Source organism: Pongo pygmaeus, chromosome 23, assembly GCF_028885625.2.
Source record: "Pongo pygmaeus isolate AG05252 chromosome 23, NHGRI_mPonPyg2-v2.0_pri, whole genome shotgun sequence".
NCBI lineage: Eukaryota > Metazoa > Chordata > Mammalia > Primates > Hominidae > Pongo > Pongo pygmaeus.
This window is the reverse complement of record NC_085931.1, coordinates 52,991,889-53,053,120: the sequence shown is the minus strand read 5'-3', so window position 1 is coordinate 53,053,120 and position 61,232 is coordinate 52,991,889. Positions and strand designations below refer to the sequence as shown.

Here is a 61,232-nt window from a genome sequence, read left to right as displayed (position 1 = left end):
TCAATCTTTTGGCCAAAGTTTGGGTCAAACAAGGATGTGATGTGTCAACTTCTAATTCAATATGTAAATGATAAAAGTCCAGTTTCTCAAGAAGAACTGGCCTATGCTCTTTGTTGGAGGCAGGGACCTGTCCTCCTCTTTCCCTTAAAGACAACTAGGGAAAAACCCAATCTAGCACCTCAAAGTGAAGAGTCAGAAAAGCCAGTCCCCATGCCTAAAGACTCCAGCACATGGGATCCTCTAGACCATCTTCCCCCACACTCAGTGCCCCTAACCCTTCCCCTCAGGTAGCAGCTACTGTCCCCGTTCCTGCTCCAGATCCTTCTCCTGCTCATGTTATTCCTCCTCCTTACAATCCTGATTCTTGGGAATCACCATCCCATTAGCCTGTTCCTTCTCAGCCTAAATACCCCTCCCTAAAAGGACTCCAACGTAAGGTAGAACAACGTAAAAACAATATCCAAAATTTCCCATTTCCCTCCACATCTAAGGAGTCAGCCCCAACTTCCCCTTAAAAGAGGTACCACAAGGAGAGGGGGCTATTAGTTTTGTGAATGCTCCCTTAACCAGTTCAGAGGTCTGAAGTTTGAAGAAGGAACTTAAGCCATTATTGGACCTTATTGGGTGACAGATCAGGTTGATCAATTCTTGGGACCTCAATTATACACTTGGGTCAAATTAATGTCCATCCTAGGCATCCTCTTTTCAGGGGAGGAAAGAAGCATGATCTGTAGGGCTGCTATGGCAATTTGGGAACATGAACACTCTCCTGGTCAAAACATACTTACCACAGATCAAAAGTTTCCCACCCAAGACCCCCAGTGGGACAATATTAATGCAGCTCACTGGGAAAATATGCAAGACCTAAGGGAAATGATAATAAAGGGAATTAGGGAATCAGTACCCTGTACCCAAAACCTCTCTAAAGCATTTGATATGCAACAGGAAAAAGATGAGGGGCCTATGAAATTTCTAGACAAGAATAAAGGACCAAATGAGACAATATGCAGGCCTAAATTTGGAATATCCCCTTGGACAGGGAGTGTTAAAGCTCCATTTTGTCACTAAAAGTCGGCCAGATATTTCAAAAAAGTTACAAAAATTAGAAGATTGGGAAAACCGACCTCTAAGTGAACTTCTTGGAGAAGCTCAAAAAATGTACGTGAGGAGAGAAGCAAAAACAAAAGGCAAAACTCATGTTATCCACTTTCCATCAGGTGGCCCCAAACCCACATGCTTCTAAACAAAGCTTCCAGGGGGCCAGAAACTATAAAAGGTCCAGACCCTCGTTTAAAGGACCCAAGCCTCCTTCTAGAGGACGCAGGCCCTTGTCTACCAGACCCTCTAAAGAATTTGGGGGGGCAAAGTTGAAGAATCTCAGAACTGAGAGAGAAGAGGGACAGGATAGGTGCTATAAACGCAGAAGGGCAGGCCACTTCAAAAGAGAATGTCCCAAACTGGAAAAGGAGAAAGAAGCCCTTCAACTCATGACTTTTCAGGAAGAATAGGGAGGTCAGGGACTCTGTTTATCTCGAGTCCCACCAGGAACCCTTGATAAATTTAGAGGTGGGAACCAAACATGAGCTTATCACCTTTTAGTCAATTCAGGAGTGGCTCGCTCCTCCGTTTGCTTCCCCCCATCCAACACTGCCTGCTCTTCAGAAGAACTTTTAGTCTCTGGGGTAAAAGGAGGATTTAAAGCAAAAATCTTAGAAAGTACAGAAGTTAAATACCAAGATCGGTTGACTCATATCCAATTTTTGTTGATCCCTGAGGCAGAAACTAATCTATTAGGAAGAGACTTAATACTAGAATTAGGCACAGGCTTACAAGTTGGTCCTAAAGGATTCTTTACCTCATTAAACCTACTCACCACCACAGATGAAAAATACATTAATCCTAGTGTCTGGTCAAGGGAAGGAAACCAGGAGAAACTCTGAATCCTTCCAATCCACATCAAGTTAAGAACCCCCGGGGAAGTAGTAAGGAGGAAACAATACCCCAAACCCCTAGAGGGCAGGATAGGATTAAAGCCTATAATTGAAAGTCTTACTAAAGATGGGCTCCTTGAACCCTGTATGTCCCCGTATAACACTCCAATATTTCCAGTCAAGAAATTAGACGGATCATACCGACTTGGTACAAGATCTTAAAGCCATCAAATAGTCCAAACTAACCATCCTGTTGTCCCCAACCCATACACCATTCTCAGCAAAATTCCATATAACCATCAGTGGTTTACAGTAATAGATTTAAAAGATGCCTTCTGGGCATGCCCCTTGGCTAAAGACAGCCAAGACATATTTGCTTTTGAGTGGAAGGATCCCCATTCAGGGTGAAAACAACACTATTGATGGACAGTTTTACCTCAAGAGCTTACAGACTCTCCAAAGCTTTTTGGTCAAATTTTAGAACAAATGTTAGAAAAAGTTGTCATCCCAAAGCAAATATGCCTGCTCCAGTACATGGATGATATTCTCATATCTGTTGAAGATGTAGAGAAAGTAGCTGGCTTCTCTACACATATCCTTAACCATCTGGAGTTCAAGAGTTTATGGTTCTTAAAGGGAAAGCATCAGTATGTGGAGCCTGAAGTTAAATATTTAGGCCACTTAATAAGTGCAGGTAAGCAAAGGATAGGACCTGAACGAGTTGAAGGCATCGTGTCCTTACCCTTGCCTCAAACTAAGCAATAACTCAGAAAATTTCTAGGATTAGTTGGATATTGACACTTATGGATTGACTCATATGCCCTAAAAAGTAAACTTTTATATGAAAAGCTTACTCAGTGGAAACTGGACCGTCTCCTGTGGACTTCTGAGGAAGTCAATCAGGTTGAAGAGCTGAAATACAAACTCATAACTGCCCCTGTCTTAGCCTTCCCTTCCCTAGAAAAGCCATTTCATCTTTTTGTTAATGTAAATAATGGGGTAGCTTTAGGGGTGCTTACTCAAGAACATGGTGGTCGCTGGCAGCCCATAGCCTTCCTATCAAAAATTTTAGACCCAGTCACCTGTGGGTAGCCTCAGTGCATCCAATCCATTGCAGCTACAGCAGTATTAGTTGAAGAAAGTAGAAAATTAACCTTTGGGGGGAAATTGACTGTAAGCACACCCCATCAAGTTAGAGCTATTTTAAATAAAAAAGCAGGAAGGTGGCTCACTGACTCCAGAATCTTAAAATATGAGGCTATTTTACTAAAAAGATGATTTAACCTTGACTACTGATAATTCACTCAATCCGAGAGGTTTCTTAACAGAGGACCCAAATCTAAAAAGAGAACACCTATGTCTAGATCTAATTGACTACCAAACAAAGGTCAAGCCAGATCTAAGAGAGACCCCTTTCAAAATGGGGTGACACTTATTTATAGACGGTTGATCCCAAGCAATTAAAGGAGAAAAACACAATGGGTATTCAGTAATTGATGGAGAAACTCTTGAAGAATAGTCAGGTTGCCCAATAGTTGGTCTGCCAAAGCATGTGAACTATTTGCACTCAGCCAGGTTTTAAAACACTTACAGAGCAAGAAAGGAACTATTCATACTGATTCTAAGTATATTTTTGGAGTAGCTCATATATTTGGAAAAATTTGGGCTGAGCAAGGTCTTATTAATGCTAAAGGCCAGGCCAGGCGCGGTGGCTCATGCTTGTAATCCCAGCACTTTGGGAGGCTGAGGCGGGCGGATCACGAGATCAGGAGATCAAGACCATCCTGGCTAACATGGTGAAATCCCATCTCTACTAAAAACACAAAAAAATTAGCCGGGCGTGGTAGTGGGAGCCTATAGTCCCAGCTACTTGGGAGGCTGAGGCAGGAGAATGGCATGAACCCGGGACGTGGAACTTGCAGTGAGCCGAGATCGTGCCACTGTACTCTAGCCTGGGAGACAGAGCAAGTCTCAAAAAAATACCAAAAAACAAACAAACAAAAAACTAAAGGCCAAAATACCTTACCCACGAAGAGCTAATCGTCCATGTTTTAAACAATCTCCAGTTGCCAGAAGAAATAGCCATTGTACATGTCCCTGGACACCAAAACGACTTTTCCTTTACAAGTCAGGGAAATAACCTTGCAGATCAAGTGGCTAAACAGGCTGCCATTTCATCTGAAACACCTATCTTTCACTTAACCCCTTGTCTTCCTCCCCCTGCTGCAACCCCTACCTTGTCTGCTGCAGAAAATGAAAAATTAATAAAAATGGTGTGGGGAAAAGAAAGAGAGATCAGATTGTTACTGTGTCTGTGTAGAAAGAAGTAGACATAGAAGACTCCATTTTGTTCTGTACTAAGAAAAATTCTTCTACCTTGAGATGCTGTTAATCTATAACCTTACCCCCAACCCCGTGCTCTCTGAAACATGTGCTGTGTCAACTCAGGGTTAAATGGATTAAGGGCTGTGCAAGATGTGCTTTGTTAAACAGATGCTTGAAGGCAGCATGCTGGTTAAGAGTCATCACCACTCCCTAATCTCAAGTACCCAAGGACACAAACTGCAGAAGGCCGCAGGGACCTCTGCCTAGGAAAGCCAGGTATTGTCCAAGGTTTCTCCCCATGTGATAGTCTGAAATATGGCCTCGTGGGAAGGGAAAGACCTGACCGTCCCCCAGCCCAACACCCGTAAAGGGTCTGTGCTGAGGAGGATTAGTATAAGAGGAAGGCATGCCTCTTTGCAGTTGAGACAAGAGGAAGGCATCTGTCTCCTGCCCGTCCCTGGGCAATGGAATGTCTCAGTATAAAACCCAGTATATGTTCCATCTACTGAGATAAGGGAAAACCGCCTTAGGGCTGGAGGTGGGACATGCGGGCAACAATACTGCTCTGTAAAGCATTGAGATGTTTGTGTGTATGCATATCTAAAGCACAGCACTTAATTCTTTACCTTGTCTATGATGCAGAGACCTTTGTTCACGTGTTTATCTGCTGACCTTCTCTCCACTATTATCCTATGACCCTGCCACATCCCCCTCTCCGAGAGACACCCAAGAATGATCAATAAATACTAAGGGAACTCAGAGGCTGGCGGGATCCTCCATATGCTGAACGCTGGTCCCCTGGGTCCCCTTATTTCTTTCTCTATACTTTGTCTCTGTGTCTTTTTCTTTTCCAAGTCTCTCGTTTCACCTAACAAGAAACACCCACAGGTGTGGAGGGGCAACCCACCCCTTCAAAATGGAGCCAAAGAAAACTCAGAGGGAAAATAGGTGTTACCAGATCCAAGAGAAATGCTATTCAAACCCCTCATGAGAGAAATCCTACCCACTTGCATCAAGGGACCCACTGGGGACCCCAAACCATGTGTGACATAGTTCTCAGGGTTTATGGGTGTATACCCTAGCCAAACAGGTTACGGATAGTTGCTTAATATTTAAGAAAACCAACAAACAAGTTATAAATAAATCATCCCTGGGCGGGGAGGGATTCAGGGCTAAGACCATTCCAAAGTGTTCAAACTGACTACACTGAAATGCCCCCAATCGGTCGCCTAAAGTACTTAGTAATAGCAGATCACCTCACTCACTGGGTCGAAGCTATTCCCTTTTCAAATGCAATGGCCAATAATGTAGTTAAAGCATTAATCGAAAATATAGTGCCCAGGTTTGGGCTAATAGAAAATATTGACTCAGACAGTGAAACCTATTTCATAGTACATATCATTAAAAAGCTATTCTAAGTGCTAGACATTAGATGGAAATATCATACTCCTTGGCACTCACCTTCATCAGGGAGAGTAGAAAGGATGAATCAGACCTTAAAGAACCACTTAACCAAGTTAGTTCTATAGATTCGGTTGCCATGGACCAAATGTCTTCCTATTGCCTTGTTAAGAATCCAAACTGCGGTTCTGTCTTGTGCCGCTCGGCGGAGGGGCCAGGCCTGCGTTCTCTCCTCCTTCCTCCCCGCCTCTGGCTGCCGGCAGGACCTTTCTCTCGCTGCCGCTGGGACCCCATGTCACAGCCCAGGCCGAGCACGATACCCCCTAAAAAGGGAGGTGATGGAATTAAACCACCCCCAATTATTGGAAGATTTGGAAACTCACTGAAAATTGGTATTGTTGGATTGCCAAATGTTGGGAAATCTACTTTCTTCAATGTATTAACCAATAGTCAGACTTCAGCAGAAAACTTCCATTCTGCACTATTGATCCTAATGAGAGCAGAGTACCTGTGCCAGATGAAAGGTTTGACTTTCTTTGCCAATATCACAAACCAGCAAGCAAAATTCCTACCTTTCTAAATGTAGTGGATATTGCTGGCCTTGTGAAAGGAGCTCACAATGGGCAGGGCCTGGGGAATGCTTTTTTATCTCATTTTAGTGCTTGTGATGGCATCTTTCATCTAACACGTGCTTTTCAAGATGATGATATCATGCATGTTGAAGAAAGTGTAGATCCTGTTCGAGATATAGAAATAATACATGAAGAGCTTCAGCTTAAAGATGAGGAAATGATTAGGCCCATTATAGATAAACTAGAAAAGGTGGCTGTGAGAGGAGGAGATAAAAAACTAAAACCTAAATACGATATAATGTGCAAAGTAAAATCCTGGGTTATAGATCAAAAGAAACCTGTTCACTTCTATCATGATTGGAATGACAAAGAGATTGAAGTGTTGAATAAACACTTATTTTTGACTTCAAAACCAATGGTCTACTTGGTTAATCTTTCTGAAAAAGAAAGAAAAACAAATGGTTGATAAAAATTAAAGAGTGGGTGGACAAGTATGACCCAGGTGCCTTGGTCATTCCTTTTAGTGGGGCCTTGGAACTCAAGTTGCAAGAATTTAGTGCTGAGGAGAGACAGAAGTATCTGGAAGCGAACATGACACAAAGTGCTTTGCCAAAGATCATTAAGGCTGGGTTTGCAGCACTCCAACTAGAATACTTTTTCACTGCAGGCCCAGATGAAGTGCGTGCGTGGACCATCAGGAAAGGGACTAAGGCTCCTCAGGCTGCAGGAAAGATTCACACAGATTTTGAAAAGGGATTCATTATGGCTGAAGTAATGAAATACGAAGATCTTAAAGAGGAAGGTTCTGAAAATGCAGTCAAGGCTGCTGGAAAGTACAGACAACAAGGCAGAAATTATATTGTTGAAGATGGAGATATTATCTTCTTCAAATTTAACACACCTCAACAACCGAAGAAGAAATAAAATTTAGTTATTGCTCAGATAAACATACAACTTCCAAAAGGCATCTGATTTTTTTTAAATTAAAATTTCTGAAAACCAACGGGACAAATAAAGTTGGGGAGATGGGAATCTTTGACAAACAAATTATTTTTGTTTTAAAATTAAAATACTGTGTACCCTCCCCCCCCCCCCAATGAAATGCAAGTTCACTAAATGTGAATACCTTTGCTTTTCACAGGATTAAGATCCTACTCCAAATTGTAGAAGCTTTTCAGGAACCATATTACTCTCATGATACTTCATTAATCTCCATCATGTATGCCAAGCCTAACACATTTGACAGTGAGGACAATGTGGCTTGCTCCTTTTTGAATCTACAGATAATGCATGTTTTATAGTACTCCAGATGTCTACACTCAATAAAACATTTGACAAAACCAAAAAAAAAAAAAAAAAAAAAAAAGAATCCAAACTGCTCCTCAAAAAGATACTTGCCTTTCCCCTTATGAGATGCTCTATGGATTGCCTTATTTACACTCCACTGCTGATGTTCCAAAAAGACCAGTTCCTCAGGAATTACATTCTTGGTCTCTCCCCTACTTTCTCTTTTCTTAAAACCAAAGGTCTCCTAGCACAGGCTCTGCCTCTGGAGTTCCCAGTACATCAACATCAGCCTGGGGATCACGTCCTTATCAAGAGCTGAAAAGAGGAGAAACTTGAGCCAGCCAGGGAAGGACCTTACCTGGTGCTTCTAACCACTGAAACTGCAGTCCGGACAGCAGAAAAAGGATAGACCCATCACACCCGTCAAGAAAACACTGCCACCTCCAGAGTCATGGGCCATTATCCCAGGGGAAAACCCCCTCAAACTAAAGCTAAGACAAGTTTAACTCTCTTTCATCTATTCTATTACTCTTTCTTCTTTCCTCATTCTGTTGCTGACCACCTTGTTATCAATGTAACTAAATCAAACTCACCCCAAGTTATTATGTTTGATGCCTGTTTAGTCATACCCTGCAGAGATCTCCAAAGTCAAAGGCAACTCTCAGCCTCAGAAAAGTATCTCTGCCGCTTTAAAATAAGAGGCTCCCCCTACCAAGACTCTTGCTTCTCATCAAATACAGGGAAACAGGTCTGCCATAGCTGGAATGGTGTTCTGTGGACAACTGAGTATCAAGGCTGGACCTCATCAACATGTGGCTGTATATACTTAAAACCATACATTCACTTTACTAAAGGAAGCACCCCTCCCCTCGATTTTCAGTATAACCAATGTAATCCAGTGCAGATTTCTACTCTCACTCCGGCCTCTACCGACCCTCTAGACCTTTGAGTCGCTTCCATGGCATAGGGACCAACACGGCACAGACCTCATAGGGTCTTTTGAAATGCATTTTATTAATCCCTCATCCTCTTCACCCCCTTCCCTCTCTTCTCCTTCTAAGTCTTCTTCTAATCAGACTGCCATACCTTCTATACCCAATGATAAGACTAAAGTAGATATTGTAGAAGTAAATGATCTAAGGCAAACTTTAGCAATTGAAACAAAATATCAAGATGCAAATGCCTGGTTGGAATGGATCAAATATTCTGTCCACACATGAAACAAAAGCAATTGTTATGCTTGTGCTCACGGCCGGCCAGAGACCCAGACTGACCCCTTTCCACTCGGATGGTCCCCCAGTCAACCAGGTATGGGCAGCATGGTAGCTCTCTTCCAGGATTCTATAGCTTGGGGCAATCAATCATGCCAAGCTCTCTCTCTGCTCTATCCCAAAGTTCAACATCCTGCAGGTCAGCCCCAGAGGGCCATCCAGCTTCCGTCTCCCAACGTCAATTTCACCTCCTGTCTCTCATGACAAGGGGAAAACTTGGTGTTCCTTGGAAGCTTAACAGGATGCAGTGAGCTTAAGCCTTTCCAAGATCTTACCCATCAGTCTGCCCTTAGTCATCCTCAAGCAGATGTATGCTGGAATTGTGGCAGACCCTTACTGGACACTCTGCCAAGTAACTGGAGTGGTACTTGCACTCTTGTCCAGTTGGCTATCCCTTTCACCCTGGCATTTCATCAACCAGAAAAAGAAAAGCCACAACACCATAAAACAAGAGAAGCCCCTTATAGGTTTTTTGACTCTCAAGTTTATTTAGATGCAATTGGAGTCCCATGGGGAGTACCTGATAAATTAAAAGCCCGGGACCAAATAGTCTGCAGTATTTGAATCAATATTTCCATGGGTAACTATTAATAAAAATGTAGACTGTATAAATTACATCTATTATAACCAACAGCAGTTTATTAATTATACCAGGGATGCTGTCAAAGGAATAGCTGAGCAGTTAGGGCCGACCAGCCAGATGGCTTGGGAAAACAGAATGGCCCTAGGCATGATATTAGCTGAAAAAGGTAGAGTTTGTGTTATGATTAAAACTCAGTGTCATATCTTCATCCCGAACCATACTGCCCCAGATGGGAGCATAACAAAAGCCTTACAAGGACTTACCATTTTATCTAATGAATTAGCTAAAAATTCTGGAGTCAATAACCCTTCTTCAGGATGGCTAGACAGGTGGCTTGGTAAATGGAAAGGAATCATAGCCTCAATTTTTACTTCTCTTGCAGTCGTAATAGGTGTACTCATTCTTGTTGGGTGTTGTGTCATACCATGCATCCATGGGCTAGTACAAAGGCTTATAGAAACAGCACTTACTAAAACCTCCCTTAGCTCTCCTCCACCTTATTCAGATAAGCTTTTCCTTTCAGACGATCAAGTCAAACAGCAAAGCCAAGACATCTTAAAAAGGTTTGAAGAGGAAGAACTATAAAAATTAAAAGGGGGAAATTGTAGGATACAATAAAATTCTTCTTCAAAGGTTTAGCCTGTTAACTTCCTTGGTCTTTGTTCTCAAACTCAACTTTCTTGTTCTTTATGCCTCCTTGCCCCTAGTTACTGTAACTGTAAACAACTTTCCTGTCAGCCCTAATCAATAACTCACATCTGTTCCCTTGGTTACCCGCTCTTCACCCGTTCCTCCCTTTGAAACCGCACGTCCCACCACTGTAACTCACATTTCCCTTCCCTTCCTTATTTGGGAAAGGATTCACAAATAGCCAATTGGGTCAGTTTAGATTGTGTGGTCCAACCACAGCCCATGGAGGAATGACAAAGAGGCAGGGACTGCATTAGGAATAAAAACCCCTGCTTTCCTTTGTTCAGTGTGCTCTTGCAATCGTGACTGACACAAGCAGCACCCTTCTGCAAAAGTAAATTGCCTTGCTGAGAAAACTTTTGCCTGAGTGCTGGTTTCACTTTGTGGCACTGAGCATTTATCTCCAACAAGTAGAAGAAAGAACTTCAGAGCTTGAAGACAAAGCATTTGAAGTAACTCAACCAGACAAAGACAAATAAAAAAGAATTTTTTTTTTTTTGAGACAGTCTCGGTCTGCTGCCCAGGCTGGATGGAGTGCAGTGGCGTGATCTCGGCTCACTGCAAGCTCCGCCTCCTGGGTTCATACCATTCTCCTACCTCAGCCTCCCAAGTAGCTGGGACTACAGGCGCCCACCACCACACCTGGCTAATTTTTTGTATTTTTAGTAGAGATGGGGTTTCACCGTGTTAGCCAGGACGGTCTCAATCTCCTGACCTTGTGATCTGCCTGCCTCGGCCTCCCAAAGTGCTGGAATTACAGGTGTGAGCCACTGTGCCCAGCCAAAAAGAATTTTTAAAAATGAACAAAGCTTCCAAGAAATTTGGGATTATGTTAAACAGCCAGATCTAAGAATAATTGGTGTTCCTCAGGAAGAAGAGAAATCTAAACATTTAGAAAGCTTATTTGAGGGAATAATCAAGGAAAAGTTCCTTGCCCTCACCAGAGATCTAGACATCTAAATACAAGAAGCTCAAAGAACACCTGAAAAATTCATTACAAAAAGATAATTACCTAGGCACACAGTCATCAGCTTATCTAAAGTCAAGATGAAGGGACAGATCTTCAGAGCCATGAGGCAAAAGCATCAGGGAACCTACAATGGAAAACCTATCAGATTAACAGCAGATTTCTCAGCAGAAACCCCATAAGCCAGAAGGGATTGGGGTCCTATCTTTAGCCTCCTCAAACAAAATAATTGCCAGCCAAGAATTTTGTATCCGGCAAAACTATGCTTCACAAATGAGGAGAGATAAAGTCTTTTTCAGACAAATAAATGCTGAGAGAATTTGCCACTAGCAAGCCAGCACTACAAGAAATGTCAAAAGGAGTTCTAAATCTTGAAACAAAAATAGAACCTCCTTTAAGTATATGTTTTAAAAGGCTTATAAAACAATAACACAATTAAAAAAAAGCACCAACTATCACTATGAATAAAACACTGTCTCATAATTCAATACTAACATTGAATGTAAATGGCCTGAATGCTCCACTCAAAAGATACAGAATGGATAAAATTCACCAACCAACCATCTGCTGTCTTCAAGAGACTCATCTAATGCATAGGGACTCAGGTAAACTTAAGGTAAAGGGGTAGAAAAAGATACTGCATGCAAATGGAAACCAAAAGCAAGCCAAGAGTAGCTATTCTTTTTTTTTTTTTCTTTGAGATGGAGTCTCGCTCTGTTGCCCAGGCTGGAGTGCAGTGGCGCGATCTCAGCTCACTGCAACCTCTGCCTCCTGGGTTCAAACGATTCTCTTGCCTCAGCCTCCCAAGTAGCTGGGACTGCAGGCATGTGCCACCATGCCCAGCTAAATTTTTTGTATTTTTAGTAGAGACAGGGTTTCACCGTGTTAGCCAGGATGGTCTCGATCTCCTGACCTCATGATCTGCCTGCCTTGGCCTCCCAAAGTGCTAGGATTATAGACGTGAGCTGGCCAAGAGTAGCTATGGTTTTTGTTTTGTTTTCTTTTGTTTTATTTTTCTGAGACTGAGTCTTGCTCTGCTGCCAGGCTGGAATGCAGTGGCGCTATCTTGGCTCACTGCAACCTCTGCCTCCTGAGTTCAAGCGATTCTCCTGCCTCAGCCTCCCAAGTAGCTGGGACTACAGGCACATGCCACCACACCCAGCTAATTTTTGTATTTTTAGTAGAGATGGGGTTTCACAATGTTGGCAAGGATGGTCTCCATCTCCCAACCTCGTGATCTGCCTGCCTCAGCCTCCCAAAGTGCTGGGATTACAGGCGTGAGCCACCATGCCTTTCCGAGTAGCTATTCCCATATCACACAAACAGACTTTAAAGCAACAACAGTTAAAAAAAGACAAAAAGGGGCCAGGGGTGGTGGCTCACACCTGTAATCCCAGCACTCTGGGAGGCCAAGGCAGGCGGATCATGAGGTCAGGAGATCGAGACCATCCTGGCTAACATGGTGAAACCCCGTCTCTACTAAAAAATACAAAAAAAATTAGCTGGGCGTGATGGTGGGCGCCTGTAGCCCCAGCTACTCTGGAGGCTGAGGCAGGAGAATGGTGTGAACCCAGGAGGCGGAGCTTGCAGTGAACCGAGATTGCGCCACTGCACTCCAGCCTGGGCAACAGAGTGAGACTCTGTCTCAAAAAAAAAAAAAAAGACAAAAAGGGACATTACATAACGATAAAAGATCAGTCCACCTGGGTGCAGTGGCTCACACCTGTAATCCCAGCACTTTGGGAGGCCAAGATGGGCAGATCATGAGGTCAGGAGATCGAGACCATCCTGGCTAACACGTTGAAACCCTGTCTCTACTAAAAATACAAAAAAATTAGCTGGGTGTGGTAGTGGGCACCTGTAGTCCCAGCTACTCGGGAGGCTGAGGCAGGAAAATGGCGTCAACCCAGGAGGCGGAGCTTGCAGTGAGATGAGAGCTGAGATCACGCCACTGCACTCCAGCCTGGGCAGACAGTGCAAGACTCTGTCTCAAAAAAAAAAAAAAAAGATCAGTCCAACAGGAAAATATTGCAATCCTAAATACATATGCACCTTAATGGGCCAGGCACGGTGGCTCACACCTGTAATCCCAGCACTTTGGGAGGCTGAGGCAGGCAGATCACTTGAGGTCGGGAGTTCGAGTCCAGCCTGACCAACATGGTGAAACCCCATCTCTACTAAAAATACAAAACTTAGCTGGGCATAGTGGCAAGCACCTGTAATGCCAGCTACTCAGGAGGCTCAGGCAGGGAAATCACTTGAACCCAGGAGGCAGAGGTTGCAGTGAGCCAAGATCGTGCCACTGCACTCTAGCCTGGGCAACAGACCAAGACTCCATCTCAAAAACAAACAAACAAACAAAAAAGCAGGGAAAGATGATACAGATTAACACCCTCATAAACACAGATGCAAATATTAACAAAATCTTATCACATTGAAAATAATATGTAAATATATACAACATTATCTATAGCATTTACTCCCAGGAATGCAAGGTTGGTTCAACATTCAAAAATCAATAAATGAAATTAACCATATTAACAGACAGAAAAAGAAAAATTACATGATTATATCAATAGATGCATAAAATATATTTCACAAAATCAACATCTGATCCTCAAAGAAAAGAAAATTCCCAGCAAACGAGGAATTCATGGAAACATTTTCAATCCAATGAGGGGTATCTGCAAAAAACCTACAGCTAGCAACATATTCAATGGTAAAATACTAAATGCTTTGCTCCTAAGTTCAGAAATGTCTTAATTTATTTATTTATTTATTTTTATTTTATTTATTTATTTTTTTGAGACAGACTTTCACTCTTGTCACCCAGGCTATAGTGCAAGGGCACAATCTTGGCTCACTACAACCTCCACCTCCCAGGTTTAAGTGATTCTCCTACCTCAGCCTCCCAAATAGCTAGGATTACCGGCGCCCGCCACCACGCCCAGCTAATTTTTGTATTTCTAGTAGAGATGGGGTTTCACCATGTTGGCCAGGCTGGTCTCAAATTCCTGATCTCAGGTGATCCACCCACCTTGGCCTCCCAAAGTATTGGCATTACAGACATGAGCCACCACATCTGGCCAGGAATGTCTTAATTTAAGGCAAAAAAAAGTCTGCCCTCATTGCTTTCTTTTTTTTTTTTTTTGAGGCAGAGTCTCGTTCTGTCACCCAGGCTGGAGTGCAACGGCATGATCTCAGCTCACTGCAACCTCTGCCTCTCAGGTTCAAGCGATTCTCCTGCCTCAGCCTCCCAAGTAGCTGGAATTATAGGTGTGCACCATCATGCCAAGCTAATTTTTGTATTTTTAGTAGAGACAGGGGTTTCACCATGTTGGTCAGGCTGGTCTCGAACTCCTGACTTCAGGTGATCCGCCTGCCTTGGCCTCCCAAAGTGCTGGGATTACAGGCATGAGCCACCACACCCGGTCTACCCTCATCACTTCTGTATGATATTGTGTTAGAAGCTCTAGCCAGTGAACTAAGTCAAAAAAGAGAAGTAAAAGGCAATCAGACTGGAAAAAAAGAAATAAAACTCTATTTTCAAATAACATGATTGTGTGTAAAATCCTGTGGGATCATCCAAAAAGCAACTACAGGTAACAAGGCTGAAGGATGCAAGATCACTGTATTAAAATCAATTATATTGCTATATAATAGGAATAAACAATTGGGAATTAAAACTTCTTAAAAACCAGTTGTAACAGCATCCAAAATATAAAATACATAGACAAAAAATATAACAAAAGCTACATGCAAAATCATACACTAATCACTACAAAACGTTGCTGAGAGAAATTAAAGATGATCTAAATGAATGAAGAGCCATACCATGGTCATGAATCAGAAGACTCAACATTTTAAAGATGTCAGTTCCTCCCAAATTAATCTATAGATTCAGTGTAATCAATAAAAATTCCAGCAATTTTCTTGTTGAAATTGATTGCTTTTTCTAAAATTCACAGAGGAATGCAACTCAGGCCGGGCACAGTGGCTCATGCCTGTAATCCTAGCACTTTGAGAGGCCAAGTCAGGTTGGTTGCTTGAGTCCAGGAGTTAGAGACAAGCCTGGGCAACGTGGTGAAACCCCATCTCTACAAAAAGTACAAAAATTAGCTGGGTGTGGTGGTGCATGCCTGTAATTCCAGCTACCCGGGAGCCTGAGGCAGGAGAATCTTTTGAACCTGGGAGGCAGAGGTTGCAGTGCACCGAGATCGTGCCACTGCACTTCAGCCTGGGTGACAGAGTGAGACTCCATCTCAAAAAAAAAAAAAAAATACAGTTATGAACATGTTGAAAAAATAAAAAATAGTCTCAGCATAGAAATAGGAGATATAAGGAGGAATCAGATAGAAATTTTAGAAATAGAAAATACAACAACTGAAATAAAAAGCTCAGTGAATGGGCTCAAAAGTGTAAAAGAGGACAACACAAGCAGTTAACTGGAAGACAGGACAACAGAAAATACCCAATCTGAACAACAGAGAGAAAATGGACTGGAAAAAGTAAACAAGAAAGAAAAGAGAAAAGAAAAGAGGCTGGGTACAGTGGCTCAAACCTGTAACCCCAGCACTTTGGGAGGCTGAGGTGGGCGGATCATGGGGTCAGGAGATCGAGACCATCCCTGGCTAACACGGTGAAACCCCATCTCTACTAAAAATACAAAAACGAAATTAGCCGAGCATGGTGGTGGGCACCTGTAGTCCCAGCTACTCGGGAGGCTGAGGCAGGAGAATGGCGTGAACCCGGGAGGCAGAGCTTGCAGTAAGCCAAGATCATGCCACTGTACTCCAGCCTGGGCGACAGAGCGAGACTCCATCTCAACAAAAAAAAAAAGAAGAAGAAAAGAAAAGAAACAAATAATAAACACAACCTCAGGGCCTGTGAGACTATTAATAAAAGATCAGAGTGGGGCATGATAGCTCATCCCTGTAATCCCAGGCAGAGGCAGAAGGATTGCTTGAGCCCAGGGGTTTGAGGCCAGCCTGAACAACATAGGAGGGGGCCGGGCGTGGTGGCTCACGCCTGTAATCCCAGCACTTTGGGAGGCCAAGGCAGGCAGATCACGAGGTCAAGAGATTGAGATCATCCTGGGCAACTTGGTGAAACCCCGTCTCTACCAAAAATTCAAAAATTAGCCAGGCATGGTGGCGGGCACCTGTAATCCCAGCTGCTCAGGAGGCTGAGGCAGGAGAATCACTGGAATCTGGAAGGCAGACATTGCAGTGAGCCGAGATCATGCCACTGCACTCCAGCCTGGTGAAAGAGCGAGACTCCGCCTCAAAAAAAAAAAAAAAATGAGTGTGGTGGTGCACACCTGTGGTCCCAGCTACTCTGGGGATTGAAGTGGGAGGAATGCTTGAGCCTGGAAGGTCTAGGTTGCAGTGAGCCATGATTCTGCCACTGTACTCCAGCCTGGGTAACAGAGCAAGACCCTGTCTCAAAAAAATACATTAATAAATAAATAATCAAATGAACAAATATTCAAAGAAAACTTTCCTACTTGGCAAAATGCATAAAATAGACTCAAGAAGCTGAGAGAATTCCAATTGGGATAAACCCAAAGAAGTTCACACCAAGACACATTTTAGTCAAACTTCTGAAAACAAAACAAAAAAATTTTTTGAAAGTAGCCAGAGGAAAACAATATGTTACTTATATAGAAAAAATAATTTGAATGACAGCTTATTTCTCATCAGAGACAATAGAAACCAGAAAGAAGTGACACAACACTTTTCCATTGTTAAAAAAACTATCAACTCAGAATCCTATATCCAATGAAAATATCCTTCAAAAATGCTGGGGGAAATTGGAAAATTCTCAAAGGAAGGAAAACTAAGAGAATTTGTCACCAACTAATATGCCCAATTGGTTTTTTATAAAGGTGCTGATGCAATTCAATGGAGGAAAAATGGCTTTTCGACAAATGGTTCTGGAGTAATCAGATATTCATAGGCAAGAAAATGAACCTTGAACTAAGTCTTACATTATATACAAAAATTACAGCAAGGTGCAGTGGCTCATGCCTGTAATTCCAGCATGGCAGGTAGATCAGTTGAAGTCAGGAGTTCGAGAACAGCCTGACCAACGTGGTGAAACCTTGTCTCTACTAAAAATACAAAAATTAGCTGGGCGTGATGGTGCGCACCTATAATTCCAGCTACTTTGGAGGATGAGACACTAGAATCACTTGAACCTCGGAGGCAGAGGTTGCAGTAAGTCAAGATCATGCCACTGCACTCCAGCCTGGGTGAGGGAGTAAGACTCTGTCTCAAAAAAAAAACAAAAAACAAAAAACAAAAAGCAAACCAAACCATGGACTTAAATGTAAATCATCAAACATTTAAGAGAAAATCTCTGGACCTAGAGCTACACAAAGCATTTTTAGTCTTGACACCAAAAGCACAATCCATAACAGGAAAAATAATAAAATAGATTTCATCAAAATTAAGCACTTTTACTCTGTGAAAGACCCTGTTCAGAGGATGAAAAGGCATAGACTGGGAGAAAATACTTGCAAACTACATATCTGATAAAGGACTAGTATCTAGAATATATTAAGAACTCTCAAAACTCAAAAATAAATAATCTAAATAAAAAATGTGCAAAAGACATGAAAAAGCACTTCAGTAAAGAGAATATACAGATTGGAAATAAACTTGGGAAAGGATGTTCAATATCACTAGCCATTAAGGAAATGCAAACTAAAACTACAATGGGCTATCCCTGTACACTTATCCAAATGGCTAAATGTAAAAAGTTGCTACACCAAATGTAGAAGAGGATGTGGAGAAACTAGATCACTCATGAATTGCCAATGAGAATGTAAAATGATACAGTTATTCTGGAAAACAATTTGGCAGTTTCTTTTTTTTTTTTCCTGAGACGGAGTCTCGCTCTGTCACCCAGGCTGGAGGGCAGTGGTGCAATCTCTGGCTCACTGCAACCTCTGTCTCCTGGGCATGGTGGTGCACGCCTATAATCCCAGCTACTTGGAAGGCTGAGGCAGGAGAATCACTTGAACCCGGGAGGCGGAGGGTACAGTGAGCTGAGATCGTGCCATCGCACTCCAGCCTGGGCAACACAGCGAGACTCCATCTCAAAAAAAAAAAAAAAAAAAGAGAGAGCGAGAGAAAAGAGGTTTAATTGACTCAGTTCTGCAGGCTGTGCAAGCATGGCTCCAGCATCTGCTCCTGGTGAGGGCCTCAGGAAGCTTCCAATCCCAGCAGAAGGAAAAGGGAGAGCAGGGATGTCACATGGTGACAGTAGGAGCAAGAGAGCAAAGCGGGAGATGCCACACACCTTTAACAACCAGATTACAGATGAACTCACTCATCACCAAGGGGATGGTGCTAAGCCGTTCATGAGGGATCTGCCTCCATGATCCATTCACCTTCCACCAGGCTTCAACTCCAACACTGGGGATGACATTTCGACATGACATTTGGAAGGGACAAATATCCAAACCATATCACCATATTTTGTGTTTTGTTTAGGTTTGTTTGTCACCCAGGCTGGAGTCCAGTGGTAGGATCAGTTTATGGTAGCCTCGAACTCCTGGGTTCAAGCAATCCTCCTACCTCAGCCTCCCGAGTAGCTGGGACTATAGACACGTACCACCATGCTTGGCTATCTTAAACAAATTTTTGTAGAGATGCTATCGGGCAAAATTCACCCCTGATATTTCACGTAGGTTCTTTTCTATTTCCCTAAGTGTCGGCCGGTCTGAGAAATAAAGGGACAGAGTACAAAAGAGATAAATTTTAAAGCTGGGTGTCCGGGGGAGACATCACATGTCAGCAGGTTCCGTGATGCCCCCTGAGCCATAAAACCAGCAAGTTTTTATTAGCGATTTTCAAAAGGGGAGAGAGTGTACGAATAGGGTGTGGGTCACAGAGATCACGTGCTTCACAAGGTAATAAGATATCACAAGGCAAATGGAGGCAGGGTGAGTTCACAGGACCACAGGACCACAGGACCACAGGACCGGGGCGAAATTAAAATTGCTAATGAAGTTTCTGGCATGCATTGTCACTGATAACATCTTATCAGGAGACAGGGTTTGAGAGCAGACAACCGATCTGACCAAAATTTATTAGGTGGGAATATCCTCATCCTAATAAGCCTGGGAGCACTACGGGAGACTGGGGCTTATTTCATCCCTACAGCTGTGACTGTAAAATACGGCCATCCCCAAAGCGGCCATTTCAGAGGCGTACCCTCAGGGACGCATTATCTTTCTCAGGGGCGTTCCTTGCTGAGAAAAACAATTCAGTGATATTTCTCCCATTTGCTTTTGAAAGAAGAGAAATATGGCTCTGTTCCGCCCGGCTCACCGGCAGTCAGAATTTAAGGTTATCTCTCTTGTTCCCTGAACATTGCTGTTATCCTGTTCTTTTTTCAAGGTGCCCAGATTTCATTTGTTCAAACACACATGCTCTACAATTTGTGCAGTTAATGCAATCATCACAGGCTCCTGAGGCGACATATATCCTCCTCAGCTTACGAAGATGACGGGATTAAGAGATTAAAGACAGGAATAGGAAATCACAAGGCTATTGATTGGGGAAGTGATGTGTCCATGAAATCTTCACAATTTATGTTCAGAGACTGCAGTAAAGCCAGGTGTAACAAAATTATAAAAGTATTAATTTGGGGAACTAATAAATGTCCATGAAATCTTCACAATTTATGTTCTTCTGCCATGGCTTCAGCGGGTCCCTCCGTTCTGGGTTCCTGACTTCCCGCAACAGATGCAGTCTCACTACGTTGCCCAAGCTGTTCTCAAACTCCTGGCCTCAAGCAATCCTGAGATTATAGGAATGAGCCACCATGCCTGGGTGACAGACCACCTTCTGTTTATCCACTTATCAACTGATAGCCATTTGGGTGTTTTTAGTTTTTGGCTATGGTGAATAATGCTGCTATGAACATTTGCATACAAGTCTTTGTGTGGACAAAAATTTCTTCGGGGTAAATACCTAGGATTGGAATTGCTGGATCATATAGTAAGTCTACGTTTAACTTTTTTTTTTTTTAAATAGAGTCTCATTATTTTGCCTACTCTGGTCTCAAACTCCTAAGCTCAAGCAATGCTTCTGCCTCAGCCTCTTACAAGTGAGTATCACCACTCCTGGCCATATTTAACTGTTTAAGAAACTGCCAGACTGTTTTCCCAAATGGCTACACCATTTTACATTCCCACCGGCAAAGTATGAAAGTTCTAATTTCTCTATATCCTTGCCAACACTATCTTTTGTCTTTTTTTTTTTTTTTTTTTTTGAGATGGAGTCTTACTCTGTCACGCAGGCTGGAGTGCAATGGCGTGATCTTGGCTCACTGCAACTTCCACCTCCTGGGTCAAGCAATTCTCCTGCCTCAGCCTCCCTAGCAGCTGGGATTACAGGCATGCACTACCATGCCCAGCTAATTTTCCTATTTTTAGTAGAGAGGAGATTTCACCATGTTGGCCAGGCTGGTCTCAAACTCCTGAACTCAAGTGATCTACTGGCCTTGGCCTCTCAAAATGCTGGGATTACAGGCGTGAGCCACCGTGCCTGGCTGTGTCTGTCTTTTTCATTCTAGCCATTCTACTGGGTGAGAAATGGTATCTGACGAGGGCTTTGGTTTGTATTTCCCTAATGGCTCATGATGTTGAATGTCTTTTCATGTACTTATTGGTCATCTGTATATCCTCTTTGGAGAAATGGTTATTCAAATACTTTGCCCATTAAAATAAAAATTTCATCTTTAAGAGCAGTTTCGAGTTCACAGCAAAACTGAACAGAAAATACAGGGTTCCCCCACCCCACACACACTCATAGCCTCCCCCCACCATCAACATCAGGCACCAGAGGATATATTTGTTATAAGCAATGAAGCTACATTGACACACCAGTATCACCCATATCCCATAGTTTACATTAGGTTTCACTCTTGGTGTTGTACATCCTGTAGGGTTTGACAAATGTGTAATAACATGTATCCACCATTATGACACCCAGAGTAATTTCACTACCCTAAATATTCTCTGTGCACCACCTTTGAGCATTTCTCCCCACTCCCAGCCCCCGCCATCTTTTTTATTGTCTCCATAGTTTTGCCTTTTCCAGGATGTAATATAGTTGGAATCATACAGTATGCAGCTCTTTCAGATTGTCTTCTTTCACTTACCAATATCCATTTAAGGTTTCTCCATGCCTTTTCATGGCTTAATAGCTCATTTCTTTCTAGTGCTGAATACAGTCCATTGTCTGGATATACTGAGGTTTATTTATCCATTCACCTGCTAAAGGACATCTTGATTGCTTTCAAGTTTTGGCAATTACAAATAAAGCTGCTGCTGGCTGGGCATGGTGGCTCACGCCTATAATCCCAGAACTTTGGGAGGCCAAGGCGGGCGGATCACGAGGTCAGGAGATCGAGACCATCCTGGCTAACATGGTGAAACCCCGTCTCTACTTAAAATATAAAAAATTAGCTGGGCGTGGTGGCGGGCGCCTGTAGTCCCAGCTACTTGGAGGCTGAGGCAGGAGAATGGCGTGAACCCAGGAGGCGGAGCTTGCAGTGAGCCGAGATTGCGCCACTGCACTCCAGGCTGGGTGACAGAGCGAGACTCCGTCTCAAAAACAAAAACAAAAAAAAGCTGCTGTAAACATCCACATGCAGGTTTCTGTGTGGACATAAGTTTTCAGCTCATTTGGGTAAACACTAAGGAGTGCAATGGCTGGATCTTCTGATAGGAGTATGTTTAGTTTTGTAACAAAGCCAAACTGTCTTCCAAAGCTGCTGTACCAGTTTGCATTCCTACCAGTAAGGAGAGTTCCTGTTGCTTCACATCCTCACCAGCATTTGGTGTTGTCACCCTTGCCCATTTCTAAACTTGGCTATTTGTCTTTTCATTACTGAGTTGTAAGAATTTTATGTATCCTACATACAAGTCCCTTATGGAACATGTGATTTGCAAAAATTTTCTCCCAGTTTGTGGGTTGTTTAGAGGTCTTTTTTTTTTTCTTTTGAGACAGGGTCTCACTCTGTCGCCCAGACTGGAGTCCAGTGGCGCAATCTTGGCTCACCGCAACCTCCGCCTCCCAGGCTCAAGCGATCCTCCTGCCTCAGCCTCCCGAGTAGCTGAGATTACAGGTGCCCACCACCATGCCGGCTAATTTTTGTATTTTTAGTAGAGATGGGGGTTTCACCATGTTGGCCAGGCTGGTCTCGAACTCCTGACATCAGGTGATACACCTGCCTTGGCCTCCCAAAGTGCTGGGATTACAGGAGTGGGCCACCGCGCCCCATTTTTTTTTTTTTTGAATGTTGAACACAATGAAAAGGAATGTTGAACACAATGAATTTATCATGATAGTGGGTACTTCTGAAGGAGGCAGGGGTATAGACAAGGTTAGAATCATACAGGTAGATATCATGGTATAGGTGCTGCGAGAGTCAGAAAACTGACTCTGGCACCAGCTGCCTGGGCTTCAACTCCAATGCTGTAAAGTAACTTACTCTCTTTGTGCCTCAGTTTTCTCATCTATAAAATGAGTATATCGGCCGGGGGCAGTGGCTCACACCTGTAATCCTAGCACTTTGGGAGGCCGAGGCGGGTGGATCACCTGAAGTCAGGACTTCGAGACCAGCCTGGCCAACATGGCAAAACCCCGTCTCTACTAAAATACAAGCATTAGCCATGCATGGTGGTGCGCACCTGTAATCCCAGCGATTCGGAAGGCTGAGGCAGGAGAATGGCTTGAACCCGAGAGGCGGAGGTTGCAGTGAGCCGAGATTGCACCATTGCAGTCCAGCCTAAGTGAGTCTCACTGTCTCAAAAAAAAAAAAAAAAAAAAAAAAGGGTATATCAACACTATCTCACTGGTGTGTTGTGAGGCCTAGCCAAGTTAATGTACCTAGAAAACTAGAGAACAGTGGCTACTAAGGACATCTAAGGACACTTTATACAAACCTTAACTGTGTTACAACTTAAGTCAGTACTGAGGTTCAAAAGCTTCCATTTTATTATTATGTTTTATAATTTATATATGTTACGTGCTTTCTTTTGTATAGTTCACTTGAATATACATATACATTTTAGAATAAGGAAGAAAAAAGTATATCTGGTTTTTTAACCCTCCGAAATGGGAAAGTTTGGAGTAGATGCTCAGCCCTGGCCCTTCCCCAATACTCACAGGCTCCTGTCAACTGCACCTTCAGAAAAAGACGGAGACTCTTAGGCAGGAGTCAGGCAGGTGGGGGGCGATCTGTCAGGTGACCTAGACTCTGGGCCACCTCAGTTTCCTCAACCGTAAAATGGGGATGCTGATGGTACCTACCTGACCTATGAGAGCGGAGAACACTGAGCCATCTTGCCCATGGCCTGCCCTGTGGTTAGCTGTCGTTTTTTCCTTGACACTTGTAGGCTCCTCTTCATGTTTACATAACCTCAGTGGGAAAACGCCAACGAAGAGAGACACCCAGAATGGACGATCTAAAGTTCCTTCCAGCTTCCAAATTCTGGGCTGCTTTTCAGAGATCCAGGGCTCGGGATGCGAATGTCCCTGTCTACAATGGGGCTGCCGTTACAGCCTTCCTCCCGGGGCTCTGGAGACGCGCCAGCGCTTTGACACCTCTCCTGCGCTAAGGAAGAGTTGGTTTACAGAAAAATAAGTATATCCTGGCCCTGCAGAAAGCCGCCAGGCGGCACGGCAAGCCCCACCGCAGCCCAGGCGCCATCATCTGCCTCAGCAGTTACCTCGGCGGCCCGCCGCGAGGAGGTTCTTCAAGGCCTGCGCGCCCACGGACACTACCAGGGAGCGCGGCGGGCAGCCGGATAGCAGGACGCTGAGGGAAGCCCCGCAGTCGCTTGGCGTCCCCGGCGCCAGCTCACGACCCAGCGACCTTCCTGCGGCCCAAGCGTCCCCTGGCGGCGAGGCCGGCTCGTTAGAGCGACAGATGGGGTAGTCCAAAGGCCAAGCAGCGTTTCTGCAGATGAGCATGCGCAGCCCCCACCGTTCGCTCAGCCAGAGAGAGGCTTCTCAGCCAATCCGAGAGCCTCAGAGTCATCCTCCCGCCCACCCAGCATACAGGCGGGGCGTTCCTCCTTAGCGAATGGGAAAAGACATTCGCCCGCGGTCCGCACGCGCTGCTTGCAAAGGGGTGGGGTTGTGGAGCGGATGCTTTGGCAAGATGGCGGGGAGCGGCGTCCGCCAAGCTGCTTCTACCGCCAGCACCTTCGTGAAGCCCATTTTCAGTCGGGACATGAACGAGGCCAAGCGGAGGGTGCGCGAGCTCTACCGCGCCTGGTATCGGGAGGTGCCGAACACTGGTGAGAGGTAGCGGCTTACGTGGGGACCCGGAGGCCAGACGCTCAAGGTCGTAGCCTGCCCGGCCGGGGTTTCTCATGGGCCGAGCTGAGGTCACCAACTTGGGCAGAGGCGACTGCAGGTGCTACAGGGGAAGAGGGTCACCCGAGCCTACCATGGGCCGGACCCGGCGGCGGCGCGGTGGTCAGAGCGGCCGTGCCCGGCATTCGTACGTGCCCTCGGAGCTTTGGTCTCTTTTGTCCCTCGCAATTGGCGGGAGGACGATGACTGTCAGTGACACAGTCACTTTGTGGGTGAGGCAGCGGAGGCACCGAGAGGTGAAGTGATGTGCCTAGGGCCCAGGCCGAGCCACTGGTGTACCCAGAACCCAAAGTCTAGAGTTGCAGAGTGTAATTATAGATGCCCGTTGGATTTTTTGTTTGTGACAGAGTCTCGCTGTGTCGCTCAGGCTGGAGTGCAGTGGTGCGATCTCGGCTTATTGCAAGCTCCGCCTGCCGGATTCACGCCATTCTGCTGCCTCAGCCTCAGCCTCAGCCTCCCGAGTAGCTGGGATTACAGGCGCCCGCCACCACGTCAGGCATTTTTTTGTGTGTGTATTTTTAGTAGAGACGGGGTTTCACCGTGTTAGCCAGGATGGTCTCGATCTCCTGACCTCATGGTCCGCCCGTCTCGGCCTCCCAAAATGCGAGAAAGAAGTGTTTTTGAGTGAGCTGGAGCACGGTGCCACTCTTCAGGGCTGTCGAGTCCCTGCTTGTGTGTGTGAAAAGGCGGTAGAATGTGGTGGTTAGGAGCACGGACTTTTCTTCAGGCGCTGCCCTCAACTAGCTATGTGACCTTGGGCCAGTTATTTCATCTATTCCTCAGTTTCTTCGTCTTTAAAATGGGAATAATAATTCCTTCTTCAGAAAGTTACTGTATTAAGTTAAAATATCTAGAGTGCTTAGAACAAGGCTTGATGCATATTTAACTCATTAAATATTAGCTGCTGCCGTTGTTTTTGTTGTTATTTTTGTTATTTATAGGGCTTACCTTAGCAGCAGCTTCCAAGCAGAACCCGGTTCTTTGACATATGAGAACTGCGTCTGCTCCACAGAGTCCCTGTCTTCAAGCTGACTTTTGGAAAAATTGCTACTGACCAGAACTTAAACCCATGCGAGAAGGAGAAACTTGAGTGATCTGCTGGTTCAGGGACTGCAAATTCAGATGCCTTCAGGGGCAGGCAGATAAAAGATGTGTGTGGGGAGTGACTGTAGCAGTACGTGTGTGTGTTTCGGAGTGGTGCATTCAAATTCAGAAGTTTGAAAACATAATGTTTGCCTGGCAGAATACTTCTAGGAGTACCCAGAACCCTCTCTGGTTGCAGGAGGAAGGTGCTGGGGGAAGGAGGACCACATTCAAAAAGGGTGGCTTGTGAAGGGTAAATCAGTGGCCAAGTAGAAGACAGAACCCAGGTATCCTGACTCTGAGGATCCAGCTCTTTCTAAACCGACCCCTCCCAAGACCTTCCCTCAAATTCTGTTTTGGGAGGAAAGTCCGGAAGTCAGAAGGGTCTTGAGAGGAGGAAGAGAAGGCAGAGGGTTACAGGAGCCTAGAGAGCAAGGGAAGAGGAGAGAAAAGAAGGGATCAAGGAGTGTGCATCCCTATGGGGAAGATCAGTGATCTGTAGCTGGCCAGTTACTCAGACCTGTGCCACACGGGTTTTATGGTATCCATCATCAGGACTCTAGCTGAGGAATCAAATCAAGGAAGGGGAATAAGTAATAGTGTTGGTAACTTAGATCAGCCTGAGCATTAATAAAAAACAAAAGTAAAATTTTAAGTATTTAATGAAAAAAATGGTAATGATAACTCTTTTTTTTTTTTTTGATACAGAGTCTCGCTCTTGTCTCCCAGGCTGGAGTGCAATGGCGCGATCTCGGCTCACTGCAACCTCCGCCTCCCGGGTTCAAGCGATTCCCCATGCCTCAGCCTCCCAAGTAGCTGGGATTATAGTTGCATGCCACCACACCTGGCTAACTTTTGTATTTTTAGTAGAAACGGGGTTTCACCCTGTTGGCCAGGCTGTCTTGAACTCCAGACCTCAGGTGATCCGCCAGCCTGGACCTGCCAAAGTGCTGGGATTACAGGCATGAGCCACTGTGACTGGCCAATAACTAACATTTATTGAAATGCTTACATATGACTCAGCACTATGCCTTATTTTAGGGTGGGCTCTAGTAGTTTCCCTGCCTTGAAGATGAGAAAACTGAGGCACATAAACTTGTCTCAGATGACATCATTAGGAAGTAGAAGAGCCTGCCTGTAAACCCCTAATACCGAGCTCTTAGCTCCTACTGCAGTTTTCCCTCAATCTCCCAGGGCCCAGTTTTGCATGGGAGCACAGGGATAGAACTGCCTTTGAATCCTTCCTTTGAAAAAATTGCTGGCTGTAAGATAACAGGAGACTTTCTATAGAAACAGTTCATTCGTTTAATTTACATTTCATTAAGTATCTGTTGTACTTCAGAGTCAGTACTAGATGCCTAGAGAGATACAAAAATGAAAAAAACACAACCCTGCCTTCAAGGGTCTGATAGTCTAGTCTTGTGGTCTAGTCTATTATAGGCATATAACCAGATAATTAAACCCAAGGTATTATAGAGATATGGGGAAAAGGTGTGACAATTTTAACAGCCAGCATTTGGATCATGCTTTACAAGGTGTCACTTGATTTTTCACTATATTCCTGTAAAAGAATTAGGTTAGAGTTTATTTTCTTTCCTTTTTTTTAGATGAGATGACAGGCTAAGGAGGCTGTACCCCAGGCAAGATCATGATTTATAATGATCTGGAGACCTTACCCAGCTTATTTGACTCCTAATCCCATGTTCTTTTCCATTATACCATGCTGCCTTCCCATCTAAGAATACAGGTCTTGTGCCTTGTATGAATGCAACCAAAATGAATTGGAGCAAATAGCTAAGAGCAGTATGGGATTGTCCTTCTGAATCTGTCAGAGCCTTCTGGACTCAGGAAAGCCTTAACAATAACTTCAGAAAAGCACACAGAGACTGTGGAAAAGTTACCTTCACCCAAAAGGGGTACTTCCTTTTGAGCCTCTCAGATTTTTTCAAATTGAAATAGAAGTACTCAGGATTCAAAGAATAAGGCAGGAATCTGTGAGCCAAGAAAGAACAATTGGAACTGATTTACACCAGGGTTTCTCAACAGTGGCATTTGGGCTGGACGATTGCTGTGCAGGGCTGTCCCCTGCATCGTAGGATGTTTAGCAGCATCCCTGGCCTCCACCCACAAGATGCCAGTAGTGCCCACCCCATGGGTGTGACAACCAAAAATGCCTCCAGACATTACCAAATGTTCTGGGGGGCAAAATCATTGCTGGTTTGCCTCGGATTTAGACCAAAGAACAATTCAGTCTACAGCTAGGCTATTTCCATTTGCTTTTCTGCAGCCTTTCTCACTGGTTGGGGGGTGCATTCAGAGTGTTGGGATGGGAGGAGGAAGCCTGGGACAGACCTATGGAATTTGTCTTTCTAGAGACAAGGGTTCTTAATCTGAGGATGGGCACTCAAGGATCTGTAACTTCCTGAAACTGTAAGTAAAATGTTGCATTTATGCATGTGAGCATTTTGCTGAAGAGAAGATTCATCACCCAGTGCCCTGCTGTGTAGCAGTTCAGGAGATAATGAGGAATGGGAGCTGATGGGCACAAGCTCCCATAAGTATGCCCAGAGAAATCTTGTTTTTTATTCCCAAGGTTGGGCAGGAATCTAAAATAAAAAATGCAGGAAAGATAAGCACTGATACTAGGGGAAGATTCCTCATAGTCCCTTCCTTAAAAGAGCACTGGATTGTAAATTAAAAAAAAAACAACCCTGGATTCTAGGCACACGTGTACCAAGGACAGGTTTGGTCAGGTGTGGTAGCTTACACTTGTATTCCCAGCACTTTGGGAGGCAGAGACAGAAGGATCCCTTAAGCCCAGGAGTTCAAGACCAGCTTGGCCAATGTAGTGAGACGCCTGTCTCCATAAAAAACTAAAAAAGTATGGGCCTGGTGGTGCGTGCCTGTAGTCTCAGCAACTTGGGAGGCTGAGGTGGGAGAATTGCTTGAGCCCGGGAGGTTGAGGCTGCAGTGAGCTGTGATCATGCCATTGCACTCCAGCCTGGGTGATAGAGCAAGGCCCTGTCTTAAAAAAATAATAACAAAATAAATTCAGGTTCCGTGTTAGTTTGCATTTATTTTTGCATCTGTTCTTACTGCCCTTTGTCTGCTCTTTACTGGAACTCCTAATATACGTTGGTGGACAGCTCTGTGGGGGGTAGAACTCAAATTTATAGTGTTTGCCATTTTCCGTGGTATAAATACTCCTGCCATGATTGATTTTTAAGTGAAGTCAGTGTGTACGGATTTGGGAAGAGATATGTATAACAGGCTCTCCATGAAAGCCTGCTCCGGCACACCCTGGACACTTACTTCTAGTGAATGATCCTCTGTCCTCTGTGGTGTTAACATTGACCTATCAAGCTGAGATGCCAGTTCTCCTAGTAGATTTCTGCTGTTGCTTTTTCCTTGGTTGGATCAGAAACTTTGTTTTCTTTGCAACATGGCCTGATATGTCCCTCAGCAGAGGCTTTATTTTCCTATCACTGTCACTAAGTTAGGAGTATGAAGATTCAGGTGAGGTGCAGTGGCTCATGCCCATAATCCCAACACTTTTTGGGAGGTCAAGGATTGCTTGAAGCCAGGAGTTCCAGACCAGCCTGGGCAACATAGTGAGACCCTGTTTCTACAAAAAAAAAAAAAAAATTTAAGATTCAAACTTTATTGTTAATTCAGTCACAAAATGGCCTTCATCGTTTTCAGAGCTGGTTATGATAGTTCTGTAAGCCAGAGTGGACATGTCACAGGAATGGCCACAAGACAAAATATTCCAAAGGAATACACTGGTTTCCTTCACTACAGTGCTCATTCTAGCCTGGGAGCCTTGATTTTGCTGTCCCCACAGCCTAGTGTGTCTCTGTCACCCTATGTGTATCCCACCTAACACACAAGACCCTGTTCATGACCTTGTCATCAACACATCCACTGATGGCTGAGCGCCCCAGAGGGTGATAATGCAGGCGACTAAAACCTAATTTTCAAAGGACATCCGTACGTCTCATCTGAAGTTCCAGGTTACTGAGACTTTGTCACTATTTTAGGAGCTTAATCAGGGATTGTTGAATATTATGATTTTATGTTTATATTCATAGCTGGCTGTCCCTCCAGTCAGAATTTAACACCTAGACAAGTGGAACTACATCTTAAAATTTGCTTCCTCCAAGTAACCTAAGATGGTATTAATTGCTTGTTGGATTGAAGCCTCCCTAACCTGCATAAACCCCTAGCAGTCTCCCTTAACTCAAAGTTTGTGTAGTACTTAATAGCCTAGGCCACACCATTTTATATTAATTTCAATCCTGTTTTCTTTTGCTGATTGTTCCATATAAAAATAATGCTAATGTCTATTGAGAACTTATTCCATGTGAGGCACTGTTGTGAGCATTTTGCATGTCTCATGACATCTCCACAACAGCCCTGGAGTTATATGTGCTGTTATTGTCTTCATTTTATTGATAAATAAATACACTCAGCCAGGATAATGGCTCATGCATGTAATCCCAGCAACTTGCCGGGCTGAGAGGCAGGAGGATCACGGGGGCCCAGGAGTTCAAGGCTGCAGGTAGCTATGATCACACCACTGCACTCCAGCCTGGGCAACAGAGCAAGACCCTGTCTCTAAAAAAATAGTTGTTTTTTTTTTTTTTTTTTTGAGACACAGTCTCACTCTGTCGCCCAGGCTGGAATGCAGTGGCACCATCTCAGCTCACTGCAACCTCCGCCTCCCGGGTTCAAGTGATTCTCCTGCCTCAGCCTCCCGAGTAGCTGGGATTACCGGCACCCACCACCATGCCCGGCTCATGTTTGTATTTTTAGTGGAGACGGGGTTTCACCATGTTGGCCAGGCTGGTCTTGAACTCCTGACCTCAGGTGATCCACCTGCCTCGGCCTCCCAAAGTGCTGGGATTACAGGTGTGACCCACCGTGCCCGTCCCATAAAATAATTTTTTAAAAAATATACTCAGGCACAAGAAAGTTAACTTACACGGGATCATATAGCTAACAGAAGTTGGGATTTGAACCCAGCTTATTCAAACTCTTGAACAATGCTTTACTGCCTCTTCAAATTCAGTGGTCTTTTTCCCCAAACAAATAATAAGTTCCTTGAGAGCAAATACCATGAATCACATGTCTCATCCTCAGGCACCTAGCCTAGGGTCAGGCTAATTTTTGGTGAAGAAATGAATGGGCAACCTGTATGTGTTCAATGAGTATCATTTGACTCTAGGTTTTAAAAACATGTTTTAACCATACAATTTCTACCCTGAGTCATGTTTTTCTCTCTAGTGCACCAATTCCAGCTAGACATCACTGTGAAAATGGGACGGGATAAAGTCCGAGAAATGTTTATGAAGAATGCCCACGTTACAGACCCCAGGGTGGTTGATCTTCTGGTCATTAAGGTAACTGACCCTCCCTGACCAATTTAAAAGATCACCCAACTTGTCCACTACTTCTCAGTCTTTCCAAATGAACATTTTGTCTCCAAGTTTAGAAAGCAGCTACTGGTTCAGCAGTGATTATTGTTGTGTTTCAGAGAAATACTTGAACTTGGATGTTATCATCTGGTTAAATAGATAAGATTCATCAAGGGAACATCCACTGGGACTTGCATTTTATAACCATAAGAAAAGATATAGGGAGGAAAGTTTGAACTCTTCTTGAACCTCATCCCTAGAAGTTACCACTTCATCTGAATGCCAGTTTACAGCTGGAAGAGGCAGTTAGGCTGGTTATGAGTCCTGTATAAATGGGGTCAAATCCTGGGGCTGATTCTGTCCCCCTGGCCGGTCACATTAGCATCAATGGGAGCTTCAGCATAGACCAGTCAGTAACAGAAGAAATGATAAGCAGAAACATAAGTTAAGCTAGTCAGGTTAGGTAGTCATGGGATAGGAGCCTGTTAACCTATATGTTTCTCCTCTTGGTACCAGTTAACCACAGAGTTAAAGAATCTTTGAAAAGTCTCAGAAATCATTTACCCCAACCACCTCATTGTCCAGACATAGAAACTTTGCTCAGACAGAGTAGTTACTTGCCCAAGATCATTCAACAAGTCCATGCTGAGCAGAGAACAGAATCCCGGCCTTCAGTGTCATATGCCTTCAACTTGACCACTTTGACTGACGACCTCTCTCCTCACTGTTCAGGGAAAGATCGAACTGGAAGAAACAATTAACGTATGGAAGCAGCAGACACATGTTATGCGGTTCTTCCATGAAACAGAAGCACCAAGGCCAAAGGATTTCCTATCCAAGTTCTATGTTGGCCACGATCCATGAAGTCATTCAGTGGAAAGATGCACGTTGATACTATTTTAGAGCACAAATAAACTCACTATACGATGGTCACTTTGTGATAGAATTCCATTGATGAACCAATTTTCTGCAGCCTCTTTTTGCCTGAGCAAGTGGGACTTGGTATACACACCACCTGTTCTTTCCCTTTTCTTGAAATGTGGTGTTTGCTGTAAATTGGATTGAATTATTTTTCTCAGAGCCTTGCATGTCAGTAAACAGGAAGGAAGGAGGCCATCTGTTCAAAAACTGTGACACTGGGCAAGAGGCTCGATGACTTGTTAATGTTGTTGTTTCTATAGCCCCTATGATTAGACACCTTAGTGTCAGGGCACAGATTATCCAAAATTAGCCAGCTCTTGCTGTCAGAGAGGGATCAGAGCAGCACTAACAGGCACAAAAGTAGAGCTGTCAAGATGGGCTAGTTTTCCTTGGGTTCTGAAGAAAATGGATGCGCAAAGCCTTGGCTCCGCTACTTGTAACAAGCTCCAGCCCTTAAAGTGAAATTAACTTCCTACTCAGGCACCCTGCTAGGTGCACAGCTGTTCAATATACACACAGAGAACAGAAATATTCCTACTGTCTTTGGAAACTCTGGTGTACCTCTCAGTGGCAGAATAAACATCAACCCAGGTTTAAGAACTAATGTCTGTTTGGATGGTGGTCTTCTCTTGTCCTTCCCAGGGCAATGCAAATGATGGAGAAGGGAGTTTGGAATCTATAGGTATGATCACTGAGGACTCCCATACTTTTTTTTTTTTTTTTTTTTTTTAGAGAGATGGGGTCTCTCCATTGCCCAGGCTGGTCTTTTTCTTTTTCTTTTTTTTTTTTTTGAGATGGAGTCTCGCTGTTGTTGCCCAGGCTGGAATGCAGTGCTGGGATCTTGGCTCACTGCACCTTCCACCTCCCGGTTCAAGTGATTCTCCCTGGCTCAGCCTCCCAAGTAGCCGGGATTACAGGCATGGACCACCACATCCAGCTAGTTTTATATTTTTAGAAAAGACAGAGTTTCACCACGTTGGCCAGGCTGGTCTCAAACTCTTGACCTCAAGCAATCCACCCGCCTTGGCCTCCCAAAGTGGTGGCGTGAGCCACTGCACCCAGGCTGGTCTTGAACTCCTGGGCTCAAGTGATGCTCCTGCCTCAGCCTCCCAAAGTGTTGGGACTACAGGCATCAGCCATTGTGCATGGCCCCAAACCTTATGGCACCAAGGATCCCTTTATAATCTTTTCACCTAAGGAACCTGAGGGAAAAACTCAAAAGTATTTTTGTGTTCTCTCACTCAATAACAATAAACACATAAGACTTCTGTGATCAAACGTATGAGGGTTTCTCCCCACACTAAGCAAGCAGTCAGTTCTGCAGCAGACACCAGCTGGCTGTCCTCCAATTCTCTTTGAACACTATCTACCTGGAGATAGCAACAGATTCCACAGGTTTGGGGCTCAGTCCCACAAGACTGCTCCCGCCCCCATTAGACAACATTCGCAAGTCCAAGCCTCCAGAACTTCTGAGCTTCAAGTTCCCATGACCCCTTCTTTTTTCTTTTTTTTTTTTTTTTTGAGACGGCGTCTCGCTCTGTCGCCCAGGCTGGAGTGCAGTGGCGCCATCTCGGCTCACTGCAAGCTCTGCCTCCCAGGTTCATGCCATTCTCCTGCTTCAGCCTCCCGAGTAGCTGGGACTACAGGCGCCCGCCACCATGTCCGGCTAATTTTTTGTATTTTTTAGTAGAGACGGGGTTTCACCGTGTTAGCCAGGATGGTCTCGATCTTGTGACCTTGTGATCTGCCCGCCTTGGCCTCCCAAAGTGCTGGGATTACAGGTGTGAGCCACTGCGCCCGGCCGACCCCTTCTTTTTAATTTGCTGGAGCAGCTTGCAGAACTCAGGGGAAGACTTAGGTCCGTTTACTGGTGTATTATAAAGGATATCACAAAAGATACAGCTGAAGAGATGCATAGGGTGAGGTATAGAAGAAGGGGCATGAAGCTTCCAAGTTCTCTCCAGGCGTGCCACTTTCCAAAGCCAAGTGTTCTGTTCTCCAAAAGCTCTCTAAACCTGTCTTCTTGGGCTTTTATGGAGACCTCATTGGATAGGGATGATTGAAGCATGGACAGCGGTGGAGAAATGGGATTGGACAAAAGAGGCATAATCTAATACAGATGGAGTGGGGAAGTCCAACAAGGCTGTCCACATTTCTTCCTCCCAGGTATGGGGCAGAATCCCTTCTGAAATGGGGGTCTCATGACCTAAAATCAGACAAGGTAGGTCAGAGGATTCTTTTTATGGCCAGCTCAAAGACGGGCAAGGGAAGACTATACGTTCAGTTTCTATGGCCTGCCTTGGGGAGAAAAAGCAGTGGGTGAAAGGAGGTCAGGAGAAGGTCTGAGAAAGAGACTGCTGTTTGCTGAGGCCCGAAGTGCCCAACATTATAACAAAAGACTAAAACAAGGGCTTTGGGAGTTATAAGCCAGGAAATAGATGAAAACCTATATATATCCTCATATCACAGAACCCAAGTTTTGAATCATTCTAGTTATATTTAAGTAGTATGCTAACAAGCAGAGCTGTCATGACTGGCACTGAACACAGAATGGCATGAGGCTTTAGTTAGCCCATGTAGCTTTCTTAAGGGAAAATGCAGAGTTTCTGTTGGGCTTTTGTAAACAATGAAAATAGTTCCCAGGGCCCCCAGAATAGTTCACCAGGCTCCACTGCAGCCTGGATAGCCTGGGCCTGTGTTTCTCCCATAAATAAAGGACAGCAGAGACAACTGCACCAACTAGAACCTAGGCATACTGAGAAACTGCAGCCATCACTCAGTCACACACAGCTGATATTATGTTTATTCATAATTTGATTGCTTGTTTGTGCAGTGCTTAGTGGACAGCACATCTCAGGGAGCCTCCCAGAGCCTGGGGTGGGATATGGTCATGGACCATACAGGAAGCTTCACCAGACTGGGAGGCTGAGGGCCTTCCCTGAGCCTTTCTGCTGATAGGGAAGGCAGAGAAGCTGAGAGCATCACCATTTCTTCAGTTAGTGCTTTCTCCTTTCTGTAATTCCTGGAAGAAAGGAAAGCAGCAGTGAACTGGACAACAGCATAGTCTTCCATCCGCAGACTGAAAGAATTCCACAAAGTGCTTCTATCAAACATGGCAGGAGAAAGGCAGCTTTGAGCACGTTTGATTGTTTATGCGCACGTTAACTGGGCATTCACCAGGGGCCAGGCACTGGGGGCCTAAATGTATAAAAAACGTCCCCTGCCAGCAGGAAGCTCAGAGTCTAGTAAAATTTTGGTTTGTGTGTGTTTAGCCACATAATACCGAGTATTCGAAGAGAGGTACTGGTTGCTCAGAGGAAGGAGCCGTCAACTTTCAAATGAAAGGAGGAAGGAAGACTTCAAAGACACGTAGAATGGGTGGAATTAACACCCAGAGCTCTGGGAAGGAGCCTTCCATGTGGGAAGAACAATGAGCCAATGTTTGGGGGTGGGTATGAGTGTGAAAACTCAAGGAATGGTGAATACTGGAAATCGGTGTGTGGCTGGAAATATGGAGGATGAGACTGGAATAAGAGGTGTGACCAGATTATGGCAAGACTTGAATGCCAAGCTAAGGAGTCAGGAGTGTCCTCATCTCTGACAGAATGCCATGCAGCACATATTAGAGCACATGAAGTCAGCTGGGCGCAGTGGCTCACGCCTGTAATCACAGCACTTTGGGAGGCCAAGGTGGGTGGATCACCTGAGGTCGGGAGTTTGAGACTAGCCTGCCTGACATGGAGAAACCCTGTCTCTACTAAAAATACAAAATTAGCCGGGCATGGTGGCACATGCCTGTAATCCCAGCTACTCGGTAGGCTGAGGCAGGAGAATCGCTTGAACCTGGAAGGCAGAGGTTGCAATGAGTCGAGATCATGCCATTGAACTCCAGCCTAGGCAACAAGAGCAAAACTCTGTCTCAAAAAACAAACAAACAAACAAATGAAAACATTAGCCACCAAGTGGGTCAATTCATTAATGCTTCTGCCCCCAGTGTCCAAATGCTGCTACCAGGCCAGACTGCATCACAGACAGATGCTCCACCCTGCTTCCTGGTCCATCTAGGGTAAAGCACGTCTTACCTGTTAGTCATCATCATCATCATCCTCTGGAACAAAAATGTCATGTTCCTCAAGTAGAGCAGCAAAGTTCTTGCTAATGAGTGTCCCGACATAGAGAAACGGGATCACAATGGAGAACACACGGAGAAGGCCGAAGGACATCTGCAGAGGGTCAGAGTGGCAGCTGTGAGCTCCAGAGCCCACTCTGGCAGGACCAAAGAAGACCTGGCCCTCTCACGGACATACCCTCAGACCCATCATAAGCAACTTGATTTTAAAGTCCTTGGAAAAATTCAGGGCAAGAAAAGTAATTAGAAAAGGAGAAGTCCAGGCGGGGTGGCTCACACCTTTAATCCCAGCACTTTGGGAGGCCGAGGTGGGTGGACCACCTGAGGTCTAGAGCTTGAGACCAGCCTGGCCAACATGGTGAAACCCCGTCTCTACTAAAAATACAAAAAATTGGCCCAGCATGGTGGCGCGTGCCTGTAATCCCAGCTACTCGGGAGGCTGAGGCAGGATAATTGCTTGAACCCAGGAGGCAGAAGTTGCAGTGAGCCAAGATTGCACCATTCCACTCCAGCCTGGGCGACAGAGTGAGGCTCTGTCTAAAAAAAAGAAAAAAGGCCAGGCGCAGTGGCTCACACCTGTAATCCCAGCACTTTGGGAGGCTGAGGCGGGTGGATCACGAGGTCAGAAGTTCGAAACCAGCCTGGCCAACATAGTGAAACCCCGTCTCTACTAAAAATAGAAAAAATTAGCCGGGTGTGGTGGTACATGCCTGTAGTCCCAGCTACTCAGAAGGCTGAGGCAGAAGAACCACTTGAACCCGGGAGGCGGAGGTTGCAGTAAGCCAAGATTGTGCCACTGTACTCCAGCCTGGATGACAGAGTGAGACTCCGTCTCCAAAAAAAAAAAAAAAAGAAAAGGAGATAAAATGACTGTTATGGCCATCAAAGTGGACGAAAAGTCCACTGGAAAGAAAAGTCTAAGGCACCCTAGACATCTAAAGTTAGGACACAGCCTGCTAATTACTTTAAATCCCTACAGGCAATCGGGTGCACCAGTACTAGGAGGGCCAGACTACAGTGAGCTCTACCTGAACACGAAATACACGAAAACCGATGACAGAAAGATGTACAGTGAAGGGATATTCTATACAGTTCACTAAGTAACAGGTTCCCTGATGCCTGAGAAATTTGATTTAAAAATTTTAGAAACAGATGTATTTAAAAGTGGGCATTATTTACACTCAAAGACTATTTAGATGGATTGGGAGAATGTCAGTAAAATCTCAGCAACATTTCTCTCATATTCCTAGAATTTAAAAAAAATTTTTCCAACTGTTTTGATAAGGCAGGTCTTTCCCAACATGGACCTACAGTCAATTGTGTGAGTTAGCATAGGCCAGACTAGCTTTAAGAGAATTTGTTTTTTTAACTCCCACACCACACAGCCCTGCAGTCGTAAAGCAAACTTTTGCTTGATATAAGGGACTGTTTCCGTTTTCCCTAGAAAAACTCAAGCATGTGATAGCGTTCAGTGTTGGAAAAAGATAGGACCTGGTGGGGACGGTACCAGGAAGAAACCCGGATGCTGCGGCCTCAGCGCTGGCCTTGGGTACTAGCTTCACCGCTCTAGCCCGATTCTTCATTTGAAAAACCGTGATTGTAATAATTCCCTGCACATCTATCAGGACTGTAAATCACATGAATTAAATACTAGGTGACAACTAATAAAAAGATGAGACCCGTCCCACGTACCCTTTATTTACAGAGTCCTTTCAAAATTCATATTTCATCCCATAAACTAGGAGACAGGCAGGGCAGAGATTACAGGACTGGTCTAAGCTAGAAGCACACAGCCTAGTCTTTTGACTCCAGAGGAGCAGAGCACCGCACCTCTCAGGACAAACTAATGTAAAAGGCCAACTTCCTCAGCGTTTGCCCCCCATCTTCTGTCTACCTACCATTTTCTCCACACCTGTCAAAATTAGCAATTCATTAGCGTATTCTTGGTCCGCCTTTCAGTCTACAGTAATCGTTATGATTGGCCTCGCCTTCTCTCAATCAGCGCCGCCCTCACGCACTCCCCACAATGACTGGCCTCAGCCCCTTCGCCGCGTCTCCAGGAAGACACTCACTTTCACCGGTTTGGGCAAAATGGCGCCGCTGCGGGTAACGATGACTGACCTCGACGGTACCAGGCTCCGGCCTGAGCCGCTCCGTGCGGCGGCGACATCGCCATCTTCCCTCAAGCTAGGCCCGCTCCGGAGAGCCCCGGACCTGACGGGTGCCAGTACTAGCCAGCGAGCCGCTCCAGACGCCATGCCCCCAGCTCCGCCCCTCACCCGAGCACCCGGACCCCACCGCCCGGCCCTGGTGCCGCCCTCGGGAAGAAAGCCGCCCGAAGCCTCGCGAGAGTTTGAGGAGTACACGAGAAGCCCAGCCCTCCCACTCGTGCAGTGCGGGCGGCTCCTGGGGCGGCGGGAGGGAGGTGTTTGTCACTGGCCGGCGTGGTGGCGTCACGAGAGCGGCGGCGCCGCCCGGGCTCCCTCAGTCCGCGTCCTGCTGGGCGTGGCCGCGGTCCTGGGTCTGCCCGGCGGTCAGAACACGCCTCAGCGGCCGGCTGTGGAAATAAACCCAGGGAGCCGAAGGAGTAATAACGAAAAAGCTTTACTAGTGTTTTAACCGTGTACAAAACACTGTAGCAATAAGAGAAAGGCCCGTGCTATCTGTGTTTAAACAAAATGCAGTGGCTGCGGGGCTTCCAGGCAGGGCTGGGGAACAGGCCGGGCGCCCGCCTTGGGCGCATCTCCGCCTCCTAGGGGTAAGAGGCTCAGAGCCTACCCCTTAGGCCTAGTTGGATGCGGGTCGGTCCTGCCCAAGGCCCCAGTCAGGGGAGCCGAGGCTAGGAAGGGGCAAGTTTTCTGTGTTTGGGAGGGGGTGTCTCTTCCCGGCCTCTGCGTCTTACCCCTGGGGCGTATGGTCAGGCTCTGGTGACCCAGCCGCTTTGCCTCCCGATGTTGGGCAGAGTAGCAAGGAAAGGTTCTGGCAAGTACACCCTGGGTGACAAACAGGGCTATGAGAGTTCCCAGGTGGTTTCTCCAGCAGCTTCAGTTTACCGGAGCCCAACCAGGAGAGAGAATTTTAGCACAGGAAAAGGAATCCTGTGTCCAAGCTCCTAGAATACCCAGGACTGAGAACCAAAGCAACAGACTTTCCCCAGGGAGCCATACTGCCTCCCCACCTCTTCTTTAACCCCTCACTTGGCAGCTCCAGGAGTTGGCTGCTGAAGACAGAGTACAGGAGGGCATTTCGTTGACATAAAAAAGCTACAAGCCCCTTCCGGGGCAAGGTCCAGCACCATCTGTTAACAGGGCAGCCAGGGAGAAAGGATGGGACCCCAGCACTGAGCAGAATAAATCTCTCTTCACTGGCCGAAGACCCTCTGCCTCAAAGGGCCCTACCCAAACTGCTGAGTGAGGATCCCATCCCCAGTCTTCCCACCCCTCTCAGGAAGAGCTGGGTCCCAGAAACTCCTATGACACAATAAATCCACTTTCTCTGACAGTGTCAGAGCTTCAAGCCAATACTGCAGCCTACCTTGGATTTAAATGCACAGGAGACTCCCCAGGTTGGAAATTATGGTTCTAGAGCCTGGTGTGTAGGTCAAAGGTAGGGCAAGCCTGTGACAGTCTCGGTTGACATTCCCCGCTTCCTTCATTTCATTAACATCCCCTGGGAGGGGGCAGTCAGGCCAGTGCAGTCAGGAGATTGGGGTCTTGCTCTGTGGCTGCTAAGTCTCCTGCCTTCTCTGGACCTCAGGAAATAAAGAGGATGGAAGGAATGGTCCCTCAGTCCCTTCCAGACACACGGGTGGATCTGGAACCTGGAGAATGCCTAAATAGCAAGAAGGAGAGAACCCATGTCCCCTCCCAAAACGCAACCTTGGAAATGGGTAAACATTTAACTCCTGAAAAAGAACTGGCCCTGGTTTCCTGACTCAAAGGGCCCAGACTTAGGGCCTATCCTGTTCCTCACATTTTGGCTGGCTCCCCTGGGCCCTCTTCTGCCAACACTGCCGCAGCTCCACGATCTCCTGGCCATACCAGTCATGCAGGGTAGAGAAGCAGGAGGTCTCAGGGGACACAGGGCTCTGCCCCCTGCCTAGGAAGAGGCTGGCAGGGCCCTGCAGCTCCCACTCAGCCAACCCCCGCCCTGCAGACCTGCTGCCCACTTCTTCAACCAAGCCCACAGGGCTGCTGTCCTTGGAGAGGCAGTGGCCATTCTCCAGGCCCGCAGCTCGGTGGTTAGGAGCCTGGGGCTTACAGCGGCTGGCAACAGACTTCCAGGATGAGCGGCGTTGCAAAGCCAGGCTCTGGCGTGCGTCCTGCAACTGGCTCTCCAACTCGCGTACCACCAGGCGCATGTAGCCAAAGCTTGCCCGGGACAGCACCTTCACCCAGGCCTCCTGGGCCGCCGGCCCTTCTGCGGCCAGCAGGTGTGGGCGCACTCCAGGGGCATCAAAGCAGATGGCAAAGGCAAACTCCTCAGGCACGGGAGCCTCTGCCAGTTCCACTGTGCAACCTTCCAGCACCACCAGGCTCAGTGGAGCCCGGCCCTCGCGACTCTCAAAGGAGAATAGCAGGTTGCCCTTGAGGACAAACCAGCATCTTCGGCCAGTGCCACTGGGGGTCAGTGGGGTCCCTGGGCCCCCCCAGGTGCGCAGGAAGCCCATGTGGTCTGCTGGGGAGTCGCTGAGTGCATAGTGGGCTACACTCCTCTCGTTCAGCTTCATGGCTCCCACGGGAACTGTGAGGCGAGAGAGATGGCAGCAGATCAGAGAGGGAGGTGGTTCCGTGCCCCCCTGGGGAACAGCACTGGCTCCGGAGGCAACCTGGACCCCAGCCCTGGGGCTCCTACTCGCTTGCTGTGTCCCTAAGTCCCCTAAAGTCTCCTAAGAAGTGGGCTCGTCTTTCCTTCCTTTTCTCTCAAAGGGATGTTGTGAGGATCATGGAAAAAAAACTGGACATTGGCGGACTTGGAGAAAAGAATAACGAGATTGCATCAGACAGGAGGTATGGCAGGACCTGGGCACAGCTTTCTAAAATCCAAAGAAACAGGCCCCAGCTGAGCTGAATGGACACCAGACCCATTGAAACCACTGTGCTTAAACTATCCCCTAATCTGGGGTCCTCTCAACTCCAACTCTGAGGCCAAGCTTCCAGGGTTTCCATGACCCTCCTGGGCCTCTACTGGCCTCTTATTTGCATATAGCAGTTGAATCTTATTGACCTACAGGCAGAAGCTGAGGCACAAAATATAACTTTAAAGCGTTTACTTGAGCGAGAGTAACGACAACTGCCCAGAACAAACTTCTAAGTTGCCGTGGGGTGTGCTGCATTGGGCCTTTCCTACAATCAGGTTTTTATAGGCAGAAGGGGGCAAGGATGACAAAGTTGTTTGGCAGGAATTCTCCTTGCTTTATAGAAATAACATTGATTGGTGGGGTGGGGTGCGGTGGCTCACATCTGTAATCCCAGCACTTTGGGAGGCCGAGGTGGGTGGATCACCTGAGCTCAGGAGTTGGAGACCAGCCTGGCCAACATGGTGAAACCCCGTCTCTAAATACAAAAATTAGCCAGGCACAGTGGCGGGTGCCTGTAATCCCAGCTACTCGGGAGGCTGAGGCAGGAGAACTGCTTGATCCCAAGAGGCAGAGGTTGCAGTGAGCCAAGATTGTGCCATTGCACTCCAGCCTGGGTGACAAGAGAGAAACTCCATCTCAAAAAAAAAAAGAAATAACATTGATTAGTTATTGGCTATACATTGTTGAACTATAGGGTATGAACTATAGGGTGTCCAGTGTATAGCATTTTATGGCTACTTGCTGTCACTCTAGAGCCACGTAGCAAGTGGCTTCAAGAGGTAATTCTTGATCCTTTTGTAGTTCGTGAGCGTGATGATTGGGTGTTCACGTGCATGTGTGAGCTGTGCCACCCTCGAACCTTGTTACCATGTGGGCACATTACCGATCTGACATGAAGAAAAGAAAAGAAAAAAAAAAGAAAAAGAGATAATTCTTTAGCTCAAGGGAGGAGTAAGACTTCACAGCTGTTGCGTTTCAATATGTCTGGGCCTGATTATTTAAAGGGGCTCCAATTCCTCAGATAAAACATTATTTTTCTGTCTCAATGTGCAGCCTTCAGGGCCAGATGGGGAGCTACTCTGTACACAAGAGTGTGGCACAAACCCAGGGTACAGCTGAGAAGAGCTAACCGCAGCCATTGAATGTGGGTGCCCCCAGCATCATGAACGGCACTTAGTCCAACTGTCCTTACTCATGGAAAACCAAGGCCCAGCACAGTGAGGGGAACTTGCCCAAGGTTACATGGCCAATGAGACGCAGAGCTTCGTCTCCCAAATCCCTCACACTGTACCCACTTACCAGCAGGGCTCAATGGGGGAGGGCAGGGACCTCTTGTCTGGCCACACAGCTCAGCCCTTCGACCACCTGGTTCCCAGGGATCCTGCAAAACAATTCTCAAGCCCAGTCAGCTTATCCCAAAGAATGAGAACTCCTACTCCACCTTCGAGGCCTAATGAAACCACAGCTTCCACCAGGAAGCCTTCCCTGACCCCTGAGAATCCCCCCACCCATCCACCCAGCCAGGAACCCCTGAGCAGCTTAAGGGGCTGAGTCCCCTTGTCTTGACCTTTACTCTTCAGACCCCAGCTCCCTGCCTGAGTCCAGGTCAGAGCTACACGTGCCCTCATGGTTCCTAGCTTTTCCCTTCTAGCACTTCCTGGCTTTAACTGAAGTCACCTAATCTGGGAGGCCTTCCATGATCACCATATCATCTAAGGTGGCCCTGACCACCAAGGTGGCCTGACCTAAGGTCACCTGACCAGTAGACCCCCCCATTTCTGGTTTGTTTCCTTCATCCCACGATGATGTTATGTGTTTACAGCACTGTTCCCAGCCCCAGAATGTCTAGGGTGGGGCTCGGCTAAGTTCCCAGGAGAACCCCAATACCCAGCACTGTGCAGGGCTCAGAGAGGCCCTCAGGAGGGATCTGCTGAATTAATGGGAATACATCAGTGGACAAATCGAAGTCTCCCGCCCCCCTGGAGCCTACATTCCCACAGGGGGAAACACACTGTAGACAAACAAAATAAACACTAATAAATTAATGAAAGAATAATTAGTGAAATAAGAGATAACATAAGGACCCGTAATGCTAAGGGTTATGGAGAAAAACAAGCCAGGCCCCTGGATGAGGAGAGAGGCCATTCCAGTAGGGGTGGCCCAGGAAGGGGGAGGAGATCACAGATGTTTGCCAGACGAATGGCCTCACTGGGGGTCCTGGGCCCAGCACTGGGGCACAGGGAGGGGGTGGGCAGCCCGTGGGGCCATGACCTCTCCCCTCCCCCGCGTCTGGGGAAGGGCGCTCCCTCCTCTCCACCAGTAGGGGGGCCAGGCCGCGGCACACCCGGCCTCCCGCCCGCCCCAGCGTCTTCCTGGATTCTTTTGTTGGAGGAGAGGCGCGCTAGGGGTGCGGGACCGCCGGGCCAGTGGCCACTGCGGGGATCCCCAACCCGGCTGTCGCCCTAAACAGAGGTCACCTCGGTCAGGGTCTCCCTGGCTGCCGCCTCGGTTTCCCCGTCCTCGCGTCGGGGCTGTTCCCCGCCGCTTCCCCGCGGCCACGCCTTCCCTGGGGCCACCTCCTCCCGGAGCCCGCCGGGCCCACTCTCACCTCCCGCCGCCGATCGCACGGAAGCCCAGGAGGGCGATCCCGGCTCGAGACCCCGCGCCTCCGCCTGGGCTGCAACGTGGCCGCGGGAGCCGGGAGACCCCGCCCGGGAGGCTGGAGTTAACGCCCCTCCCCGCCCAGTATTCGCCAGGCCCGGGATCTCCGAGGCCGCCTCGGGATCTGCCAGGGCGGGAAACTGAGGCCCGAGAGGGCGGTGAACTGCCCGAGCCACAGCACTGGTCGGTGCGGGCGGCCTCGAACCCAGAGGCCCCCATCGGACGGTCCACGGGCCTCGGACCCAGCCCACCGTCAGGAAAACTCAGTCCATCTCTTCCTCTCTGGTCCCCCTCTCCCTGCTCGGCCCACTTCCCCGGCAGAGCCAAACCAGGGATGTCTCTGGGCACCTCCTAAGGGTGGGCTCCTACACAGCCCGCGAGAGCCAGCCAAGCTTTCTTGGCCACCCACCGGGCCGCCGGGGTCGGCTGATTTCTGCCTCTGGAAATTACCCATTTCTGCTTCCCTGGCCTGAAACCCAGGGCAGCCCCCAGGATCTGCACTAGTGGGTCGAGGAGGAGGCCTGCGGTGAAGGTCGCAGGAATGCACAACCAAACCCAAGGGAGTGGAGCTTCTGGAAGGCCCTGGAAGCCAGAAGTGTCCTCAAACATCTGCCCACGAGCTTGGCTCCCACCTCAGAGCCTTTGCCCTTGCAGTTCCTGCAGCCTAGAATGGCCTTCCTTCCCACCCCCAACCGCAGCTCCACTCCTCAGGACGCCTCTGGAGGCAGATTTGTGTCTCTGCTCAGTGGTCCCCTCTGGGACCATTGTAAAGCAACCTACCCTGCAGTCTCTGTCCCATCCCTGGGGTGTTATTTCCATCAGAGCACTCACTGCTAGAGTAAACTTTCCTATGCTCATACTTTTATTTTCCTGTTTATTGCCTGTCTCCCCTACTAAATTTTATTCAGTTAATACTGTACACCATAATAAATGTGTTAGAAGGTAATAAGTGGCATGGAAAAACAGAGGAGGGTAAGGGAGACGGGAAATTGTGGGAGTAGGGAGGTTGCAATTGCAAATAGAGTGGTCAGGGTAGGCCTCACTGAGAAAGTAACATTGGACAAATACTTGAAGAAAATGAGGGAGCCAGCCATGCCGATTCCAGGCAGAGGGAACGGTCAGCGCAGTGGCCCTCAGGCCTGTTGTGTTTGAGGACCTGCAACAAGGCCAGTGAGGCTGGGAGGCCTGGGGAGGGGCAGACAGTAGGAGGTGGGGGTGGAAGGTGTGGGATGGGGCTCTGTAAATCTGGGAGGGCTGTTACTCTAGACAGGGCTGTGAGGAGGGACCTGAGCGATTTCAAGGCATACTCTGGCTTCTGTGGCGAGAATCAATGTCAGTGGAGGCTGGAGACCAGTGAGGAGCCTGCTGCCACTATCCAGGCAAGATGTCACAAACGTGGCAAGAGCAGGGAGGGAGAGGCAGCCAGATTTAGAATGGCTTTTGAAGGTAGAGAACACAGGATTTGCTGAGGAGTTGGATGTGGGGAGTGAGGGAAAGAGCAGGCAGGACTGCACAGTTTTGACTTGAGCACCTAGGAGAGTTGTCATTATCTGAGATGTGGAAGGTGGCCGGTGCTTGGTCTGGGTTATGTTTGAGACACCCAGTGGCCATCTGAGTGAAGGTGCTGTTGGGGCTCAGAAAGCAATGCCTAAAAATATGGCACTTGGGCATACTGAGTACTTTGAACCAAAGGACACTGGAAGAGCCTCAGAAGCAAAGTATCTCTCTGACCTTCTCCTGCCCCCTTCTTGCTCCCGTTTTTCTCCTGCAAGGCAGGCCATAGAAACTAAAATTCCTCCTCCCTAAGGTGAGTTATAGAAACTACAAATATTGGCCGGGCACAGTGGCTCATGCCTGTAATCCCAGCACTTTGGGAGGCTGAGGTGGACAGATCACGAGGTCAAGAGATTGAGACCATCCTGGCCAACATGGTGAAACCCCACCTCTACTAAAAGTACAAAAATTAGCTGGGTGTGGTAGCGTGCGCCTGTAGTCCCAACTACTTGGGAGGCTGAGGCAGGAGAATCGCTTGAACCTGGGAGGCGGAGGTTGCAATGAGCAGAGATTGTGCCACTGCACTCCAGCCTGGCGACAGAGGGAGACTCTGTCTCAAAAGAAAAAAAAGAAACTGCAAATATTACTGGAAACATCCCCCACCTTTCTGTGTCGGGCTTGGCCATAAAGGAATTCTCTGACCTACCTTGTCTGATACTAGGTCGTAAGACTCTCATTCCAGAAGGGGTCCTGCCCTCTTCCCAGCAGGAGGGAATGCCACACAGAGAGAACAAGAAGAATCTGAATCTGAACAGACACTGCTGGGTTTCCACACTCAGCTATTAACATTAAATCATTCCCTTTTGTCTAATTGCGTTTATACACAGTTGTCCATTCCTTTTTTTTTTTTTTTTTAAGTATTTACTGATCATTCTTGGGTGTTTCTCAGAGAGGGGGATGTGGCAGGGTCATAGGATAATAGTGGAGAGAAGGTCAGCAGATTAACACGTGAACAAAGGTCTCTGGTTTTCCTAGGCAGTGTTTGTGTCCCTGGGTACTTGAGATTAGGGAGTGGTGATGACTTAACGAGCATGCTGCCTTCAAGCATCTGTTTAACGAAGCACATCTTGCACCGCCCTTAATCCATTTAACCCTGAGTTTACACAGCACATGTTTCAGAGAGCACGGGACTGGGGGCAAGGCCATAGATCAACAGCATCCCAAGGCAGAAGAATTTCTCCTAGTACAGAACAAAATGGAGTCTCCTATGCCTACTTCTTTCTACACAGACACAGTAACAATCTGATCTCTCTTTCTTTTCCCCAAGTTTCCCCCTTTTCTTTTCAACAAAACCGCTATCATCATCATGGCCCGTTCTCGATGGTCACTGTCTCTTCGGAGCTATTGGGTACACCTCCCAGACGGGGCGGCGGGGCGGAGGCGCTCCTCACTTCCTCCCAGACGGGGTGGCGGCTGGGCAGAGGCGCTCCTCACCTCCCAGACGGGGCGGCCGGGCAGAGGCGCTCCTCACATCCCAGAGGATGGGCGGCCGGGCAGACACGCTCCTCACTTCCTATACGGGATGGCGGCCGGGCAGAGGGGATGGCGGCCAGGAAGAGGGGGCGGCTGGGCAGAGGCGCTCCTCACTTCCCAGATGGGGCGGCCGGGCAGAGGGGCTCCTCACATCCCAGATGATGGGCGGCCAGGCAGAGACTCTCCTCACTTCCTAGACGGGGTGGCGGCCGGGCAGAGGCTGTAATCTTGGCACTTTGGGAGACCAAGGCAGGCTGCTGGGAGGTGGAGGTTGTAGCGAGCCGAGATCACGCCACTGCACTCCAGCCTGGGCAACATTGAGCGTTGAGTGAGCGAGACTCCGTCTGCAATCCCAGCACCTCGGGAGGCGGAGGCGGGCAGATCACTGGAGGCCAGGAGCTGGAGACCAGCCGGGTCAACACGGCGAAACCTCGTCTCCACCAAAAATACAAAAACCAGTCAGGCGTGGGTGCGCGCGCCTGCAATCCCAGGCACTCCCAGGCAGGCCGAGGCAGGAGAATCACAGGAGCCCGAGGCAGGGAGGTTGCAGCGAGCTGAGATCACGGCAGTACAGTCCAGCCTCGGCAACAGAGGGAGACGGAAGAAAGAAGTAGAGGGAAACCGAAGAAAGAATGGGGGGGAGAGGGAGAGGGAGAGGCTGTCCATTCCTTATTCCTTTTTTTTTCTGTTGCCCAGACTGGAGTACAGTGACACAATCACAGCTCACTGCAACCTCTACCTCCTGGACTAAAGCAATCCTCCCACCTCAGCCTCCCAAGTAGCTGGGACCACAGGCACCTGCCTGGCTTTTTAATTTTTTGTAGAGATGGGGTCTCACTATGTTGCCCAGACTGTCCTTGAATGTCCGGCCTCAAGCGATCCTCCTGCCTCAGCCTTCCAAAGGGCTGGGATTACAGGCATGAGCCACCAGACCCGGCCAGGGCTGTGCATTCTTCATCAAACCGAGACATAAAAATAAAGTTTTCCCTGAGTATTTGTGTCTTCATTCCTGAAGGCTCTCAAGTCACATAAAACATGGAGTAAATCAATCTATTATGCTTTTCTCTTGCTAAGCTATATTTTGTTTATAGGAGTGTCCGCTGTGACCTTTGGGATGAGTAAGGGAAAATATCACACCTTTCTGCCCCTACAATGACCAGAACAAAGCATTTGGCACTTAGCAGTTTCTCAATAAATACTTGATGAATGAATGAAGAAGGAAGTAGCCCAGTCTGTGCCAGCAGTCCCTGAGCGTCATGCGGGGAAGGGGAGCCGGCTGCCTTTGCGGGAGCTGTGACCGCCTGCTTTGCTGCCCCCCACGCACCCTCCTTGTAGAGACGATTAATCCCAGACTTCCACTTTCCTAGCAGCTCACTGGGGGGCCTTGCTTCAGAGCAGTCTCTCTTTTCCTCTGCACAAAGGCCTCAACAGATATTCACTGCACGGACGCTTACTGAGCGCCCAGGGTGAGCCTGGCACGATCCTCGCCCTCTTGGTCCCCACAGTAGGTGGAAGGACAGGCCTCGCGGGGTCCGGGCCACGAAGGACAGCCCCGAGCCCGCTCTGCCAATGTCAGCCTCGCTAGCACGCAGGGCGGGAGCCCAGCGGGGAAGGGCTTAGGGAGGCTGGGAGGCCGGGCCCATATGGGCGGGGCACAGCGTTGCTAGGGGGGATTCTGATAGGTTGCGCGAAGGATTGCCTTCGTGAGGCCCCGCCCTCACTGGAACGCTTCGGACTTATCAGGTTACCGGATTCGAGTCAGAAGCGGCAGCGGCTCTGAACGCTTCGGTAGGATAAGTGCGGCGGGAGGGGGCTCTGCGGTTTTGGGGGGCCCAGGGCGGGAACCCGGACCCGGCTGGGAGTCCGGAGCCTGGACGCAGCCTCGCCCCTCCGCTCTTTCTGGGTGATCTTAAGCCAGTCGCTGCCTTTTTCTGAGCCCGGGCCGGGCCGAAGGCGGCCCGTAGGCCCTCTGGACTCCCAGCACTGCAGAGGGTGTGAGGTCTGACATCCAAGACGCGTTGTTTAGTATTTCTGAAGGAAGAACTCAAGCTCCGGGAAGTGATGGCTGGGGATGGGGCGGGCAACTTGGGGACCGAGTGTAGGATCCACGCCCGAGGTTGAGGGCGGCCGAGCTAGCCAGGCAGCCGTGACCCCAGTGCTTTTCAGACGTTTCTTAGCTTCCAGAGCCCAACACATACAGCTGATAACCGCAGACCAGATCTGGTCAGGTCCTCGGAAGCTGAGTCCAGCGCGATGCTGCTGAAGACAGGTACCTACACCGGCTGGGGTGGCTTGGAAAGGTAGGGTTGAGTGCTACAAGGAGTGCTTTGATGCTTCTTCCCTAATGTGGGTATGTGGGGAGACAGGTTCCTCTCTCTTTTACTTAGAGCTGGGCAGGAAGGGAGGAGATGCTTCCCCATACGGGAATCATTTCTCCTTCAAAGGGGCCCTTTCTTTCTCACTTCCTCTCCCTCAAGCATAGAGGCCCTAACTGATGTGATATCAACATGTGCGGAGAACCGCCTGTACAGTCCCTACAGTAACTTCATATTACAGATAAGGAAACTGAGGCCCGAGGGGGAAAGGGCTCACTTAGGTGAGCTGATTGGGTGCCCATCCTGGCTGGCTTACTTCTTAAGCCTCTCTGAGGCCTCTTGAGGGTCTGTGGTAGAGAGCAAAGAGCTCTGGACTGGGGCTCAGGAGACCTGGAGTCTGGCCAATGGTCCAACTTACCGATTTTTCAACTTTACTGTGGTGTGAAAGCGACACACATTCAGTATAAACTACAGTACCTATACAACCACTGTGTTTCAGTATTCAGTAAATTGCATGAAATATTCAACAATTTATTATAAAATAGGCTTTGCGTTAGATGATTTTGCCCAGCTGTAGGCTAATGTGGGTTGTCGCACTTTTTTTTTTTTTTTTTTTTTTTTGAGACAGAGTCTCACTCTGTCGCCCAGGCTGGAGTGGAGTGGAGTGGAGTGGCGCGATCTTGGCTCACTGCAACCTCCACCTCCCAGATTCAAGCAAGTCTCCTGCTCAGCCTCCTGAGTAGCTGGGATTACAGGCACTCGCCACCTCACCCCGGTATTTTTTTGTAGTTTTAGTAGAGACAGGGTTTCACCATGTTGCCCAAGCTGGTCTTGAACTCCTGACTTACGGTGATCCGCCCACCTCGGCCTCCCAAAGTGCTGGAATTACAGGCGTGAGCCACCGTGCCTGGCCTGTCCGCACTTTTAAGGTAGGCTAGGCTCAGCTACTATGTTTGGCAGGTTAGGTGTGTTAAGTACATTTTTGACATAATATTTTCTTTTTTATTATTTTGAGATGGGGTCGCCGTCTGTCACAGCCCAGGCTAGAGTTCAGTGGCACGATCTCAGCTCACTGCAGCCTCCGCCTCTGGGGTTCAAGTGATCCTCTTGCCTCAGCCTCCCGAGTACAGCACATGCCACCACTCCTGGCTAAGTTTTTGAATTTTTAGTAGAGACAAGGTTTCACCATGTTGGCCTGACCTCAAGTGATCCACTCGCCTCGGACTTCCAGAGTGTTGGGATTACAGGCATGAGCCACTGCACCTGGCTGATGTGATATTTTCAACTTACAGTGGGTTTATGAGAACGTAGTTCCATGGTAGGCCTAGGAGCATCTGTACTGTTAAGTTCTATGTATGGGATGGGAGTTACTGATGGGGGTTATAGGAAGGGAAGGACATAAGGTGTTAGTTTTGCTAATTCCAGCACTGCTGTGGTGATGGCCAGACCTCAAGCCACTGCCTGGCCCAGGCACCATCCTCCCACTTACTGCTTTGCAAGAGCCAGCCTTTACAGGAAGAGCCGATTCTACCCTAAACCCAGGAGTCCAGTTTCCCTTATATATAGGCAGGCAGCCTCTGTAGGGCTGAGCAACATACAGATGGGGTGGGATGAGGGCTGGAGCTGTGGGGGCAACTGACAGTCACCATCCCCTCCTCCCTTGCCCCCTAGTGCTCTTGCTGGGACATGTGGCCCAGGTGCTGATGCTGGACAATGGGCTCCTGCAGACACCACCCATGGGCTGGCTGGCCTGGGAACGCTTCCGCTGCAACATTAACTGTGATGAGGACCCAAAGAACTGCATCAGGTGAGTAAGGTCCACACTCACCTGATGAGCCTTGCCCAGGGCCCTGCAGTCAGGGGCAGGAAGTGGAGGGTCCACTACAAAAGAGGGCAAGGTCAGAGTTCTCCATCCCAGAGACTGCAGCCAGAAGTCACTCGGACTGTCTGACGCCTAGCCCCGTGACCTGCCTGGAGCCTCTGTAGGGACTGTCAGGCCCCAACCTGGTCACGAGGCAGGGATCTTACATGGACCCAGCCCCGAAGATAACTGTTAGACGGTCAGGCCAGGCCCCCTGTACTTCCCCTGACCCAGTCCTGCCTTTTGGCCTGGGGCCAGCCACTCCTTTCAAGCCAGCTTGCTTATGGCTCATGGCACAATCCCTGGTGGTCATTTACACTTATACCTGGATTAGGGCTCAGCAAGGTCATGGTTTTTATAGCCCAGATTCAATCACAGCTGAGGCAGGGTGTGGGTGAGGGCCGGGCTGGGTCCCTGAGCTACCCCATCCCCCTGCCCCTCACTAGTGAACGGCTCTTCATGGAGATGGCTGACCGGATGGCACAGGATGGATGGCGGGACATGGGCTACACATACCTCAACATTGATGACTGCTGGATCGGTGGGCGCAATGCCAGTGGCCGCCTGATGCCAGATCCCAAGCGCTTCCCTCATGGCATTCCCTTCCTGGCTGACTACGTGAGCTGCACCCCAGCCCTGCCCTTGGCCTCAGGGCTAGACCACTCCTTTCACCCTACCTTGCTTAGGGCTCATTTACATGATTGAGATCTCACAGTCTAGTGGGGGAAACAGACAAATGAACACTGACTTTTGGCCCACTCTGTTGAGTGAGAGCCAGAAAGGGCATCTCACGCAGCCTGGTATTCCAGGAAGGTTCCCTGGAGGAGGCAGTTCTTGAGCTGAGCCCAGAGAGATGGCATTGGAGGCAGAGAGGATGGCAGGAGCAAAGGCCTAGGGGCAAGAAACAGCTGCTGGGAGGTGTGTGTTGGGGGAGAGGTGGCCCATCGTGGGCAGAGGCCGGGCCAGCATGCTGGGACCATCTCCTTTGGTCCGTGGGAGCCACTGGAGGTTTAATGGGACCGGGTCAGATATGCCTTGAGGAGGCTCCCTGAGGGTCCTGCTTGAGCCCACTGTGTCCTCAAACCCCCACAGGTTCACTCCCTGGGCCTGAAGTTGGGTATCTACGCAGACATGGGCAACTTCACCTGCATGGGTTACCCAGGCACCACACTGGACAAGGTGGTCCAGGATGCTCAGACCTTCGCCGAGTGGAAGGTAGACATGCTCAAGCTGGATGGCTGCTTCTCCACCACCGAGGAGCGGGCCCAGGGTGAGTTACGCAGCTGGCTGGGGCACACAGGCAGATGGGGAGGGTGTCCATGGAGATCTACCCAGCGCCCACCTGGCTAAGCTTCCCAATTCCCCCCACCCAGAGGTTAGGGGGACTGTGGCTCCCAGGCTCCCTAAATATCAGTGGCAGCATAGCCCACCCTGGAAGCATTTGAGGCTCTGGGTATGTGGGGAGGCACCTACTCTTTGGAGCTTGTTTCTTCACATCTGTTGGGAAAAGGTCTAGGCTAAGGCCCCAGACTGCCTCCTGCACTTCCTCAGGACTGAAACGGGTTGGGCTTTCTCTAGGGTACCCCAAGATGGCTGCTGCCCTGAATGCCACAGGCCGCCCCATCGCCTTCTCCTGCAGCTGGCCAGCCTATGAAGGCGGCCTCCCGCCAAAGGTAAACCATTCTGCCCCCTGCCGGATGGCGCTTCCCACACCCAGGCCTCCTTACCTCCCTGAGTGCCAGGCTTCAGGGACGGGGCCTTCCAGAGCCAGGGCTGCTCTCACCACAGGTGCCCATATGGTGGTTTGTAGGTTTCTAGAGACCTACGTTAAGTAGCTGCAAAGAGCGGGTGGGCTCAGCCAGCCCAGAGAGGTGTGTGTGTTGGAGGGAGGGGTGGGCCTTAGAGAAGAGGCCCTTGTGAAGTGGGCTGAAGGAGTTGGCATCAGAGGCAGGAGAGCCATCTGTGCTGGCACACAGTGCCCAGGATTCCAGGAGGTGCCCACTGGGCAAGGAGACCCAGAAGGCTGGGGAGGCCAGGCAGGTGGGGCCAAGCCTTGGAGGAGCCTGTGGGCTCATGAGGGGTCCCTCAGCATGTTTGACACCAAAAAGGGTGGGCTCAGGCCTGTGGAGCTGAGAAGACAGCAGACAGCAGTTTCTCACTGAGAGAACATGGGGGTGGGTGGGTGTCAGGGAGGGTTGTTTGTGGGTGCACCAGCCTGGGCCCACACCCTGGGCTTGACCCAAGCTGGCATGAGACGGCAGGGTAGGCTCCTGGCACCAGCATGCACAGAAGGGAGACCCCGGTAGCCCCAGAGCAGGGCCACCCTCTGAGGCCCTCCTCATCCTGAGCAAGCCGGTGGGGCCTGTTCTCTTCCCTCTTCCCCACTCTCTGTGTCTCCTGCTGAGCCTCCTCAACTCCTGTATGGGTCTCTGGGCTGCAGTGTGTGATTCTGGTGCTGGACTCTGCCTTCCCCTCGACATCCAGGTGAACTACAGTCTGCTGGCGGACATCTGCAACCTCTGGCGTAACTATGATGACATCCAGGACTCCTGGTGGAGCGTGCTCTCCATCCTGAATTGGTTCGTGGAGCACCAGGACATACTGCAGCCAGTGGCCGGCCCTGGGCACTGGAATGACCCTGACATGGTACCAGGATGGAGGGGGATGTCCCCAGGCCCACCATCTGTGACGACCCTGCTCCCCACTGCCCTGTGCTTTCTTCCTTCTTGGAGGCTCACTGCCGGGTTCTAGGTCAGCGCTTCTGAAATGTGTCCCTGAACTGGTTGCTTTAGACTTGACTTAGAAGCTGGTTTCCAGGGCCCCATCCCCCATGTTTTGCATCAGAATGTTCAGGGGAAGAACCTGGGAATGCCCACTGTTAACCATCTCCCCAGGCAATTCTGTCGAAAGCTCAAGAACTTGGGTCTGTGGTGATCCTGGAATAAGATGTTATTGCTGTGCAGGTTGAAGATCATGACCTTGCTATTCCTAGTGCCTGGACTGCTCTCCCCCGTCTGCCTCTGATCCTTTTGACAATTCCCTGCCTCATCCTCCACAGGGACGACTGGCCCTCACAGTCCTGCTTCTAGCCCTTCCATTCTATCTCGGTCATTGCCCTGTGACATTTTGTTGTTGTTGCAATTTATAGCTTTATAGTTATCTGTTAGTCAACAAGCATTTACTACCTGATTGATCCTATGATGATTATAAGAATTACAAGTGCTAAGCCAGGTGGAGGGAGCAACCTGGAGGAGCAGGAACTGGCCTGCTGTGGAGTCCCAGCTCTAGCTCTGCCACTTTACCTTGGGCAAGTAACTTAATTTGTTCTGTGCCTCAGTTTTGTCAATTGGAAAATAAGAATAGTAGCTACCTTATAGAGTTGAGGGTTAAAATAACTCTGAAATGCTTGGCACAGTGATGGGCACACAGTGCTTAAATTGTTGTCACTAAGCCTGTAACTTGTGTGCTGACTATGGATTGCTTGCCCTGGGGTCAGGAGTCCCCCTTGGTCCATTCAGCTGTGGCTAGGGCAGGTGGGTGTGGCCAGTGGTAGGTACAGGAACTTTGTCCAGTTCTGTTTCTTACCAGTCTCACCTTGGAACCCTTATTGACTTGACCTAGTTTATAAGCTTCTTGACAACAGGAGCCCATTTGATCATCTGAACAACCTGTGATGTAGCCAGGGCATATTACCACCCCCATCAGCCCCGTGGGGTTTTTGTTTTTTATTTTTATTTTTTTTGAGACGGAGTCTTGCTCTGTCGCCCAGGCTGGAGTGCAATGGCGCAATCTTGGCTTACTGCAACCTCCACCTCCCAGGTTCAAGTGATTCTCCTGCCTCAGCTGCCCGAGTAGCTGGGATTACAGGCGCCTGCTACCACACCCAGCTAATTTTTTTTTTTTGTATTTTTTTTAGTAGAGATGGGGTTTCACCGTGTTGGCCAGACTGGTCTCAAACTCCTGACCTCATGATCTGTCCGCCTCAGCCTCCCAAAGTGCTGGGATTACAGGTGTGAGCCACCACGCCCGGCCTATTTATTTATTTATTTAGAGACAGAGTTTTGCTCTTGTTGCCCAGGCTGGAGTGCAATGGCATGATCTTGGCTCACCGCAACCTCCGCCTCCCAGGTTCAAGCGATTCTCCTGCCTCAGCCTCCCAAGTAGCTGGGATTACAGGCATGCGCCACCACGCCTGGCTAATTTTGTATTTTTGGTAGAGATGGGGTTTCTCCATGTTGGTCAGGCTGGCCCGAACTCCTGACCTCAGGTGATCTGCCCTCCTCAGCCCCCCAAAGTGCTGGGATTACAGGCGTGAGCCACCGTGCCTGGCCTTTTGTTTTCTGACTCAGAGTCTCGCTCTGTGCCCAGGCTGGAGTGCAGTGGTGCAACCTCAGCTCACTGCAACCTCCACCTTCTGGTTCAAGTGATTCTTGTGCTTGAACAAGTAGCTGAAATTACAGGTGTTCACCACCACGCCTGGGTAATTTTTATATTTTCAGTAGAGACGAGGTTTTGCTATGTTGGCCAGGATGGTCTCTAACTCCTGGGCTCAAGTGATTCACCTGCGTCTGTAGCAGGACCAGCCACAGACAAAACTCCTCAGACACCAGATTAAAGAAGGAAGAGGTTTTTATTCGGCCGGGAGCGTCAGCAGACTCATGTCTTAAGAGCCGAGCTCCCCGAAGAAGAAATTCTTGGCCTTTTTAAAGGCTTACAACTTTAAGGGGTCCATGTGAAAGGGTCGTGATACATCAAGCAAGCGTGGGAAACATGACTGGAGGCTACATGCATCAGCTAACAGAACAAAAAGTTTTACAATGCTTTTTTCATACAATGTCTGGAATTTACAGATAACACAAGTAGTTTAGGTCAGGGGTTGATGTTATTATTACTTTTTTTAAGTCCTAGGGCGGGGTGGTGGTGCCAAGGTTGTCTGGCTATTTATCTTACTTTTGTTTATTTCAACTTTTTGCTTTTTCTCTCCTCCTGTCTTGTGAACTAGGCAAGGTTGGGGGAGGAGGGCAACAGGAGTAGTAGTGGTCTCCTTCCTTACCTCAGCCTCCCAAAGTGCTGGGATTTACAAGCGTGAGCCGCCGCACCTGGCCACCTACCCACCCCCTACCGCCAACTCTGTGTTCTTGATGGAAAATAAAAAGCTGATGCTCAGATGGAAGGTGACTTAACTCCCCCAAGGCCACAGGGCTGGGGAATGGTGTTTGCTGAACCAGGCCTCCTCCACATACAGCCATCTTTCCCTAATCCCTAATTGCTCTTCCTCAGCTACAAGTTTGGGGATGGTCCCTGTGTCTACCTCCTTGAGGAGATGAGAGCTGACTACTCCTCTTCTCTGCCCCCAGCTGCTCATTGGGAACTTCGGTCTCAGCTTAGAGCAATCCCGGGCCCAGATGGCCCTGTGGACGGTGCTGGCAGCCCCCCTCTTGATGTCCACAGACCTGCGTACCATCTCCCCCCAGAACATGGACATTCTGCAGAATCCACTCATGATCAAAATCAACCAGGATCCTTTAGGCATCCAGGGACGCAGGATTCACAAGGTACTAGGGTGTGGAGGGAAGGAAGGGGAGGGCTGAGGAACTGGGCTCTCCTGAGAGAAAGGCTGCCAGCCTCCCTGGGGGCAACACCTGGGGAGGTACAGGAGTCGCCCAGTCCCCAACCAGGGCTACCCCTTCTGGTTGCTTATGGTTGAGGACTCCTATGGGAGCTGCTCCAACTGTCCTCCTCTTGCTGGGTGAGAGCAGGGCTGAGCAGGACAGCTCAAGGTAGTCGGGGATGAGAGGTGTCAGCCACATAAGTGCACACAGGAAGGGTGAGGCACAGAGCTTCTATACACCCGTGATGGCCTGCAGAGAGCTTGGGCTTCCCTCCAGAGCAGGAGGAGCTGGTTTGTTTGTTTTTGAGACAGGGTCTCACTCTGTCACCCAGGCTGGAGTGCAGTGGCACAATTTCGACTCACTGCAATCTCCACCTCCCGGGTTCAAGCAATTCTCGTGCCTCAGCCTCCTGAGTAGCTGGCACTACAGGCGCCTGCCACCACGCCCAGCTAATTTTGGTATTTTTAGTAGAGACACCATGTTGGCCAGGCTGGTCTCGAACTCCTGGCCTCAGGTGATCCACCCGCGTCAGCCTCCCAAAGTGCTGGGATTACAGGCATGAGCCACCGCACTCGGCCAGGAGAAGCTGTTATAGTCAAGGAATACTACGACTACTAGTGGCTGCTATTTATTGAGTACCTACCATGTGCCGGGAGTTTTAGATACTTTTTCTCAGCAAGGTAGGTATCTTGCCGTTTTACAAATGAGAAAAATGAAACTTCGAGAGTCTAAGTAACTTTATCCCAAGGCTACACAATTGGTACAAACAAGACTGGACTTCACTGTCACCTCAAAGCCTTTTTTTCTTTTTTTTTTTTTTTTTTTTTGAGATGGACTCTCACTCTGTAGCCCAGGCTGGAATGCAGTGGCACCATCTCAGCTCAGTGCAACCTCTGGCTCCCAGGTTCAAGCGATTTTCCTGCCTCAGCCTCCCAGGTAGCTGGGATTACAGGTGTGTGCCACCACACCCAGCTAATTTTTTTTGTATTTTTTTTCAATAGAGACAGGGTTTCACCATGTTGGCCAGGCTACTCTCAAAACTCCTGACGTCAGGTGATCCACTGGCCTCGGCCTCACAAAGTAATGGGATTACAGGCGTGAGCCACTGTGCCCGGCTGCCTTTACTCTTTACCAAATCCTGGACTCTGGTAAAAAGAAACCTACAGAACTACAGAAGGCACCTATAGAACTGGTGATGCCCAGAGGAAGTAACAATTCCCTGCCAGAGGGGCTGATGGTGGGGCTGGGCCTGGAGAATCTTCTGGACGATGGGAGTTCACATCCAGCTCCACTCTCCACCCTCCTGGAACAGAGTTCACTGTTCCCAGTGGACAGCACCCTCCAGGCCAGCACTGGCAGCTGTTTGGGGCCGGCACTCATACGCTGTACTGTTGTTGTTTCCCTGTTTCTGCGTTTATCCCTCCCGTTGTCCTATGAGTTTCTGGGGCAGGGCCTCATGCAGCACTTATCTCAGTGTGCTAGCATAGGGGCCGGGCTCAGAGTAGGTGTTGATGAGTATCTGCTGAGTCAGGGAAGGTGGGCAGATAGGGTTAGATAAGCTGGGGTGCTGGAGGCCCGTGGCATCCTCCCTAAACCTGTGTGACATGGAGCTGTGAACTGGGGGACCCAGAACTCAGGGAGGGCCAGCGAGGCAACGGTAGGTCCTGTCTGAGCAAGGGACCCCAGCCAGTAGCCACCTTCTGTGCCCAGGAAAAATCTCTCATCGAAGTGTACATGCGGCCTCTGTCCAACAAGGCCAGCGCCTTAGTCTTCTTCAGCCGCAGGACCGATATGCCTTATCGCTACCAGTCCTCCCTTGGCCAGCTGAACTTCACCGGGTCTGTGACATATGAGGTGAGCACCTGGCTGCCTGCAGCCACCTGCCTGGGCTTCAGATTTCTGTGGGAGGGTATTATGGGGGGTGGTTGTTCACACGTGGCCTCCCCTGAGCCATGGGCTTAGGGCCTTTGGCAGGTGCCCATGGGGAGCTGCAGGCACTGAGAGCTGCAGCCAGGGCCGTGCTCTGCACCAGTATTTTCAACCCATGCAAACAGAGCTACTGCATATAAATATGAATCCCATTAGCCTCTAGGGCTGTACTCCTCCTCCCAAGGGTCAGCCCTTGCTGGCACGTTCCTCACAGTTTTCCATGGGCTGGGGCTTTCTCCACTGCCTGTGCTTGGGCACCTGTTGGATTTGCTGGTGAAGTGATGGGGATTCAGGGCTCCCACTTCTGTAGGGCATACTGGAAGCCCAGCACAGACAGGCCAAAGTCCAGGCAGAAGGCTTCTACATCCTCTAGGGAGGGGTCTCTGTGCAGCCACTCTCATGGTGGCATTGGTGATGTCCCTCCCCACTGCAGGCCCAGGACGTCTACTCAGGTGACATCATCAGTGGCCTCCGAGATGAAACCAACTTCACAGTGATCATCAACCCTTCAGGGGTAGTGATGTGGTACCTGTATCCCATCAAGAACCTGGAGATGTCCCAGCAGTGAGGAGCTGGGACATGTGACAGGCTGTGGTGGCACCAGTGAGCCTGGAACATGGAGCCTTGGCATGCCCAGGGCAAGTGAGCAGGTTCTCTGCTCCCCAGGCCTGCTCGGTGACCGACCCCATCATACCCAAAGTGCAATCTCAGGGCCAGCTTCTATGCCCTGTCCAAGCGTAAACCCTCTCGGCAACTTCTTTTGGGGCAATTTTCCTGTGGCCTCCCTGGCAGCCCCCACAGACGTTGCCCAGCAACTCGCCAGCCTCCCGAGCCCCATGCCCATCAAGACTCCAGCCTCTGACCTTGCTGTTGACTCTGAAATCAGGATTTGGAATTTTCCGAATTAGGAGTAGAGAGATCTGACCTCTTGCCAGGAATGCCCCTGAATCATGTGATTGGCTTTTCTACCATAGAGGGCCTTGCAGGCTGCTACCACCTGGGAGTGAGGGTCACAAAGGAGACCTTGGCTCCTTCAGGTCACCAATAAACCTGTTCTTTAATCAAGTAGTTGTAATATGGACCTGGGGTACCTTTAGTGAGGGACTCTGGTGGCACTACACAGGGTGCTGGATTCAAATCTCACCACTATGGATGATGTCTGGCATCGTCTGGCCCCTCCTTTTCCAAAGTGACCGGAAGATTGTACTTCCTAGAGATGCCAGACTGGCCTCACACCCAGGAGCTGCCCCTGCTGTGCCTGGTATGCTGGCAGTGGTGATGGTGACAACACAATGAGGCCAAGTAGCAATGCTCCCAGGTCCTGCAGCTTGTGCTCTGCCCAGCAGTGCCCCTGGCCCAGCACCTCGGCCTGCTCTTCTCTCTGGTGGCTCCACCCCCACCCCTACTTCTTTTCCTTTATTATTTCTCTCCCAACCTGGCTGCAAAGGAGGTTCATATTCCCCAGATGTGTCCACAAACCTGTCCAGGAGTTGGGTCTTAAAACTGATTTCCTGTCCCTCTTCCTAAGGACAGGGGTAACAGTCAAAGTGAAGGAATGATGGGTTCTTGCCTATCTTGCTTTGGTCCTTACTTCCCAAGCCTTCCTCTTTTAGCCAAGGCTACAGGGCACTTGTCTTCCCTGGTGGCTCTCTCCCCTTTGGAGAGAGCTAGTGGCAGAGCAACCTAGCTAGGTCCTCCCTGGGCTTTGAATGTAGGAGCACCCAGTGCCCCAGGCCTTGCACTGTGCTGCCCAAGGAGTATTTTCTGGGTAGATCTCCCACACTCCTCAGGATTCTGAGGTCCTTGTATTTAGAGTATGGTGTAAAAACTTACATATGCACATTTTGTTACATCATTTAAGATTACTGGAGCTTTACTGGTTAAGTATAGGGTCACCAGAGAAAGTTCCTTTCCCCAGTTGATGTCTTGAGGCTGTTGAGAAACTTAGGACAGAAGCCTACCTCATCCCAGGCCTCTGTCCTTGAAGGCCTGCCCCTCTGTGCATAGCTCTGCCTTTGGGTCTTGTTCAAAGTGCTGCTCAGGCAAAATGGAACAGTCTCAGTTGGGAACACCTTCTCTTGCCAGCTCCGGGAAGGCTTTCCCACCACTCTGGGATGTGGTGGGAAATGAGTTGAGACCATGGACTTGGGAGTTGGGGGCCAGAGTTGAGCCTGGACTTGACCAATTAATTCCCTTACCTTTCAGCCCAAGATAGCTACATGTCTTTACTTGCTGTATAAGTTATCCTTTTGTCCTGGGGGTGCCTGATTGATCCTATCTCTTCACCCTTCATTCTTTCAACAAACATGCCATCTATCTCCCAGGACATTTATTCCCTTCTATTCAAGGCCAGTTAGGAATGCAATTTTTTTTTTTTTTCAGTTCAATACAGACTTGTTTGGACCCAAGGTACCCTTTCTCTTTTTAAAAACTTTTTATCATGAAAACTTTCAAATACAAAAATAAAATGGTAGAGTGAACCTCCATGTACCCAGCATCCAGCTCCAATAACCATCAACGTGTACCATTATTTCATCTCTCTTCCTGCACATGCTCTTCTGATGTGTGAGCTAGAGTATCTGAAAGGAAATTTCAGAAAACCCTAAAAATCACCATGTCTCTAACAGATAAGGGCTTTAAAAATACATATATGAGCCGGGCGCAGTGGCTCATGCCTGTAATCCCAGCACTTTGGGAGGCCGAGGCAGGCGGATCACAAGGTCAGGAGATTGAGACCATCCTGGCAAACACGGTGAAACCCCAACTC

General features: G+C 48.4%; 5 protein-coding genes and 1 non-coding gene across 13 annotated transcripts; 4 read left to right on the top strand and 2 right to left on the bottom strand.

Moving 5' to 3' along the window:
• Nucleotides 1-5,883: 5,883 nt before the first annotated feature.
• LOC129023332 (obg-like ATPase 1) lies at nucleotides 5,884-7,263 on the top strand. The gene is given in 3 exon segments (XM_054469968.2): nucleotides 5,884-6,124; nucleotides 6,127-6,669; nucleotides 6,672-7,263. Coding segments are annotated over 3 exon segments (1,200 nt in total). The 5' UTR covers nucleotides 5,884-5,949; the 3' UTR covers nucleotides 7,154-7,263.
• A 16,208-nt stretch (nucleotides 7,264-23,471) lies between these two features.
• On the top strand, nucleotides 23,472-31,863 carry NDUFA6 (NADH:ubiquinone oxidoreductase subunit A6). Its single transcript, XM_054469977.2, has 3 exons — nucleotides 23,472-24,351; nucleotides 30,800-30,915; nucleotides 31,663-31,863. Exons 1-3 carry the CDS (start codon nucleotides 24,135-24,137, stop codon nucleotides 31,792-31,794), a joined length of 465 nt encoding a protein of 154 aa, XP_054325952.1. The 5' UTR covers nucleotides 23,472-24,134; the 3' UTR covers nucleotides 31,795-31,863.
• Nucleotides 31,864-34,636: 2,773 nt separating this feature from the next.
• On the bottom strand, nucleotides 34,637-38,532 carry SMDT1 (single-pass membrane protein with aspartate rich tail 1). Of its 4 annotated transcripts, none has more exons than XR_008496771.2 (4): nucleotides 38,053-38,382; nucleotides 35,934-36,074; nucleotides 35,647-35,744; nucleotides 34,637-34,873 (listed from the first exon to the last, which is right to left on the bottom strand). XR_008496771.2 is itself a non-coding variant. In XM_054469978.2 (3 exons), exons 1-2 carry the CDS (start codon nucleotides 38,236-38,238, stop codon nucleotides 35,937-35,939), a joined length of 324 nt encoding a protein of 107 aa, XP_054325953.2. In that variant the 5' UTR covers nucleotides 38,239-38,532; the 3' UTR covers nucleotides 34,637-34,873; nucleotides 35,934-35,936. The 4 variants fall into 4 exon arrangements, 2 of the variants coding, with proteins under 2 accessions (XP_054325953.2, XP_063519044.1); XR_008496772.2 differs by having other exon boundaries at nucleotides 35,647-35,694; XM_054469978.2 differs by lacking the exon at nucleotides 35,647-35,744 and having other exon boundaries at nucleotides 38,053-38,532.
• On the bottom strand, nucleotides 38,519-43,844 carry PHETA2 (PH domain containing endocytic trafficking adaptor 2). Of its 4 annotated transcripts, none has more exons than XM_054469971.2 (4): nucleotides 43,669-43,806; nucleotides 42,360-42,441; nucleotides 39,515-40,723; nucleotides 38,519-38,537 (listed from the first exon to the last, which is right to left on the bottom strand). In XM_054469971.2, the coding sequence occupies exon 3, from the start codon at nucleotides 40,707-40,709 to the stop codon at nucleotides 39,930-39,932; it is 780 nt and encodes a 259-aa protein (XP_054325946.1). In that variant the 5' UTR covers nucleotides 40,710-40,723; nucleotides 42,360-42,441; nucleotides 43,669-43,806; the 3' UTR covers nucleotides 38,519-38,537; nucleotides 39,515-39,929. The 4 variants fall into 4 exon arrangements, with proteins under 4 accessions (XP_054325946.1, XP_063519042.1, XP_063519043.1 ...); XM_063662972.1 differs by lacking the exon at nucleotides 38,519-38,537 and adding an exon at nucleotides 38,569-38,973 and having other exon boundaries at nucleotides 43,669-43,844; XM_063662973.1 differs by lacking the exons at nucleotides 38,519-38,537; nucleotides 43,669-43,806 and adding exons at nucleotides 38,569-38,973; nucleotides 43,538-43,659.
• Nucleotides 41,850-41,953, top strand: LOC129023772 (small nucleolar RNA U13). The gene has a single exon (XR_008496918.1). It is a non-coding gene; the product is annotated as a small nucleolar RNA U13 (small nucleolar RNA).
• A 4,598-nt stretch (nucleotides 43,845-48,442) lies between the features above and the next one.
• Nucleotides 48,443-60,973, top strand: NAGA (alpha-N-acetylgalactosaminidase). 2 transcript variants are annotated; one of them, XM_054469967.2, is made up of 10 exons: nucleotides 48,443-48,536; nucleotides 48,933-49,017; nucleotides 50,735-50,870; nucleotides 51,371-51,542; nucleotides 52,017-52,194; nucleotides 52,503-52,597; nucleotides 53,409-53,570; nucleotides 56,282-56,479; nucleotides 58,247-58,390; nucleotides 58,899-60,973. In XM_054469967.2, exons 2-10 carry the CDS (start codon nucleotides 49,002-49,004, stop codon nucleotides 59,031-59,033), a joined length of 1,236 nt encoding a protein of 411 aa, XP_054325942.1. In that variant the 5' UTR covers nucleotides 48,443-48,536; nucleotides 48,933-49,001; the 3' UTR covers nucleotides 59,034-60,973. The 2 variants fall into 2 exon arrangements, with proteins under 2 accessions (XP_054325942.1, XP_054325941.1); XM_054469966.2 differs by having other exon boundaries at nucleotides 48,926-49,017.
• The last annotated feature ends 259 nt before the right edge of the window (nucleotides 60,974-61,232 follow it).

Excerpts from the sequence above, each read along its gene's own strand:
- NDUFA6 (XM_054469977.2), top strand. The coding sequence starts at position 24,135 with ATGGGAAAAGACATTCGCCCGCGGTCCGCACGCGCTGCTTGCAAAGGG. Across the intron at positions 24,352-30,799 it reads TCGGGAGGTGCCGAACACTG|TGCACCAATTCCAGCTAGAC; the intron begins GTGAGAGGTAGC and ends TTTTCTCTCTAG. Across the intron at positions 30,916-31,662 it reads TTGATCTTCTGGTCATTAAG|GGAAAGATCGAACTGGAAGA; the intron begins GTAACTGACCCT and ends CTCACTGTTCAG.
- SMDT1 (XM_054469978.2), bottom strand. The coding sequence starts at position 38,238 with ATGGCGTCTGGAGCGGCTCGCTGGCTAGTACTGGCACCCGTCAGGTCC. Across the intron at positions 36,075-38,052 it reads TTTTGCCCAAACCGGTGAAA|ATGTCCTTCGGCCTTCTCCG; the intron begins GTGAGTGTCTTC and ends GACCCTCTGCAG.
- PHETA2 (XM_063662972.1), bottom strand. The coding sequence starts at position 40,709 with ATGAAGCTGAACGAGAGGAGTGTAGCCCACTATGCACTCAGCGACTCC.
- NAGA (XM_054469967.2), top strand. Across the intron at positions 50,871-51,370 it reads GACCCAAAGAACTGCATCAG|TGAACGGCTCTTCATGGAGA; the intron begins GTGAGTAAGGTC and ends GCCCCTCACTAG. Across the intron at positions 58,391-58,898 it reads CCGGGTCTGTGACATATGAG|GCCCAGGACGTCTACTCAGG; the intron begins GTGAGCACCTGG and ends TCCCCACTGCAG.